Raw genomic sequence first — 72,089 nt, forward strand, 5'->3', positions numbered from 1 at the left:
TTGATTTGATAGGCAAACTGCAGAATCTTTGTGTCAAAATTTCTCTTTTACAGGCTATCAAAGACATACCAATTTATGAAAAAACCATCAAGGAACTGTGCATTAAAAATCTTGGAAGGAAACCGAAAGACCCACCCACTATTCATGTGATTATGATTTTTTTTTATTTGATGCCAAATGTAGGTTTTAACCCCGTATGGAAATTACCTGGATACGAAATCTAAAAACAGAAAATAAACAATGGTGAGAGCATAAAACATAAAATATATATACACAGATATTTTCCCCTGGATCCCAAAACTGGGACTACCAAATTGATTTTTCATTATGGTCTTTTCAATGTTACAATACATATATATACATGTCGAAGCATCCGTAAACCCTAATCCATTAACACTGGATTAGAACATAATCGTAGTTCCCTTGACTGGATCTAAAAAATACCATGGACAGAAAACCATCATGCACAAAACCATGTGTGAAATCCATACACAAAACCATAGGTAGGTCCGCCCACTTAATATAGGGTCCAAAAAAACTTTCCCAGGGCACTGCCTCGGACCCCGTGTAGGGGGGTTGTCGTCCCCCTATGACCCCCCAACAGCGCCCGACGCAACGTACAGGGGAATCTGCCACCCCCCCGCACGTGGGGTAGTCATCGAAAGAATATAACATAACCCAACATTCTCCCACTTGTTGTTTTCTTTCCACAAGGGGCCATAAGAGAGCTTAGTCATTGATCCAGCCTTGCAATGCCCATTGTTTCTCTGCACCAAGAGAACTTCTAAGTGCTCACAGACTTTTTCAATGCATCTGCAGTATTCTTCAAAGTGTCCACCTTTACCAGCAACACCTTTTTGTCCTCAACCATATCCCTCACAAAGTGATATTGAACATCAATGTGCTTTGTCTTTGAATGATAACCAAGGTTCTTTGCCAAGAAAATTTCACTTTGGCTATCACAGTTTATCCTTATAGCTCATTGTAATAACCCCATACTTGAACACAATCTCTACAGCCAAACTACTTCCTTCCTTGCATGAGTGGCTACCATGTATTCGAACTTTGTAGTTGAAAGTGCCACTACAGACTGTCTCTTACTCATCCAACTGACTACACCTCTAAATAGGTTAAACACATACCCACTTGTAGATCTTCTTTGATCCAGATCTCTAACGCAGTCTGCATCAACAAAGCGACGGATGTCCAAAACTCTATCCAATCCTAGTCTTCGTTGGTAGCACAAACCATAATCACTAGTGCCATACAAATAAATGAAAACCCGCTTCATTGTTTTCCAATGTTCCTTCCCTAGTTTTGACATAAACATGCTTAATACTCCCACCGCATGTGCAATGTCTGGTCTAGTACAAACCATTGCATACATTAGGCTACCGACTTCACTTGCATATGGAACACGGGACATGTCCGCTTCCTCTTCTTGTGTCTTGGGACACTGTTTAGCAAATAACTTTACACCTACATGAGTAGGAACCTTCACCGGTTTACTGTCCTGCATATTAAACCTCTGTAGTATTATCTCGACATACTTCCTCTGGTTTAACCAGAGCTTCCTCTTTACGCGATCTCATTTAATTTCCATGCCAAAAATATAGTTTATAGCACCAAGATCTTTCATGTCAAATTTGCAGGACAATTGGGTCTTCAAATCCTAGATAATTTCTTTGTCATTTCCAACCATAAACATATCATCCACATACAAGACCAGATAAATAACACGTCACCAATTAATTTAAAATACAAACAGTGATATTCTTTGCTTCTGGTGAAGCCAAGTCCCCGTATAAATGTATCAAATTTCTGATACCACATCCTTGGTGATTGTTTAAAGCCATATAGAGACTTTTTTAACTTGCATACTAGTTCTTTCTTACCCTTCACCACATAGCATTTAGGTTGCTTCATGTAGATATCTTCTTCTAGATCCTCATGAAGAAATGTTGTCTTCACATCCATCTGTTCTACCTCAAAATCAAAAGCAGCAACAATAGATAAAAGTAATCTAATAGAAGCTACCTTGGAAATAGGAGAAAAAATATCACCAAAATCAATTCCCGACACTGGGGAATAACCTTTTGCTACCAACCAGGCTTTGTATTTCTCCCCCTTTCCTTCTGCATTCATCTTCTTCTTAAACACCCATTTTTTGCCAATTGGTTTCCTTCTAGCCAACAACTCCATCAGATCCCAAGCCTCATTTTTGTGCAAAGATGTCATTTCATCAACCATGGCCTTTTTCCATATTTCTCCATCCTCTAAATCTACTACTTCCCTCACAGGTCTGGGATCATCATCAGTAATAGATAAAGAAAAATTTGAGAAGAAAGTAGATGGACTATACCTTTATGGTTTCCTTCTTTCTCGAACTGATCTTCTCACACCCGGAGTTTGTGGCTCTTCATCTTCTGATTCCTCTTCTGTTGTAGATTCTGATTCTTCCTCCTTTAGCTCAAACACTATCTTCTCAGGTTCCTTTGGTAGGACTTCATGTTTAATCACATCTTTCACCTCTCTAAACACCACATCTTGGTTGTACACAACTTTCCTTATTTCTAGGTTCCAAAGCATATAACCTTTTAAACCATCCTTATACCCAATAAAGATGCACTTTTCAGATTTACTATCAACCGTTGTTCTTTTCTCCTTTAGAACATGTACATATGCATCACATCCAAATACCCTCATATGTGAAAGAGAAGGTTTCTTACCAGTCCATACCTCTTGTGGAGTCTTATACTCCAACGCCGATGAAGGTGATCTGTTGACCAGGTAACATGCAATCTCCACTGCCTCTGCCCAGAATTCCTGTCCTAACCCAGCATCACTGAGCATGCTCCTTTCCCTTTCCATCAACGTCTTGTTCATTCTTTCTGCAACTCCATTTTTCTCAGGTATGTATGGAGTAGTCTTCTACCGTGCTATACCACACTTCTTACAGAACTCTTCAAATTCCTTCTTGCAAAACTCTCCACTGTTATCTGTCCTCAACACATTTATCTTCTTATCTGTCTCGTTTTCCACCAGAGCCTTAAATTCTTTAAACCTGTCAAAGACTTCAGATTTCTTCCTGAGCAAATATATTCATGTATTCCTTGAGAAGTCATATATAAATGATACATAGTACACAGAATTTCCCACTGATGGAACCGACACAGGTCCAAAAACATCACTGTGCACAAGCTCTAATATATGTTTTTCCCACTTACAACCAGAGGGGAATCTCACCATATACACAATATACACAATTTTCACAGAAATCAAAATCTAGAGAGTTATTATACGTACCTTCTACCATACCATTACCATGAAGTATTCGAAGGCCCTTCTCTCTGATATGTCCAAGCCTTTGATGCCATAGCATGTCCTTTTCTCCAGAGACCACTAGATTTTCTGCTCCATTTTCAGGAACCACAAAAGTGTTGTACCCATCAATAACAGTGCTACCTTGAAGCTTGTACATAGTTCCAATCAAAACTCCCCACATCAATACGAGTGACCCCCGAACCATCTTGCAGGTATCTTTCTCGAACACTGTTTTTACCCCTGCATCATCCAACTTTCTTACAGAAATCAGATTTCTGGCCAATGCAAGAATATGCAGAACACCCAGAAGTGTTCTAATCCTTAAACCTTGCAACTTCAACTTAACTTTTCCATGACTGACGATTCTATCCTTCCTTTCATCCCCTAAGAAGACATCAAAACCATCATATTTCTCATACTCGCAGAACCACTCCCTATGGGGAGAGAAGTGAAAGGATGCACTTGAGTCAATCAACCATGCCTCATGATCTACATGTGTACTTGAAGAAGAAGCCAAGTATACATCACCACCTTCATCTGAGGTGGTTTTCACCTCTGCAGAAGGAGCATCATTAGATCCCCTTCCTTTCTCAAGAGCTTTAGATTTACAGTCCCTTTTGAAGTGCCCTTCCTTTCTGCATTTCTAGCACACCTTTACAGGTTTTTCTGGAGATTTAGATCTCCCACTCAAGGAATTATTTTTATTTCTATTATGGGACCGTCCTCGTATAGTTAAGGCATCACCATTCTGGCCCTCCATATTTTTCTATCTCATCTCCTCCAACAGCAAAGATGAGACTATTTCATTAAACTGCAAGGCAGTTGCATTGCTACCTATTACAACAACCAAACTATCCCACGAATCTATAGAGAACACAACAAACTGATGCACTTATCTTCATCTGAAATTTGAATATCAACAGATAATAACTGGCTTACCACATTATTAAATGTGTTTAGATGCTCTAACACCAAGTCTCCATCTTTCACCCTCAGGTTATACAACTTTTTCCGTAGGAACAGTTTATTCACCAAACTTAGAATGGCATAAAGTCCCTAACTTGTCCCACAAAGCCTTCGCCGAAGCTCCCCCTGATACATTCAAAAATATAGAATCTGAGACACACAATCGTATTGTGCTCTTTTCCTTCCGATCCAACTTGCCTAGTCTTCAGCTAACATTGTTGTTGGTTTAGTACCCGGATCTACCATGATCCCCCGATCTTTATCCATTAGCAGATCCTCCATATTGAGTTTCCACAAATCAAAACTCTGATCATTAAATTTCTCGATCTTTATCTTTCTACTGCTTGCCACCTTCTTTCACCACAAGAATCGATCCCGCAGATCTCCCACTGAACAGGGTCTACCACAGGCCTGAGCAAAACCCTTTAGTAGCAAAGGCATCCCCTTGAAGCCAAAATAGCTCTGATACCAAATGTAGGATTTAACCCCATACAGAAATTACTTACATACGAATTCTAAAAAAATAAAATAAATAATGACGAGAGCATAAAACATAAAACAGATATACATAGATATTTTCACCTAGATCCCAAAACTGGGACTGCTAGATTGATTTTTCATTATGTTCCTTTCAATGTTACAATACATATATATACATGTCGAATTATCCATAAATCCAAATCCATTAACCCTAGATTAGAACATAACCGTAGTTCCCTTGATCGGATCTACAAAATACCATGGACAGAAAACCATCATGCCCAAAACCATGTACGAAATCCATGCACAAAACCATAGGTAGGTCCACGTGTGGGGTAGTCATGGAAAGAATTTAACACAACCCAACGCTTAGGAAAACAAATTCCTACAAAATATGATGATCCTAGAAATCCTGTAGTCATTATTCAGGTCCCAAACACTCTATGTTGGCCGCAGCCCAACTTGGCCTTGAATTTGATGAAGACTTTGCATGTTGTGGAGCGGAGTGTGTAGTGAAGAATGTAGAAAAGCGTGAAGTGGAATGCGCAGTAGAGGGCCAAAGTGGATTGCGCAGTAGCTATATTGCGCAGTTTTGGGCTTCAAGGCAGTTCGAAGCCCTTCATTTTTATAAAAAAACATATAATATTGTAAAAGATGAATGGTTTTCAGATCATAGTAGCTTATACTAGGGGAGTCCATGGTATGTGAACCATGATATTTTGATGATATATCCCTCAATTTAATAGTTTATATAGGGATCAATAATAAAGGAGAGAATCAGCTTAGTATCACATCGTGAATTGAATGGTTGTATTCTTGCATTCTATGGTTTGGAAGAGAAGGTGAGGCTCTGCAGCTGAGTGCGCAGAGGCTTGAGTCTGTAGCTGAGTGCGCGGGTACGGAAATGTTTTTTGTATAGGAATTATTATTATAAGCAACAGTTCTTGTGGACGTAGTCCCACATTGGGATGAACTGAGGTAAAATTGGTGTCTTCATGTGTATATTTGCTTATTATCTGCTGTAAAGTAGCAGTTTATTAGAGTTGCATTTTATTACAGCGCAATGACGATTATGGGTTTATATGATATGTTTAAATGAATGCGGCGAAGTAGTTTATGCATGTTAAAAGTAAGAAAACACAAGAATACAACATCTCCATGTCCTTCAAGGCTGCAGAAACCTGGTTCCGAATCCCCCCCATAGTCACTTCAGGTGAGACTGTGATCTGCTCACAGGTCGTTGCCGAAAGGGCCAGTGATTGAGGGTTTTGTTGGTGCGCATTGTAGATCGAATCTGGGATATGTTTATGTGGCATCTGTTGAAGAAGGATATTCAAGATTGGATAGAATCGAAGGAGCGAGAATTTTCAAATCAAGAGAACAGAAACCCTCGTCTAAAGTATGAAGCTTGGTTACAAAGCTATATTTTCACAGATCGATACAAAATTTTCTTCACATCATTTCCTATTGAACTGTACGAGTGGATATCAAGGTTGACTGAAAGAAAGACCTGTTTTAAAGGTGGAGAACCTATGACGTGGACTCCTGAATTGATACAATGACTCAAGAGCACTGACAACAAGATTTCAAGGGTTGTCGATTTCTGGATTGATAGCATCTTGGGAGGATTCATTATTGAGTTCACAGTAGACCAGACCATGTCCTACAGCGAAGCAAAATGACAATTATTCAAAGGACCATGAGGTAAGTATTTAAAATCTTTGAAATTTTGGATTAAGATGATTCTATGTGAAAAATGAGTTTTACGGATGCAACCAAATTGTTAGTTTACTTATGTTTGGAAGAAGAGAGAATAAATTTGAGCCAGAGGTCGTAGTAACACGAAGTGGAAAAATATATAGAGTAGATACCAGAAAAAGAGCTCATGGACAAGACCCAAAGACCTTTGTAGAAACTAAATATAATCCTCTACTGAGTGAATCTAAAAGTGAAAGGGAAGATAGCCACCCTGATAAGCCCCAGATAGCTTTGCAGTATTCACCTTCCAAGCCTCAGAGTTCGCAGAAGCCATAATCCAGCAACAGCTAGGGTATTTTTGACTCTCCCCCTCCCCCTCCCCCTCCAAGAAGAAATGTGGCTGATATTATTAAGTTACTTGTTTCAAAGGAACTGGATCGGAGGATCCAGAACAATTTTGGTTTTTATGTGAAGCTGTATGGACCGCGAAGCAGATCAACGATGAAAATATGAAGAAATTGTAGCTAATTGCGACGCTCCGAGATAGATCATTGACATGGTATAGGAAGTATTCAAATAATCAAATTAGAACATTTGGAGATATTAAAGCAGCGACGATAAGAGAATTTAAGAAGCCAAAGTCTGAGTCGCAGTGCATCAATGAGTTAAAAGAAATTAAACATAAACATACTAAGTCTGTTTGGGAATTTGATCAAAGATTTAAGGAATTGTTGGATCAAGTGAGCTTCGAAATAGCTCATTAGCAACATCAAGAATGATCTATAGTTGTGATGTTACCGCATATCAGATTACTGTTGATGCAACAAAAGATAACAAGTCGAACCAAATCTCTACAGATTGTGATGAAATTGGGAGCTTCACCTATAGGAGATACTAATGCGGGTATGCAACAGATTCAGAGTCAGTTGGAAACCCTAACCCTACAAATACAAGATATCAAGAAAAGAAAATAAATCAAAGAATAAGTATGGTGTACGAAGTGCAGATCGGAGGGTCATTATAAAGAACAATGTCCTATCTTTAGGGATTACATGGCTAGTGGGGCATCGAATCCCTTAAATACAGGATTCAGCCTATGGTGCGAGATATGTAAGACCAAAGGCCAACATCGCTCAGAAGATTGTTACCTATTACATAAATATTTGTAGACCCCAAGGAACCTATATTGAAAATTTCATAAATAAATAGGATACAATGAGAATAATTATCGAGCTTCTGAACTAATGATGGAGTGAAGTGCTGACAATTATAGAATGCAAGCATAAGAACATGGACATGAAGGCAGTGGACAACGTGGTGGTCAAGGAGGCTACCAAGGAAGAGGTCGAGGTGATGGAACTGGTTGATGACGTGGACAGATCATTTGCTATAACTACAGGTAGGCAGGTCATTTTGCAAGAGATTGTCAGAACCCTACAACAACATGTAAGTACTGTAAATCCTTTGACAATGAAATTGAAGAATGCCCTATACTTATGAAAAAAGATGCAAGAAAAAAGGAATTAGTAGTTGACACAGAATATTCAAATGATGAATGTTGAAAGGAGGACTGATGAACCTCGAATTAGTATTGTCACTAGAAGTGGAGCTGCGATCGGAAGTGATAAACCAGATGAGAAGAAAGAATGTGAAAGTACATGGGTTAGAAGAATTGTTGAGAAAGTTTTATTTTTTTATATTAAGAAGGAAAAATAAGTATTTATGGAATCAAATCAAAGCTTTATGGATGTTGGAGCTTCGACCTCCAGTGCATATCCAAAGCAGAAAACTAGTTGTGATGTGTCATCAGCTTCGACACATAATCAAGCTTCGATGTAGAACCGAGCTTCGACATAGGATCGAGCTCTGGCACAAGTCTAGGATTCAGCAAATCAAGCAGGTATTTTAAATACTTTTCTGCAAACTTGTATGAAATTATTAGGAGATCAAAAGATTGTAGAATGGTTTCAGGAGTTGATATATTCTTGTGCATCCAAAGAAGCACTGTGAAGTGAGATGCACGCAGTCAAAAATTTACGTCGATAGAAGAGAAATGGAAGAGAAATGAGGCCTTAGTGATAGGAGAATATGAGATGGATCAAGTTATTCTAGATCTAGGATTGGATGCTAATGTTTTGACAAAGCATACATGGGAATTAATGGGTAAGATGAAGATACAATGGTTGCTTATTCAATTAAGGATGGAAAATCAGCGAAATATCTTCCCCTTAGGAAGACTACTAGGTGTAACAGTGAATATTGAAGGAGTTTGCACTATTGTTGACTTTGAAGTAATAGAGATCATTGAGGATAGTAACCCTTATCCTGCATTGCTTGGACTTGATTGGGCATTTGACAATATGGCTATAGTTAATATGAAGAATTAACATATGATATTTGAAGGGAATATTATGATAGTGATTGTTCGCTTGGACCTATCAGAAGGAGTAACATATAAAGAACCAGTTAGAGAAGAATATTGTGCAGCTAATATAGATAATATCTATCAAATGACAGCAAAGGAACAGGATTGGGTTAACCCTACTGCAGAAGGCAATTTGACTTGGGAGAATGATAGTTCTTGTACCTCAAATTCAGAAGAAGAGTTGGAAAACTAGCAGAATAGGTTGCATGAAGTATCCACAAGCATTGTGAAATAATTACCAAATGAGTTCGTTGTATGACATCTGAGGTATGTAACCCACCTTCTTATGATGGCTTGGATGATATAAATACTTTTCTTGATGATTATGAAGAACATGTTCAAGAGAATCAAAGGTTGTTAGCCTTGGATATAAAGTTGAAAGCTACTCCTGCTAGATGGTGGGGTGCACACAAGAATAATATAGGAGATAGGCAGGAATGTCAAAGGTTGATGTGGATAAGATTTGGCAAGATAAATATAGAGATGGAAATAAAATATGATGGTGAAACTAATCCTAAGTAGGATATCCAGCTATGTGCTACAGCATGGAAGGAGATTCCACATCAAGAATGGGTACATGGATTTATTCATACATTAGAAACAATCCCTAAAAATTGGTAACTAGAAACAGAGCTTCGACATGGTACTTTGGATTGGGCAGACATGATTGATGGTTTCATATTAACATTAAGCTTTGAAGATGATTGTCCATACATAGATTTGGCCCTTCATATAGTCAAGGAGAGCATCTTTGAGAATGTAACTCCACTAACATGGCAGCAACCTAATTGGGTTTCACAAATAGAAAATGCATTAGAATGCTATAACCTTACTGCAGAAGAAGAAGAAGGTCCTTGCAACATTGACATAGCATAATCAGATGGATACTGCGAAGTAATTGGGCCTAAGTTAGAGATACCAGATATAATGAAGCCACTAAAGACCAAGAACGTGAACATATGATCAAAAAAGGAACCAAAGTTTGCAACTATATGAGATTATTGGGATGAGGAGATAGTCAGCAAAGTTACATAATTGCTTCATGAATATTAAGAATTGCTTCCCACTACGTTTTAAGATGTGAAGGGTGTAATAGGAGATTAGGAGTTATGAAAATTCCCCTTAAGCCTGATGTGAAGTCAGTCAAGAAAAGACCTTACTGACTGAATCCAAAATATAAGGACAAAGTGAAAGTAGAACTGGATAAGATGATAGTAGCAGGAATTATTGAACCTATGGAAGAGTTAGAATGGGTGAGTCCTATGGTAGTGCAAGAAAAGAAAACTCAAGTAGAAATTAGGATTTGTGTTGATTTGAGAAAGTTGAATGATTCATGTTTACATGATCCATTCCCTACCCCTTTCACAGATGAAGTGTTAGACAATGTATGAGGTCAAGAATATTATTGATTTACAGATGGAATATTAGGTTATCATTGAATTATAATTGCACCTGAAGATTGGCATAATACCACGTTTGCTACAAAATGATGCTCATATCAATACACAGTGATGCCTTTTGGACTAAAAAATTCCCCTGCTATATTTTCTAGGGTGGTGGTCTTCAATTTTAAGGAATACATCCACAAATTTTAGAGGTATATTTTGATGATTGGACAGTATTTGGATTGTTAAGAAAACATATTGGAAGTTTAAGACTTATGCTTCACACATGCAGACAATATCAGATCTCTTTGAACCTAAAGAAGTGCATATTTTGTGTACCTTTTGGCATACTGTTGGGTCATATTGTTTGTAAGCAACGATTAATGGTGGACCATGCTAATATTGCTATCATTGTGAACTTGCCTCCACCTAAGACAGTAAGACAACTTCGCACTACATTGGGACATACTGGATATTACAGGAAGTTCATCAAGGGGTATGCTCATATTACTGTGCCTATGGAGAAATTTTTGAAGAAGGATGTAAATTTCTAGTAGAATGAATACAGTCAGAAAATCCTCAACATATTGAAAGAAAGAATGGTAGTTTCACCTATACTAGTGTTCCCTGGTTGGAATAAGGAATTCCATGTCCATGTGGATGCCTCTTGTATAGCTTTGAGAATAGTACTGGCACAACCTGGTGCAGGAGAAATTGATCATCCTATAGATTTTGCAAGTAGAAAGTTATCTAAAGCAAAAATGAATTACACCACTACATAAAGGGGAGGATTGGCTATGGTTAATGCTTTGCGGAAATTTAGACATTATCTGTTGTGATCACACTTTAAAATTTCACAGATCATTCTGCCTTGAAGTATTTGGTTAATAAACCTGTTTTAGGAGGAAATATTTGTAGATGGTTACTATTATTCTAAGAATATGACTTTGAAATCATTATTAAACTAGGAAGACTAAATTCAGGCCCTGGTCATCTATCAAGATTGGAAACAGGGGAAGAACCAACCAGCATAGAAGATAATCTTCCTGATGTGCAGTTATTTGCAGTTAGAGTTGCAGATGACCATTTTACAGATATCATTCAGTTTTTGACCACAGGGATGGCTCCTTCAGAGTATACTATGCAACAGAAGAAAGAATTAGTGGTCAAGGCAACTAACTTCTCATTGATAACAGGATAGTTATATAATATGGGACCAGATGAGATACTGCACAGGTATATCTCTGAACATAAAACACATATGATTCTAGTAGAGGCTCATGAGGGCACAGTTGGTGGACACTATGCAGGAAAAGCTATTGTGCAAAATATTTTGAGAGCATGATTGTGGTGGCCTACACTACATAAATATGCAAAGGAATATTGCAGAGCATGTGATATGTATCAAAGAATAGGAAAACCTTCAAGAAGAGATGAGATGCCATTGGTACCACAAGTTACATTGTATGTCTTTGATAAGTGGGTTATTGATTTTGTTGGACCCATCAACCCACCTAGGAAGAGGACTGCTGAGAGGTACATAATCACAGAGACTGATAATTTGACAAGATGGGTCGAAGCACAACCAGTAAGGGACTGTAGCGCAGAGACTACTGCGAAGTTTATTTTTGAATATATATTGTCTAGATTTGGATGTCCAAATATTTTGATGAGTGACCAAGGTTCACACTTCCTGAATAAAATTATTGAAGCATTGACTGAGGAATTCAAGGTCTATCATTAGAAGAGTACACATTATCATCCTCAGGCCAATGGAACAGTGGAAGCATTTAAGAATATTTTGGAGAATACACTTACTAAGGTATGCAATGTGAATAGAGATGACTGGGATCTCAGAATTCCAGTAGTTTTATGGGCTTATAGGAACACATGTAAAAATTTGACAGGTCAGATACCCTTCAGGTTAGTTTATGGGCAAGAAGATGTGATGCCCATGGAATAAATTGTGCCTAACTTAAGGATAGCAACTTTTACATATATGGCAGACATTGATATAATGAAGGAAAGAATGGCGCAGTTTCTTTCTTTGTAGAAAGATAGATTCATAGCAGGATTTCATCAGTAGGTACAGAAAGCAAGAGAAAAGGCTTGGCATGATAGCCATATTAAGCAAAAGAAGTTTTAGGTAGGATACCTTATTCTCCTATATGACAGTTATTCTGTGAAATTTCCAGGAAAATTCAAGATGCATTGGTTAGCCCCCTCCATTATCAAAGATATCACCGATGGAGGTGCAGTTCAATTAGCGAAGTTAAATGGAGAATTGATTCAAGGAAGAGCAAATGGCAGTAGGTTGAAGATGTACATGGATAACCCTGCCCCTACAGTGTCGCTCTAAGGAAGAAAGGGGAAAATTCTTAGTGCCACCTACAATTGAAAGTGGGCACTGGAGGAAAAAGTTAACATTAAAAACACGCAGAAAGTTTCATTTATGAGGACATATTAACAAGATCTAGGGATATATATGCAATTAATGAACACAGACTGAATACAATTTGAATAAATATAAGCTAATCATGGGGTTAGAAACTCGAAATAGTTATAAAAATCCACCTCCTACCCAGACTGAACACTTTTCTTAATTGAGACTTCGAACCTTGAAAGTCCGAAGAAATTGCAGAAGTTTTAGCTGTCGTATGTCGTCTGACTGTTCTTGGGAAGAAATTGTCCATAATTTTCATGAGAAAGGATTATCTGGAATCATGGAAGCCGCTAGTATGCCCGCAGCATCATCTGAGATTCCCGTAGTAGCATCGCATGCAGCAACATCATTAAGAACGCAACGGAGATCTCCGAGGAAGAAACTGACCAAGGAAGAAAGAACCAAAAAGAAACAGGATAAGAAACCTGTCAAACCTCAACAACAACCTGAGCAAGTCATAGATAGTGAAGGAGAAGGAGGAGATGCAGATGGAAACAGGCAGCGTAACATTTTTTCCTCTACCACCATACATCCCATGAGGAAACCAAATGCAAAACCTATAAAAGAATTGAAGGATGCGAAGTATGGCACCTATACACCCTTGTTGCTAGAAGCAATACCATTTTCAGGAGAATTTTTAGGGAAAATTCCACAGTTGAAGTTCGTGGAATATGACTTTAACAACAGGAAGAAGTACCCTCAGTTCTTACTAGATCGGTATTTGAAATGGGTGCACTACCTAGACAGTGGAGTGACAAGGCTAGAACCACAACAGTGGGAAAATGGGCTGCCATAGTCAGGACTAATAAATGTGTCACACTTCGACATAAGTCTAGGGAGCACAATGTGTGTGCGACAGTTGCTCATGTTGGTGCATGATGGAGGATTATGTTGGGAAATAAGATCCATATAGACCACCATACCAAGGGTGGAACCCCGCGGAGTAGTTAATTGGAAAAGATCAAGTCCACATTATAGCAAACAGTATGAAGAAGAATTTTGGGCTAGAAAAAGGAAAGAGGGGATATGATATCAATTCAATCAGTGACCAGGTTGTTCTTTTCGCAACGAACATATTGGCTGGTAAGATCATGAGAAAGCGTTGGGAGAATGAAGTTCCTATGTGGGTGGTGTCATTAGCCACACAGTGTGCCAATGGGGTCTAGTATAACTGTGTCAAATACCTTTGCAAGGAATTTCTGGACAACTACCGCGAGGTCTAGGAGAAAGGCATAACATTCCATTATGCTTGGTTGATTTTAATAGTTGCTATGTAAGCATGGAGAGAGACAGAGGAGTCCCAATTCCCTCCGGTGGCTTCAGATTTCTGTGAAGCCACGTGGTATGCCTCGCTATGGTATACCACTAAAGCATCGTGCGGATAAGAGAATAACATATTTTTTGTGTTATATCACATGGACTTGCATATGCTAGTGAACCAGCACTCTTAACTCTCCCCGATATTATACAAGTATAGCTCTATGGCGAAGTTCAATGTAGCGTTTCATAAATTATACATACAGGCGTTCAAGTATACAAAGAAGAAATGGCATGCCCTGCCATACTTAGTCACAGAAGATGATCATTCTTCACAGATCATTCTTCCCTGAAGTATTTGGTTAATAAACCTGTTTTAGGAGGAAATATTTGTAGATGTTTACTATTATTCTAAGAATATGACTTTGAAATCATTATTAAACCAGGAAGACTAAATTCAGGCCCTGTTCATCTATCAAGATTGGAAACAGGGGAAGAACCAACCAGCATAGAAGATAATCTTCCTGATGTGAAGTTATTTGAAATTAGAGTTGCAAATGACCATTTTACAAATATCATTCAGTTTTTGACCACAGGGATGGATCCTTCAGAATATACTACGCAACAGAGAAAGAATTAGTGGTCAAGGCAGCTGACTTCTCATTGATAACAAGATAGTTATGCAATATGGGGCCAAATGAGATATTGCGTAGGTATGTCTCTGAACATGAAAAACAAATGGTTCCAGTAGAGGCTCATGAGGGTGCAACTGGTGGACACTATGCAAGAAAATCTACTACGAAAAATATTTTCAAAGCAGGATTATGTTGGCCTACGCTACATAAAGATGCAAAGGAATATTGCAGAGCATGCGATATGTATCAAAGAATAGGAAAACCTTCAAGAATAGATGAGATGCCATTGGTACCACAAGTTACATTGTATGCCTTTGATAAGTGGGTTATTGATTTTGTTGGACCCATCAACCCACCTGCGAAGAGGACTGGTGTGAGGTACATAATCACAGTGACTAACTATTTGACAAGATGTGTCGAAGCACAACCAGTAAGGGATCACAGCGCAGAGACTGCTGCGAAGTTTATTTTTGAATACATATTGTCTAGGTTTGGATGTCTAAAGATTTTGACGAGTGACCAAGGTTCACACTTCCTGAATAAAACTATTGAAGCATTGACTAAGGAATTCAAGGTCTATCATCAGAATAGTACCCCTTATCATCCTGAGCCCAATGGAATAGTGGAAGCATTTAACAATATTTTGGAGAATGCACTTACTAAGGTATGCAATGTGAATAGAGATGACTGGGATCTCAAAATTCCAACAATTTTATGGGCTTATAGGACCACATGTAAAAAGTTGACAGGTCAGATACCCTTCAGGTTAGTTTATGGGCAAGAAGATGTGATGCCCATGGAATAAATTGTGCCTAGCTTAAGGATTGCAACTTTTACAGATATGGCAGACCCTGATATAATGAAGGAAAGAATGGTGCAGTTGATTGCTTTGGAGGAAGATAGATTCATAGCAGGATTTCATCAACAGGTACAGAAAGCAAGAGAAAATGCTTGGCATGACAGGCATATTAAGCAAAATAAGTTTTAGGCAGGAGACCTTGTTATCCTATATGACAGTTATTCTTTGAAATTTCCAGGAAATTCAATATGCATTGGTTAGCCCCCTACATTATCAAGAATATTACTAATGGAGGCATAATTCAATTAGCGAAGTTAAATGGAGAATTGATTCAGGGAAGAGTAAATGGCAGTAGGTTGAAGATGTACATGGATGACTCTACCCCTACAGCTTCGCTCTGAGGAAAAAAGGGGAAAATTCTTAGTGCCACCTACAATTGAAAGTGGGCACTCGACTATAAACTACGATGCAGAGAGATTTGACGTAGGAAGTTACTTCAATGCAGTCTAGATTATGTTGAAGTGCATAGGAGCTGCAATGCAAGATGGGAAGTTCGCTACAATATGGATGTGTCGAAGTTCGCCGAAAAAAAAAAAAATAACGTTAAAAACACGCATAAAGTTGCATTTATGAGGATAGATTGACAAAATCTAGGGATAGATATGCAATTAATGAACATAGACTAAATACAATCTGAAAAAAAAATATATAAGCTAATGATGGGGTTAGAAACTCGAAATTGCTATAAAGATCCACCTGCTGCCCAGACTGAACACTTTGCTGAATTGAGAATTTGAATCTTGAAAGTCTGAAGAACTTGCAGAAGTTTTAGCTGTCATATGTCGTCTGAGCATTCTTGGGAAGAAATTGTGCATAATTTTCTTGAGAAAGGATTATCTGGAATCATGGAAGCCCCTAGTATGCCCGCAGCGCCATCTAAGATGCATGCGGTAGCATCGCCTGCAACAACATCGTCAAGAACACAACGGAGATCTCCAAGGAAGAAAATGACCAAGGAAGAAAGAACCAAGAAGAAACAAGATAAGAAACCTGCCAAACCTCAACAACAACCTGAGCAAGTCATAGATAGTGAAGGAGAAATGGAGGAGGTGCAGATGGAAATAGGCGATGTAACATTTTTTCCTCTACCACCATACATCCCACGAGGAAACCAAATGCAAAACCTATAAAAGAATCGAAGGATGCGAAGTATGGCACCTTTACACCCTTGTTTCTGGAACCAATACCATTTTCAAGAGAATTTTTAGGGAAAATTCTGCAATTGAAGTTCGTGGATTATGACTTTAACGACAGGAAGAAGTACCCTCAGTTCACACTAGATCGATATTTGAAACGGGTGCAATACCCAGACAACGGAGTGACAAGGCTAGAACCACAACAATGGGAAAATGGGTTGGCACAATCAGGACTAATAAATATGTTAAATGTGTTGCACTTCAATAGAAGTCTAGGGAGCACAGCGTGTGTGTGACAGTTACTCGTGTCAGTGCACGATGGAGGATTATGGATGAGAAATAAGATCCATATAGACCCAATGTTGATCTAGAGGATCACGAGAACACCATACCAAGGGTGGAACCCTGCGGAGGAGTTAATTGGAAAAGATCAGGTCCGCGCTATAGCGAACAGTATGAAGAATAATTTTGGGCTAGAAAAATGAAAGAGGGGATATGACATCAATTCAATCAATGACTAGGTCATTCTCTTCGCAACAGACATATTAGCTGGGAAGATCATGAGAAAGTATTGGGCGAATGAAGTTCTTACGTGTGTGGTTTCATTAGCCGTGCAGTGTGCCAATGGGGTCCAGTATAATTGGGTCGAATACCTTTGCAAGGAATTTACGGACGACTACCGCGAGGTCCAGGAGAAAGGCACAACATTCCATTTTGCTTGGTTGATTTTTATAATTGCTATGTTAGCATGGATAGAGCCGGAGGAGTCCTAGTTCCCTCCTGTGGCTTCAGATTTCTGTGAAGCTGCGCGGTATGCCTCGTTGTGGTATACCACTAAAGCATCGCGCACATAAGAGAATAAAATATTTTTTGTGTTATATCACATGGACTTGCATATGCTAGTGAACCAACACTCTTGACTCTCCTCAAGATTATACAATAATTATAGCTCTATGGCGAAGTTCAAGGTAGATTTTCATAAATTATACATACAGGAGCGTAGGGATACAAAGAAGAAATGGAATGCCCTACCATACTTAGTCACAGAAGATGATCTTCTGTAACTAAGAATGAATGATTGCACTAGAGGTGGAAGCAAGAGATAGTGCGATAGAAGAAGAGGAGGACACTTCGCAGCACGGCGAAGCGAGTGGAAAAGACAAGGACAAGGATCAAGATGAGCATGAATCAAAGTAAGAGGAGCAACATGATAACGGTCATCGAGATCCTCCTGAAGGATATGAGAAGACTAAGGAGTCTGAAAACATCAAAACATAACAAAAACTCGTAGAAAAAAGGAAAGCACAGGGCGAAGCTTCCACGAAAATCAAGAAAAATAGAAGGTAGATAAAATGAAGGATATCACACCAATGGTCCTTACTGATGGGGACATAGAGAAGATCGGAGATAGGATTTAGAGGGTGATAGCTAAATCCTGGAGTAGGTCAAAAGATCGCTACGATGCACTTCTAACTGATGTCGAAGAGCAAATTGCAAAATTGAAGATACTGGTGCAGATGGTCAGACAACCAACGTAGATAGAGGAAGGCGTTGGAGTAGAAAGGCAGATAGAGCCTATGCTTGTAACGAGGTTAGCACGGATACCTACAGGAGCCCTACAGTTTGACTATGTTGAACTACATCAGTAGGCTAAGGAATGGAAGCATGTCAATGTGAACATTACATCCATGTCATTGCAAAGATTACAAAAGTTGCACTTGGAAATTATAGAAGAGTTGAGGTTGCGCGAACAACACACCTCACAGCTATATATTCAAATCAAAAAAGAGTGAGTTGCGCTTTGGCAGAAGCTCAAACAGGTGATCCAAGAAAGGGATCAGGCAGCATAGCAGCACCAAAATATCAAGTAGGTAGTGAAAGCAATATGTAGAGAAATTTTGGACCTTGATGTCCGAGGGGAAGAGATAGTAGAAGACAAGGTCATGAAGCTTGACCTTGCAGTGAAGGGGTACAAGGAGAAAATTTCCACAATGCAATTCAAGTACAAAATACAAATTAGTGAGCTGCAAATAAAGCTGCAACCAACTACACCACAAGAGGTGTGGGATCAGAGGGAGATTGGCCTAAAAACTGCAATGGCCAACATCTTTGTAGCAGTGGTAGACTGTGGAAAACTCTTGGATGAAAGTCTACAAATTTGGACTTCACTACAAGAATATCCAAATGTACAGAACCTACAGGAAGAAAATCATCAGAAGCAGCAACAGTTAGAAGAAAGTCGGGCATCTGCGAAGACCTTACCAATCTCGCAGAAGCTCGCAAAGATCAATGAGTCAAAGGCCCTCCAGAAGAAAATTGAGGAGTTGAAGAAGGAAGAACAGGTCTTAACAGAGAGGACTCAACCTTGGCAGGATGAGGCCCTCCAACTATCACAAGCAGTAGATAAGAAGCTTCAACAACGTCGACAGAGGGATACATCATTAGTATAGAAGGCTTCAGAACATGTGATAGAGGCACTGCTCGAGGAAGTCTGCAGTGAGGAAAAGTAGGTAATAGAGACTTTGCAGTAGTTCAACCAAGCCTACAACAAAATCGTAGCAAAAATCAAAGGTAAAGCAGCTGAGTGACTCAAGACGAGTCACATGTGAGTGTTGGGGGCTTGTTGGGCGTAGCCCAACTTGGCCTAGATTTTGATGAAGACTTTTCATGTTGTGGAGCAGAGTGCGTAGTGAAGAATGTAGCGAAGTGTGAAGTGGACAGTGCAGCGGATCAGTGGAGCGCCAAAGTGGACCGCACATTAGATATACTACGTGGTGTGGGGGCTTCGAGGCAGGTCAAAGTCCCTCATTTTGGTAAAAAAAACATATAATATTGTAAAATATTAATGGTTTTCAAATCATAGTAGCTTGTATTAGGGGATTCCATGGTATGTGGACCATGGTATTTTGATGATATATCCCTCGATGTAATAGTTTATATAGGGATCAATAATAAAGGAGAGATTTTTTTTTTTTTCTAAATCTGTCTACTTCTATTATTATACAAAAAGAGCAAAAATTACAGCAAGGCCTTGGCCTTGAAAGTCTTGCCAAGAGGTTGGCAATTTGCACAAGCATTCACATTTATAGTTCTCAGAGGACCTCCATTTTTGATATGGCCTCTTATAAGACCCGACACATATACATAGCTGAACAGAGACAGTAAAGTACCCGAAACGAGGCTAAACAAAGACAACATTGCATCCTACATGTTGCAGAACAAGATTTAAGACAGAGACCCGATACTGGCATGAGCCAAGAAACAAAACAGAGTAGTATTCCTGCTGCTGAAGCTGCCTTTAGCAGAGAACCGGGATAGATCAATCATCATCAGTGGTGTATGGTTCCTCAACGACTCTGCAACCAAATTGTAAAGAGTCCTTTGAATCTGAATGCAGAGCCACCGAGCCTGTTGGTTCTCTCTGCACTGGCTCGCTTGGACCTGTAGAGACAGCTTGATTCGCCATCTAGGAGCTTCCTAAGACTGGACGCTGACTGTCCATTGGAGTCGCCCTTCTCTGGATGGCCGGCAATTCCGGAGGAGCGTCTACCTGGCCTCTGGGATCTTCACATTTCTCAATTGTGACTGAAACAATAAAGGTAGAATGAGCAAGAGTGCAGGGGATTCGATAGCGGACCGTGGGGTGTGCCTCATGCTCACAATTATTCCGTCTACCGTGCCCTCGACCTCTGCCACGACCAAATCTTGTGACAGGGGGACTGCTTCGCCCAGAATCCTGCACCTCCGTGAAAGAGCGCGTCAGGGAGGTCGACCGCTGCGAGATGGCGCGACCCCTGGAGCCTCCTCGCCTACTTATCATCCTGAGCCGTTCTTGCGGCATTGCAAGGCCCCGAGGTGGAGCGAATGAACCTGGAAAGGAATTTAACGCTGCCACGCTGAGGGAGAAGCTCTGCTTTACACAGACCACCATGACCCAAGAGACTGGGGCAGCAGAAATGAACGCTAGAGCAGCAGGAGAGCAACGGATATGGTGCGCCATGGCACAATTAACCGGGAGTCTGGTTGAGGAATTAATGTCTCGCATTAAAAGCTTTGTGCGAGACCAGCTCGCTTTCTTTGTACACCACCCCGTAGCAGGCGTGTTCAGACACTTACCCATGTGACCGACCACGTGCCTGCTATCCTTTCCATCAGACACCCGCATCCGGGGATAATAAAGGATAGAATTAGCTTAGAATCACATCTTAAATTGAATGGTTGTATTCTTGTGATCTGTGGTTTGGAAGAGAAGGCGAGGCTCTGCAACTGAGTGCGCAGAGGCCTAAGTCTACAGCCAAGTGCACAGAAGACCTGCAGCTGAGTGCGCAGGTTAAGAACTATTTGTTGTACAAGAATTATTATTATAAGCAACAGTTCTTGTGGACGTAATCCCACATTGGGATGAACCACGGTAAAATTGGTTTCTTCATGTGTATGTTTTCTTATTATCTATTGTAGAGTAGCAATTTATTATAGTTGCATTTTATTACAACACAGTGATAATTATGGGTTTATATGATATGTTTAAATGAATCCGGCGAAGTAATTTATGCATGCTGTTAACACCTAGGTTGTTCCCTTTGACTCCTGAGGGAATACGGCCGGGGTAACCACTAACCAAGCTTTGGATTACAGGTTCTAGCCTACCTGTAATCAGAGAGGTCTCTCTCCTTTAGTTTTAACTTTGTTTTTTGAAGATTTTAGGCTAGTTATGAGGTGGGAGTTTTGTTTAAATTTTGGTTGCAGGCTATTGTTCAAGGAAGGGCATGCAAATATCAAAGAGAGTTTAATCCATTGGGCATGTGGAGTCCAGGAATGAAAGTGTTTGATATATGTGATAAAGAAAGTTTCACTGCAGGGCCAGATGGGTATTCATGATACAAACTTAGATTTTTAGACAATAAACAGTATAAATTACACCAGTAAAAGGCAGTTAAGAGTTCTTTCACAGTGCAACACGAAATGAAGAACAAATCCTACTCAGCAGCAACAGAGAATTACTGAATAAAGACTTATCATGTGATTAGAGCAAATAGGAGCATTTAAGAATTCCATAGTTGCAGCTAACCCTGAAGAAAACATATTTAGTAGTAAGGATTGAGTTTAGGGTGTCTTTAATGGACAAATCCTGAACTAGTCTTTTACCTTTCTACCAAGATTAAACACCATACATCACAGACAGACGATGCAAGAGATGAAACACAAATACAGTTAGAAAACACTTATTGTATCACGTCATAACGCAAGAATCCTGCAGCAGTCAATAATTTCATCACATCAGCTCCAAGCCAAACTCATTCCTTTGAAACCAACAGCTCCTTTGTATTATATCTTTCAGAGGAATACAGCCGAGTTCTCTTGAACAAATCAGTAACAACAACCCCCAATAAACTGTGCGGGGGTGCATATATACAAAATATCATAGAAATATCTCAATAGTGAGTTATTGCACAATAACTGCTCTTACCAACTTTCAAAGATATTTCTTACAAAATTAAAAGCTACTTTAATGAATATACAACAGCTGCTTGCTGTTTGTCAGAAGTTCTTGAATTTTGAGGGCAACTGGCTCTGTAGGGTGCTTTGCATTGATTCTGAATAATACGCCTTTATTGCTTTGTCGTGCTGTAGCTATCTCAGCCCTGTCATCTGCATCTGTCAGTGTTGCTTTAGTGTCCAAATTTGTTTGCTGAGTTGGCTCTGTCCACTCCTCTCCAGTCATAATGAATATATCAATTTTCTGAACATGATGACTTATAATTGATGTACAAAAATTTGGTGAAAAATTTGTTTCTTCACAGCAATGTCTGTATCATGCTTGTCCACCATTCCTGAGTAGGCAACTGATGTCTCAAAATTATGCCTAAGGTTTCATCTGCCTCAGTATATTTGTAGTAATTTGGAGGCACCTCAAATAGATGTCTAATCTCATTCATGATAAAAAACAAATTCTCTATTCTGTCATAGAGACTTTGCCCAGATGCAGGCCCTGTTTCCTCTGGGGCACTTGATGCTGCAGTGATCTGATTTGTAGCAAATGTATTTACCCTCTTGGCATAGTTTTCATGAGATAATAACCTTCTTGCACTGTTTAGTAAGCTGGGAAGGCCTCTGTTATGCAATTCTGTAAATTTCTCCATGAATTTATTCACCTCTGTCTGCATTTCCTGGCACCTTCTATCCAATGTTTGCACATGATTTCTCAAAGTGAGCACCCTTTTTACTAGTAAGATGGTGTCAGTTCTGTTAGAGATACCCATGGCTGCCAGCTGAGGGCCTGTGCGGTTGTTAAGGACATTGATCATCCTATTGGCTATCTCAGGCATATTGCCTAGAGATGCCCTTGCTCTTTGACTTTCCTTGTGGGCCCTGCCTATGAGATCTATATGCTCATGGATGGTTTCGATATATTGCCATTGATCTGTTATAGACTGACCAATATTGGCCCACAGGACTTTCTTGATTTCAGCCACAACTTTATCAAGAGAGAGCTCTTTCTCCAGTTCTTTTATTTTCTTCTCAAGAGCCCTTACCTCTCTTGTTTTTTCAGCTACACTTTGCTTTGATTTATCATACTTTTCATTAAGTGTAGCCAATTTTTCCTTGGCTTCATTTAGTTCTGCCATTTGGGCCTCCAGAGCTTGAAGTTCTTTCATCATATTTTGCATATCCAGGCTGGGTGCCTGTCCTGATGTTGTTGCTGGTGTTGCTGCTGTATTTGGTGCTGATGTTGAAGGGCCTGTCCCAGCTGTTTGTCCTGCGGGAGGACTTATAGTTTGAAGAGTTTCCTCAAGGTTAATTACTGGCTGAGGGGGCTGAGATATCTGCCCTCCTCCTTTCTGTTTCAGGGTTGCCTGTAATGCACCCTCTGTTGCTATCAATCGTCCTTCTGTTTCTACTAATTGCTTGTGTAATGTTAGCAGCATGGCTGCTACATCTTGGTCCTTTCTCTGCTGAGCAAAATCTTCTGTTTGAGGGTGAAGGGTTGCTGGAATTTTGACCATCTTCCTCAAAGCTGCTATATCTTCCTCTTTTTTCTTTAGTAGTGCCTGCACAGCTTTGGGATCACTTGGGTCATGCCCAAGCTCTATAATGATATCTTCCAAAGACCTAATCCTGTTGTCTTTGGCTTGAGAAGATGCTTTCTCCAATTCTAATTGGGCAGTAGTATTATGGAGACTATTTTTCAATTTGTGTGCTAGAAAGGTTTTATCTGCAAGAGAGGAGTAGACCATCTCACTCGTTTGCTTATGTAGCTCTATTTGGTCCATTGGGTGGATTTCCTTTGCAAACACTTCTAGGTTGGTTCTGATGTAATCTGCAGTTGACTGTGGCTGCAGCATGGTAGGCATGAAATGGCTCATAGTCATCTTCCCCTCTGTAATGTCATATGCTGACATGAGCCTCTGTTGGTTGGTGGGAGCCATCTTGAGCAAATGATTGTAAAGCTGGAGTCTGACTGGCTCATTCCTTTTCTTAATATCAATAAATTGCTGCTTAATGCTGGATTCTGCCCTTCTTTGCTGGCTTGAGGAGCTGACCTCTCCTCCAAGTGGTCTTTCTTGTTCCTGTTGGAAGGAACTGGCTGATGCTTCCATGCTAGGGGGGCCCATACCTATGGATGGTCCAATAGGCATCTCTTCTTCAGAAAAAGGATTTAATCTTTGCCTTTTCTCCCCTTGTTGACTTGCTGATGTAGTGAGGGGAGTTTCTTGCTGTCTGTCCCTCTTCCTAGTTCTCTCTTCATTCAACGGGGTTTGGAGCACTGAGGTATCCACTGTTGTTTCCTGCCTTGGAGGCACACTTTCTTGAGCCTGTTGCTCTGTGGATACAGGGGCCTCAGCCATTTCCTCTTGCTGCTCTGTCTGTTCTTTCTGTTGTTCTGTTGTTGGGAGTGGCTGCTCCTGCTCCATTTCTTTTCCCTTATCTGTGCTAGCTGCTTGAGGAGTAGTTTGAGCTGCTTGCTGGGGAGTTGTAGAAGATGAGGCAGCTGCTCCAAGTTGAGTATGATAAGAAGAAGAAACCTGTCCACAATATTCTAAGTCAGCTTCCTTCTCAAGTTTATTGGCTTCTTTTTGTGCTATTTCCTCTTTAGTACTTGCCTCTTCTAGAGTGCCCTCTTTCCATCTTAACAGATTTGCATATTTTTCAATATGAGGCAACCTGACATGATCATAGCTAGCCAACTTATATTTGACCCTTCTAAGACTAATGAAATGATTGGGGTCATAGGGTATCCAGAGGAAACTGGTTTGCAACTCGAGGCACTTTAGGATCTTATCTGCTTCTTGCCATGCCTCTTCTCTTTTATTATAAATAAATGGGCCTAGCTGGTTTCTGACTTTGAGTTGTACCTTCTTATTTTTGCTGTGGAAATGGACCATGTCTGCATTTCCAAATTGCCTGAAATATTCTAAAGAAAAAAGTCTCATAGGGACATATCTTGGTAGCCTATATGGGGCTAACTCACAACCATATATTCTGATCATTGTATGGTGTTGGTAAAAGTACCAATCCCCAATGCTGTAGGCCTTTGAGAGCTGGAGGATCCTTTGCATCTCATCTGTCAATCTTGGAGGAGGGGAACTCAACAGCAAGGACATGGCTGGATGGATAAAAAGGTCTATGAATTCACAATAGCTGTATGGTGAATAAGATGTGTGATGAAAGATTGAAGACCAAAATACCACAAACCTTTGGTTTCCCTGAGCATCAAACTTCTTGAGAGTAATAGGGAAGCTATCAGGCTGATAAAATAGGAACAAGTGATAGATGTAAGATGTGTATCTAAATATCCTTTCCCTCTCTAGATTCAGCAATTGCTCATGAATTTTATTGGCAATGTATGCACAATAATCATAGTGAACAGAAGGAGGTTTTCCAGGGGAGAAAATAGACATCATTGCCAGAATGGTTTCATCAGCATCCTCAGTCGACCTGTAACCCAGGACATAACTGATCATATCCACAAGCAACCTGCCCAACTCATTGAAATATACATTTCCTATAAGAGGGGTCCTCACAGTTTGAGAGCCTAATTCAATGAATAGTTGATAAATCTTTATGATTTGGGTACTGGACAGCTTGCCTCCTTGGTCTATTAAGTGCATCATGGACAGAGGAGTTAATGGCTTTGTAGTGTGAAAGTGCAGCATTTGATTTATAGCCTCACGGGTGACATGGAACAAAACTGAACCTGAGGGACTAAGGACAGCTCTTTGACATGGATCATAGTTGGCACTGCATCGATGAATTAAATTTGGGAGGACATTGACTTGAGGAAGATTGAAAATGGGCAAATTGGAGTCCCAAATCCCTAGAATATCAGTTCCATTGAGGTGTTTGGCTTTCAGCTCATTGAGTACATGAATATGATACTTGTTGTACAGTGGAATTACTTCTGCCATCTGGTAGTCTCTGTTAGCCAGGGCCTGCCATTCTAGCTCTCTTTGTGGGGCATTTAAGGGTGCAATGTTCAGTGCCACTGGAGTTTCCATGGTCAATTGGTACTTTGAATTGTATTTGAACTTGTTTTTCTGGGCACAGCAACACAGAGCAATGAATTTTGCAGGAGCAGGGCAATTTGCAGAGGGAAAGAGGCAAACTGGGGTAAAAATAAGTGAAATTGCTCCTAAGATAGATTCAGAGAGCAAATGCCGGGATTTGGGACTTGCTTTCCCGGTGAATTCATCTAGCAGAGGTTCAGATTTGTGAATGCGCAAACAAAACGGTGAATTTGTGGAAATTGGACACAATGGAGACTTCTGTGAGTGAAACTGGACTTACAGTGTGGAAGAGGATCATTGGTTCATGAGAATTTCTTAAACTTACTGTGTTTTTCTTCTCTTAGCTTGTTCATTGAATTATGTGAAAAAAACCAGGCGCGGAGGGGGTAACTTGATAAATACCTGGTGCAATCGGCCAATGGTGGAATAACAGGTGAATTGAGGGCGCCCACGGTCTTTAAATCAATTTCTGCAGGTTGGCGGCGAGAACGTCGTTAAATTTCATGCAGGAGGCATAACAGTCTTTTGGTGAAAAATGCGAAAAAACGCGATTTTTGGCGAAAATATTGGAATTTTGGTCTTTGGCGCGCTTTTCTTGGATGACATCAGCATGACGTCATAGGTGGGGTCATGGTACAGAATGATGACGTGGCAGTCTGTGAGTGGTCCACGTGGATGGGGGACGTGGCGGACAACTCAGGGCGATGGCGGATGGAGCGGTGATGCGATGCTGACTAGGCAATGGCGTGGAGCTGACGTAGGGCCGACTGGGCGGGCGGTAAGCGGTAATATCGGACCGCTTAAGGTACGGGCGCGGTATTGGCAGGAGGCCGCTCGATATAACCCAGGAGCGACGCGTGTCCGAGCCCTGACGTCATGGTCTGACAAATTTTGAGCGCTATCGTCTGGGCATCGGGGGCGGTCCGATATTGATATGAGCCGTCGGATGGGAGGGCCCAGATCCAACGGACGACGGGAAATCAAATCGCCAGCATGATACGAAGGGACCCGGCGGCATTTAAATAATATTTTCTTTTGTTTTTTGTGGAATGCGCGCTGTAATCAAAACTTTGGATAAGCGGAGAAAATGGGTTTTGCGATGATTTATAAGCCAAAATGGGTTAATTAACATTTGTTCGCATAGCGGGGTTAGGGCTGTTAAACCAAGCAGATCTTGGTTTAATCCCGAAATTTTGTTTTTGGCGTTATTTTGCCTATTGCGCTTAAATCTCTTAGCGCTCCAACCTTTGAAGTTATAAGGCTATATTGCCTAGGGGAGGGGGAATATATACTTTGGGGCTTTTTATATACAATGGTGATATAGTAGTAGGGAAAAGGGGAATATAGGGAATTAAGTAATAATGGAGTTAGTAGTTAGTATTGGATAGGAGATATGGAAGAGAGGAGGCAAACACTAAGTTTTTAGGGAACAAACTTAGTTAGGAGAGTAGATCAAAATGAAAAAAAATTTACACAGGAAATGTGGCTCTTTATGAAACAAGAATCAACAAAAGAGTTTGACTTCTCTTATGAACAAAGGTGGTATTGGGATGTTAGCAAGGAGTTTGATGGGGGATGATTGGGAAGTTAGACATGCTTCACTTTGTTGCTACAAAACTGCTGAATAGGAAGATCTGCACTGGCCACCATGTGTTTCCTTTGCTTAGGCCAGTGATATGAAAGAAATCATGCTTCTGCAACCCCATCTACCTACCCATTCTATTGCCTAGCATTTTTTGTTACTTCAAGGAGGGTGCACTTAGACTTGCAAACCCTCATGTGCCCTTTTCTTTTCCTTTGGCATTTTCTTTTGATTTTCTATCTAAGGCTAGCCTTATTACTTCCAAGGCCCCAGATTAAGCAGTTGGGAACCTTCATTCTCTACCTAACTACTGATCTGCCAAGATTGAACAGTTTGGACAAATTTCTTTCTCTAGTCTACAACAAAAATTGAAATATGGCATGACCCAGCTTGGACTATTGGATCACCCATTCAGAAGTAGGACATGCATCAAACAACTGTAGGTAAGTGTTTCCCAAAAAATATGATATCTTTGCATCACCAAAGTAGAGCATATTTGGCATTTCCCCTGCCAATCATGAAAATGAAACCTATTGGTATAGGTAGCTAACACATGCTAAAAGTAAGAAAATGTAATAATACCACATCTCCATGTCCTTCAAGGCTACAGAAACCTGTTTCTGCACCCTCGCATAGTCACATCAGGTGAGACTGCGATCTGCTTGAAGGTCATTGTCGAAAGGGCCAGTTATTGAGGGCTTTGTTGGTGCACAGTATAGATCAAACCTGGGTCAGCCCAAAACTAATCCAACACTCTAGCGGACCTGAGATCTGTTATTAATATCATAACATTGAAACTTTTTTCTCTCCTCATGCTACATGAACCAAGGCAAACACCCATTATTATAGAATTAGGTGATAGATCTATAATCAAACGAGAAGGAATCATTGAGGATATTATTATTTCAATGGACTCTTGGGAGTACCCAGCTGACTTCCTAGTTCTCAATCGTAAAGACTAATTAAAAGGACACCCACTTATATTAGGCAGGCCTTGGGTTTCTACTACTGACGCATATATCGAGTGTTGAACTCGGAACATGACAATTGCTAAGGGCATATCCATTAAGAGTCTCACTCTTTATTCACCTGCTAAATCCAATATTGAATTTGGTCGTCAAACATGGTTTTCTCATTATCATGAAGAAGCAAAACTTCAACCTGTCCTCCCTATTGAAAAATATATTAGCTTTAAATAGCATATTGAGGACGATACCATCAATAGCTTAATTAGTCAACCATTTTCCGTAGAACATCCGACATGCCAAAGAATAAAAGTTGTCCTAGGTAATGAAGCCTAAGGAAATCCTATGGAGGAATCCACCAATGATTACGTTCCCACAACAATAGTTCACAATAGTGTTCCCATTGAAATAGAACCTAGTAAATCATTAAATATTAGCGTCAACTTAATTGATCCCCAACATGAATGATTGATGGAAGTTTTTCAAAATCATAAACAAGAATTCGCCTGGGATTACATAGACATGAAAGGTGTTGACCCTTAACTTTGCACACATCATATTTATATACAAAACAATTCTTGTCTTATTCATCAATCGCAAAGGATACTAAACCCACACCTTAGGTAGGGAGTTAAACAAGAACTCCAGAAACTGCTTGATGCCACTTTTATATACCATATATCAGAGAGCTAGTGGGTTTCGCCATTGGTTGTTGTCCCTAAAAAGAAAAGAAAATGGTGTATCTGCATAGATTATAGGGAATTAAACAAGGCCATGCAAAAAGACCATTTTTCTCTCCCGTTTATTGATCAAGTTCTTGACACTCTTGCTGGGAAGAATTATTTTTCTTTCCTGGACGGATTTAATGAATACAACCAAATTTAAATCGCCCCAGAAGACCAAGACAAAACTACATTTAATTTCCCTTAAGTAACATTCACATACCGTGTCCTTCCCTTTGGCCTTTGCAACACACCTGCAACTTTTCAAAGAGCAGTGCTAAGTATATTTTCTTATTTGATTAATGAAGGGCTTGAAATCTATATGGATGATTCTACGCCTTATGGCGATGAATTCGACGAAGCATTGAGTAATCTAGAAAAAATCCTCATTAGGTGCATAGCCACTAGATTGTGCCTTATAAACGAAAAGTGCCACATGATGATGACAAAGCCATCAATTTAGGACATTTTATCTTTTCCACAGGCATCCAGGTGGACCCAACAAAGTTCGAGGTAATTATTAAACTACTTGTTCCTCAAACACAAAAAGAGGTACATATTTTTCTTGGTTATGCATGTTATTATCTTCGTTTTATAGTTTACTTTTCAAAGATTTCAACACCATTTTATGTATTAATGGGACATGTGGAATTTGGTTGGACTGACCAATGTAATCATGCTTTTGGATAATTGAAGAAATTATTATCAACAACACCAGTACTACGAGGCCCTAATTGGAAATTTTCATTTCACATATCTCCATATGCATCTAACATGGCTATAGGAGTAGTGTTGGGACAAGAATAAGGCAAGAATCCCTATGCAATATATTACATTAGAAAAAACTTGACACCTGAAGATCTAAATTATACAGTGACTAAAAAAGAATTTTTTGCTATTATTTGTGTTGTTAAGAATTATCGTCACTATATTACAAGTTATCCTATATTTTTATATACTGATCATTTTTTTATTAAATATCTAGCTAATAAAATAGTTATTGATGATAGAGTGATCCATTGGATGCTTCTATTGCAAGAATTTGATATTACAATTAAGGACCGAACAGGCAAGGAGAATATTGTTGCAGATTTCCTGTCTAGGATTCTACCTGCAACTGATTCCTCTCTTGTGGAAGGAAAGTTCTCATACAAACATTTATTTGCAGTGTCCAGTAAAACACCGTGGTACGCAGATGTCGTAAACTACTTGGAAGCAAAAAAATTGCCATCACATTTGTCATCTCGAGAGAAGAAACATATTATCCAGCGAAGAGCTCAATTTTCCTAGATTGATGCTTCCTTTTCCATACCATAGCAGACCTTCAGATTTGAAAGTGTATCATGGAATATGAGGTTTATGATATCCTTAGAGCCTGTCATGATAAGCCTTTTGGAGGCCACTTCGTTGATTGCAGAATTGGGCATAAAGTGTTACATATGGGCTAATTTTGGCCCACAATATTTAAGAATTCGAAGAAATACGTACAGAGTTGTGGCGGTTACCAAAGAATGGGGCATCCCATTCAGTCTAACAAAATTCCCCTTCAAACACAACTTGTGTTGGAACCATTCAGAAGTTGGGCTATGGATTTTGTAGGCCCCATTAATCCTCCTTCGAATAATAAATCCTACATTTTATTCTGTATAAATTATGTGACCAAATGGGTAGAAGAAATAGTTGTTTCAAGAGCCATAAAGGAGGTAGTTATCAATTCCTAATTTGAGATCTTCATCTGATATGGTCTACCTATAGAACTCATCATCGATGGAGGGTCCTTGTTTACAACTCGACATATGTCTGCAACCCTATGGAAATACCATATTAAACACAGGGTTACTTCAACGTACCATCCATAAGCGAGCGGTCAATTTTAGAGCACAAATAAAGTTTTAGAAAATATCTTAATTAAAACATTGGTTGTTAATCGTCGCGATTGGATGCCTAAACTTTATGAAGCCTTATGGGATTACCATACAACCTTGCGTAACACCACTGGCTTCACACTGTACCATCTTGTTTATGGTAAGAATCCAATTTTTTGATTGAATTCTATTATGTCCCTATAATATTAGTGTATCCCACTTATTGTTATTATTTGTGTAGCCCCCTATTATTGTTGTTGTGCTTATGTATTTCCCATATTATTATTTTTGTGCCCCATAGAAGCCCACTATTGTTGTTATTGTGCCCTTACATTATTATTGTTATGTGGGCTCTGATTATATTGTGACCCCTTAGACTCCTATATATACCAAAGAGGTCTTATCATTTGTGTCGTCCAAGAGTTGTTCATTTGTGTAATGTAAAGGAGGTTTCCCCCATGAAGAGGCCAATTTTTAAGTCGTTGATATATCTTTTCTACTATTTTTTCATCTAGTTGCATAACATTTCATCAGAGCTTTGGATTCTAGGGTTTCACTTCTTCAAACAAGTCATCTTGGAAAGTTTTCTATATAATTTTTTTCTAAAAGGCTTCAGGAGCAGAAATTGAAACCACATGGAGTTGAAATATTCTAAACTTATTGTAAGAATTTCATATCTTGGTTCACTATATTTTCAGATAAATGATCAGAGGAAGTTGTGGTTTTTGCAAGCTCCAGCATTCCATCTCAAACATGTGACCTAGGGAAAATCGTCATAACTTTCTCTCTAAGCATCAGATCTTAATTTTGTAATAAGTGACCAAAATTTAATGGAATGTAGTTTTTCTTCTATCATTTTTAGGTCTGAAGGTCAAAACAGTGACACGTGGCACTTTGTACAAGTTTTCTCTACTGAACCAGTCTATAATAAGGTCATCGTGGGAGATTGGGAATAACTCTTTCTTGAAGAATCAAATCTCGGTCTGACTTAAGGGGTTGGAAAGAAGACTCATAGGATACCATAGGATGAAATTTCAGACCTTGGAGAGCAGAAATTATAGAGATACAAAATTTCAATATCGAGCTCCTAAAAAACAAGAAAAAAGTGTGTATTTTTTTTAAATTGTAAAACTTTTGTTTAAAAATCAATTTGAAGTGATTCAAACAGCATAGTGAAGTATAGATATATTTACTTGATTCCAAAATGCCTTGAATCAAATAAATGGACACACCTAGTAAGCAACCATAAATATCTACTATGACGCATGAAGAAGAGGAAAAAATGCAACATGATATATCAAAATTACGAGAACAAGTGCCACAAATTTCGCTCTCGCAAAGAGTAACCAAAAATGAAATGGAAGCTTTGAAGAATGGTTTAAAAGAAGACATGGAAGATTTGAAGTATGACATGAATGTTAATATGGAAGGTTTGACAAAGTTGCTACAAGAAATGCTTCATAATGGCAACAAGGTATTCCATGAAACTCATGATGAGAATAAAAGGAATGCTAATAATGACTTTAAAGACTCTAACTTTGGGTTGAATACCAACAAAATCCCAAATATAGATATGAGGAATTTTGATGGCAAGGATATAGTAACATGGATACTATAGATGGAGCAATATTTTGATCTCCATGATGTACAACACACACAAAAGGTACACATTGCATCTTTATATTTAGAACCCAAACAGTTTGTATGGTATCAATGGTTTTTTTCTCATAGACATTTTTTCACTTGGTCAATTTTTACAAAGGAAATGATAGCAAATTATGAGGATAAAAAGAGCAACACCTTATTTATCCAATTGATAAATCTCAACCAAAAGGGTTCAATGGCGGAGCACATTGAGGACTTCCAAAAATTGAATATTAGGGTAACTGATATTCCAGAGGAGCATAGGATTGATGTATTCATAGGGACTTTAAATGATAACATACAACATGAGGTTCTCCTTTGGGAACTTGATTTATTTGAGAAGGCATTCCAGGTGGCAAGAAAAGTTGAAAGCAAAATTAAGGAAACATGGAATTCTACTACTCACAACTATAAATATGGAAGTGTTGTTCCTCCTAACCTTTCATAACCTACAATGTTTACACCACAATAATTGGAGGAAAAAAAGAAAAAGGGCTTTGTTACAGTTGTGATATAAAATACACTAAAGGTCATAAGTGTGCTAAGAAGAAATTATTTTACATAGATTGTGAAGAGGAGGAAGAAAATGAACAAGAAAAATCAAAAGATGAAGATATACACCAAGAACTAACCCTAGAGAAAGAAGATATGAATCTTACCATATCCTGTAATGCATTGGTAGGAATTACCACTCCTAAAATTCTCAAGATAGAAGGATATAACAAGAAGAAAAAGGTAATAGTGTTGATAGATTCGGGTAGTACCCATAATTTTATTCATTGTAAGATAGCCAAGGAATTGAATTTCTTCCTATATCCAGCACTAGAGTGTCAAGTGATGGTTGCAAATGGGGAAACTTTAAATTTCTCCGGAAAGTGTCATAATATCAAACTAACCATGGGGGAATATGTATTTAATAGTTCAATGCTTTCCATTCCAATGGGTGGTGTTGATGTTGTACTAGGATTCCAATGGTTATAATCTTTGGGGACGATAAATTTAAATTTTCAATAAATTTTCTTGAATTTTTTTTGGGAAGGAAAGGAAGTTGAATTAAGGGGCATCACAAGGAAACTAGGAAAGATAATCAACTCTAATGCATGAAAAATCTTCTGAAGAAATAACAACGGGTTGTAATTGCATAATTATGCTCGCTATAGGTTCAAACATCAAAATCATTTATTTCTCCAAATTTACAAAAAGTATTGGATAATCATTCCAAGGTATTTGAGACTACCAAATGCTTACCACCTATTTGTGATCATGACCATGCTATTCATTTGATTACATGACGTGTTCCTCCAAACATCATGCCTTACAGATATCCCTATGCCCAAAAGAGTGAAATCGAACATATGGTTGCAGAAATGCTAGAGGTCGGTATAATTCAACCTTGTCAATGTTATTTCTCTGCTCCATTAGTATTAGTGCACAAGAAGGATGGATAATGGCGTTTGTGTCCAGATTATAGGGAGCTCAACAAGCTCACTATTAAAGATAAATTTCCCATTCTTGGAATTGATGAATTGATAGATGAATTACATGGAGAAATTTACTTCACCAAGTTGGACCTTCATTCATGATATCATCAAATTAGAATGAAAACTGAAGACATTACGAAAACAACATTCAAAACTCATGAGGGTCATTATGAATTTTAAGTTATGCCTTTTGGCCTTACTAATTTACCTTCCAAATTTCAACGTTTGATGAATTCCATTTTCAAACCCTTCCTTAGAAAATTTGTGTTTGCATTTTTTGATGATATACTAATCTACAACAAGTCTTGGAAGGATCATGTTTAACATGTTGACAGGGTGCTCAAACAATTGGAGGAGAAATAATTATATGACAAAGCCTATAAATGTTTCTTTGGAGTATAGGAGGTGGAATATTTGGGCCATATTGTATCTCATGAAGGTGTTAAGGTAGACCCTAATAAAATTAAATCCATTAAGGAATGGAAAATATCCACAACCATAAAGCATCTTCAAGGATTTCTCGAGTTGACAGGGTAATATCACAAGTTAGTTAAAAATTATGGGAGAATAGCAGCACCTCTAGCAACATTACTAAAGAAAGATGCATTTTATTGGACTCTAGAAGCAACTAAGGCATTTGAACATCTTAAACAGGCAATAATTCAAGCATCAGTCTTAGCAACTCCAAACTTCACAAAAACCTTTATTATGGAATGTGATGCCTCGGGAAATGCAATTGGTGTTGTTTTAATGCAAGAAGGAAGACTCGTTGCTTTTGAAATTCGTCCAATCAAAGGAAATTATTCCCAAAAACCTATTTATTAGAAGGAAATGTTGGAAATACTACATGCACTAAAGCAATGGTGACCTTACCTAATGGGAAGACACTTTAAGGTAAAAACTGATCATGATAGTCTTAAATACTTTTTGGAACAAATATCATCTTCAGAAGAGCAACAAAAATGTGTCACAAAGATGTTGGGCTATGAATTTGAAATCATCTACTAAAAAGGGAAGCAAAATGTTGTTGTAGATGCACTTCAAGAAAGGATGAGGATGTGGAAGCATTACTTTGTGCCATTTCTATTACGCAACCTGACTAGATAACGGAAGAGGTGTGGACACTCCTTCAAAATTTACTACAAGATCCCAATACACTTGATACATTTAGATGGAAAAATTATTCATTATAGTACAAGGATCGCATATATATTTGTAAGAATTCCCAACACAACAAAATATTCTTTTGGAATTCCACACCTCCCCCTTAGGAGGGTACTCACTATTTTTTAAAAGGACTTATCACACGGTGAAGAAAGAATTTTTTTGGGATGGCCTTAAATCTGATATTGAGAAGTTTGTGGCAGAATATTTCGTTTGCAAACAAAATAAAGTTGAGACAATTAAGACCCCAAGTCTGTTACAACCTTTAGTCATTCCAAGTCAATGTTGGGAAGAGGTATCAAAGGATTTTATCATAGGTTTACCCAACTCTGAAGGAAAGAGTGTCATCATTGCTAGTTGATATACTTACCAAGTATGCACACTTTTGTGCATTATCTCATCCTTTCAAAGCCAGTACAATTGCTATTTCATTTATGGAAACAATTCAAAAGCTACATATGGAAAGCCAAAGATTATTGTAAGTGAAAAAGATCCCATTTTCATTGGAAACTTTTGGACAGAATTAATTTCTTGTCATGCTACTCAATTAGCTCATATCTCATCTCATCATCCTCAATCTGATCATCAAAATGAGATAGTGAACACATTTTTGGAAGGATATCTTCATTGCTTTGTATCTGATAAACAAACATAATGGGTCAAGTGGTTACCTATGGCTGAATGGTGGTATAACACTTCCTTCCATACTGCAGCAAAAATGACCCCATTTATGGCACTTTATGGATATCATCCACCATCCATCACATCATATTTAAGAGAAAATTCTAAGGTTCAAGCAGTGTAAGATCACATCTAGCATCAACAACAAGTTCTCCAACTCTTAAAGGATAACCTCACTTTGGCGCATAATTGAATGAAACAACAGGCATATCAGCATCACAATGAAAGAAGTTTTGATGTAGGAGACTGGGTATTTTTATGACTACAACCATACAAGAAAACGTCCCTCAAGAAAGCTAAGAAGGATAATAAATTATCACCCAAGTACTATGGTCCTTACAAGGTGTTGCAAAATATTGGTACCGTGGCATAAAAAATGGAGTTGCTTGCATCTTCCCGTGTACACCTAGTTTTCCATGTTTCATGCTTAAAGAAGGTTATCAGTGACAATATCACAATTTAAACAATGTTTCTATAACTTGACAAAGAAGGAAAAATCATATTTGATCCTAAAGCATTCATGGAAACAAGAACCTGACAGCTACGGAATCTATTAATTTCATAGTATCTCTTTAAGTGGAAGAACTTACCCATTGAAGATTCCACATGGGAGGGTAAGAATTTTATACAAAAGCATCTGGAACTACTCAATCGTTGAGGACAACATCTTTTTGGAGAGGGGCATGTTAGGTCCCTATAATACTAGTGTATCCCCCTTATTATTATTGTTAGTGTAACCCCCTATTGTTATTATTGTTCCCATGTATTTCCCATATTGTTATTGTTGTGCCCCGTATAAGCCCACCATTTTTATTATTGTGCCCTTACATTATTATTGTTATGTAGGCTCTGATTATATTTTTTTTCTAAGTAAAATTAATTCTATTATAGTAACAGAAAAATTACAACGAGTCTCTGGCCTCTGTCGGTCTGGATAGAGATATAGCAAGTTTAAACATAAAAAAAACTGAGTCGAGATTGCCCGAAGGGGAAACCAGTCCGAAAGACAGTGGAAAAGGCTACCCGCACAGGGGTGCTATCTTTTAAATCAAAATAGTCCATTATTGCAAGTTCCTCAAAATGACCCCATTTTTGAAAAAAAGAAAACATTAAAATAACCCATAAAAAAACTGAGCTGGGTGGCGAAACCTGTCTGCATGGATGTGCTAGGTGTTGGTAGGCAGTGGTGGCTCCTCCACTATCAAGCATCTGTAATCCTCCCAATCATACTCAGCTACCTTCTTGCCTCCCGGATTGTCCTATGTCGTCTTGCCTTTGCCTTTGATGGTGTCACTGCTACCCGAGGCTTTCGGCTTGCTTGTTGCAGACTGCACCTGAGCCATCTTCTGAGTGTTGGTGCTCGGCTTCTCCTATGCAGAGGTGGGAGGCATTTGAACTAGGGTCTTCCCAATGTTGTGGGCTAGGACGGTTTGCGGGTAGGTCTCCTCTTTGAATTCCATAGAGATGGTGGCTATAATGGCGGGTCTGTTCAAAGTGCAGAGGAAGCGAAATTGAGCAGATTGATGGGGTTGGTGAGGGGACATAGGGAGATTGACTGTCTGGGTAGCAGCAGTGACCCTTTGAGCTTCGCCAGGATGAGCGTGACCTCTTGCGCTACGGGTGGCAGGGTAGCAGCTCATGGATGGAATGGAGGATGGGGAGGACGATGGAGAGGCCGACGCAGAGGGAGGAGGAGGGGGGGAAGATGGCTCGGCCTCGATTGCTGCCTTGCCTACTGCGCATGTGATGACGAATCCGCGGCATAGTTCTATGAGTGGGGTGGTGCAAGATGGTGTGGGCCGAGAAGACAGAATTTCTATCTGTGAGCTGGGAATGGGCAGCAGACTCTACGCTGAAGATAACAGGATTTCCCAAACCAGAGACTGAAGCAGGTGCTGAGGAATTAAGCTGCAGAGTGCAAAGAGCAGTATGGGAGAAATGAATTCTGTTTCCCAAGTCTACACAACTCAGGATACTGCAACGCCTTCCTGTCTTCGTGCGAGAGCTCGGCTTCGCGGCATCAGGGTGGCAAGAGCAGGTTGGAGGCAGAACAAGGTGTTGCAGACTATCCGAATCCATGGTTTTAGAATTGCAGGGGAGGTCTCGTCCTACGTACCAGATTAATGGCGTTGGCTGGGTGACAGAGTCTCACCTTAAATCACCGTGGATGAGAACACAAGTGGTCCTATAGCCAAGCCACCTGCCAGACCAACGTCCCATCCACATTAATGCGGTTTTAAACACCCGCAGCCGGGGGTGCTGAATCATTTTGCACCAGTGCAGTGCATGCCTGTAATTGGATTCCATCTTTTATAATATTGAGCGATCTTGAGTATAATGTTTGATCACTGGCCACCCCCAAATTTTCTAGGAGGTCTGCCACTTTGTTACCATCCCTCCTGATATGTTTGAATGTGATTGCTCTGTTGGTTGTGAGCCATTGTTCAATGAGCTCTAGACGAGCTGCTAATCTCCAACTGTAGACCATTTTGTGAGCAGGGGTCCCTTGTAGAATTAGATTAGTCATGTTGATGAGTATCTGAGAGTCTCCTTCAATAACTAGAGGAAAGAAGCCATGCTGCTGCGCTAGTTGAAGGCCCTGCCACAATCCTTCAAGCTCAGCTGAGTTGTTCATGTCCCATCCAATTGTGCCCAGGAAAATCAGAAGAGGTTTGCCATTGTGATCCCTGAATATTCCCCCATAACCTGCCATGCCTGGATTGCCTTTGGAGGCTCCATCAAAGTTTAATTGGGAAATTCCTGGTGGCGGAGGGAGCCACTTGCTGGAGGTTTTGTGATTTAAGAAGGATTTACTGGGGTTTTCCTGTGGCTGGTTAATCCTCAAATTCCAATTCTTCCAGATGTTCTGCTCCTGTGGAGAGGTGGGAAAATCATCTTTGAGCCAGGTTTGGAGTGCTAAGGTTTCCTGAAGATTATTGCATAGATTGCTCCATATGACCTCTATGGGTGTGGATTGATTCTTGAAGATGCGGTGGTTTCTTTCCTTCCATAAAGTCCAGATGAGAAGACCTGGGACAATTTTCCACAATGTGTTTAGCAGATTTCTCTTGTACGGATTGTTTGCCCAATTGCGGATGGTGCTGGTAATGTCTCCTTTTACTTTGCCTTCTTTTTGACATCTGAAGCTTGTTTTTTCCCAAAGTTTGTTTGCTAAGTTGCAAGTATCCATGAGGTGTTGTATGGTTTCTTCCTGATGTTTGCAGTTGGGGCATATTGAGGGCTCGTGGAAGCTTCGTTTCCTCAAGTTGTCCCATGTGAGGATTCTTTTATGACATAACAGCCAGAGGAAGGTAGAAATCTTGGGCCATATTTTGGGAGACCAGATTTTGTCCCAAAGAGGGTCCTTGATATTCTGAGTACTAATCAACAGGTCGTACGCCTCCTGAGTGGTAAAAGTTCCACGTGGAGTGTATCCCCATCGCAAGATGTCCTTCTTATCGGAAAATCTAATTTTCCTGTTTGTGAGTTTTGTGTCCATCTCCTTGTGCATTAACTCTGTTCCTTGCCTGATGATGTTCACCGAGCTTATCCATTGTCTATATCCCTGATTGAGGGTGGGAGTCTAGTACTGGTTGACTGTGTCCAATTGATGCTCATCCCAGTCCTCTGTATGTGGTGGTTTAATCATGTCGTTGAGCCTGGGTCTTTGCTGCCAAGAGTCAGCCCAGAAGCAGGCGTTGTTGCCATTTCTTATTTCCCAGAAATTGTGTTGTTGGATCATGCCTTTTCCCGTATCTGTAAGCCGAATTAAATCGTCTGGCATTCTGTTGTTTGCATATTTGGCAGTCCAGAGGATGGCCCACGGCGTATGCGGAGCAGAGAGCCATTTCCACCATATTCTTGCTCCCATGACTGCATTACTATGTTGAGGGTCCCGAAGACCAATACCCCCAAGTTTTTTTGGAAGGAAAACTGTTGCCCATTTAACCAGTGCCCATTTGCGATTTTGACCAGAAGATCCCCATAAAAAGTTCCGTTGTAGATTTTTTATTTTTTTAAGCACCCATTTCAGCGCTGCCAAAACAGAGAAGAGATACAGTGGCATTGATTGCAAAACAACCTTGACTAGCACTAGACGACTAGCCATATTGAGGGCTCTAAAGGTCCAGGAAGTGAGCTGGGCTTCTAATTTGTCCAGAAGCGATTGCCAAGAGGTGTGCTTGAGAGCAGAATCAGTTAAGGGAGCACCAAGATATTTGGAAGGGAGAGAGGCAATAGGGAATCCGAAAATGCGGGCTATAGTGGTTTGAGTTGTGGAGGGAGTGTGAAAAAGAAGATTTGGGATTTAACAGTATTGATGCTAGCTCCAGATGCTTCCGAGAAATCATCGAGAAGGGATCTGAAAGTTTGGGCTTCTTGGACTGAAGGATGCCCAAACAACATGTTATCGTCTACAAATTGTTGGTGAGTGATGGCAGGGGAGTTATGGAGAGAGATTCCCCTTAGCTGTTGAGATTGAAGAGCATTCTTGATGATGCGTCCTAACCCTTCGGCCATGAGAACAAAGAGAAAGGGGGAGAGGGGATCTCCTTGATGGATACCTCTAGAGGGACTGATAAGGAGAGGAACTTGAGTTGCTCGACTGATAAGGAGAGGAACTTGAGTTGCTCGACTGATAAGGAGAGGAACTTGAGTTGCTCGACTGATAAGGAGAGGAACTTGAGTTGCTCGACTGATAAGGAGAGGAACTTGAGTTGCTCGACTGATAAGGAGAGGAACGAGCCGGGACCCCATTCAATAGAGGGGATCGGATCTCACCAATGATCAGTGGGGGCATTCGGGCTAAGCTAAGCAGGTACCATAGTTTTCTCTGCGCGGTGTCTCATCGCTGAGTCCATATCCCCCGGAAAGACCCCTACTTTATTGATAGGTCGATTGAAAAGGTATTGAAGGAATGCCATTAACAAGAATTGAGAAGAAAGTGGAGGATATTAAACTCATGACCCATCTAACCCAGGGAGGAGAAAAACCAAAGGCTGAGAGCATTTTTTGAATATACATCCAACTCAGTTTATCAAAAGCTTTAGAGAGGTCGATTTTGAGTAGCATACCTGCTTTTTTATGGTGCTTCAGGGAATGAATGATCTCATGGGTGAGAATGATGCCATCTATGATTTGCCTTCCTTCAACATAGCCTGATTGTTCTGGCAAGATGAGCATGGGAAGTAGCGGTTTTAGTCGAGAAGCAATAACTTTGGAGATGACTTTATATATAACATTGCAAAGGGCTATAGGCCTGAATTTGTCTGGAGTAAGAGAATTCTCTTCTTTGGGGATGAGAGCAATGAAAGTCGCATTCAAAGAGGGAAGCATCCAATGGAGGGTTCTGGATTCTTCCACTACCTTCCAGACTTCATCTTTGATTAAATCCCAGAATTTGTGAAAGAAGTTTGAGGTAAAACCATCTGGTCCAGGTGCTTTTCCTTCCTTGAGCTGATGCATGGCAGAGTCGACTTCCTGTAGAGAGACTGGACGAAGGAGCAGTTGATTATGTTCATCCGTTATCACTTTCGGGATGTGCTGGAGAATCCTTTCTATAGCTGGCTGTCTGTTAATTTGAGGTTCTTGATGAACTTCTTTGAAGTGATCGAGGAGCTATTTTTCAATATCCTCATGTTCTTCCAGTCTTTCTCCCTGCTGATTCTGAATTTGGGTAATAATGTTATGCATTCTCCTCTGTATAGTGGTGCGGTGGAAAAATTTTGTATTCCGCTCGCCCTCTTTTAGCCATCTTACCCGAGATTTTTGTTTCCAGAGGATTTCCTCTTGCTTTTCTCTTTCTGCTATCTGATTCTGAAGGTTCTTTTCCTGTTCTGAAAGTGCTTCAGTCCTTCCTTCATTAATGATGGTCTGCTGGATTTTCCCCATTTCCTGAGCTAGAGCTTTCTGAGCTTGAAAAATGTTTCCAAAGGTGGCATGATTCCAATGCTTGATGTGCATTTTGAGATGTTTGAGTTTTTGCTGGAATTGAAACATTTTTGTTCCTGCTGGGGGTATGAAGCTTTTCCACGCCGAATGGACCAGATCGCTGAAGTTTGGATGAGTCAACCAGAAAGCTTCAAAGCGGAAGGGTCTTCGTGTGGTTATTCCAAGTCTTTGCCATTGAAGCGAGATGGGCCAGTGGTCTGATCCAGTAAGAGGTAAGATTGAGGCTGAGAAGTCCCCTCCAAGGTGGATAGCATTGTCTGAAATTAGGAATCGATCCAGCCGGGAGGAAATCTGCTGAGAGCCAGATCTTTTGTTATTCCATGTATAGATTCCATTGTTAAAAGGAAGATCAATGAGCTAGTTGTTTTGGATGAAATCCTTGAAGTGATCACTTTCAGTGTCCAGTTTGATTCGACCCCTCTTTTTTCCTCTAATTTAGTGATCATATTGAAGTCGCCCCCAGTTATCCAGAGAGGGTGGATTCGGGTGGAATTGAGCAAAGTTAGCGTATTCAGAATTAATGATTTGTTCACTGCTTCCTGGGGAAAGTAAACATTGGTGAGATGACCATGCACATTGGTCCCGATGATATGGAAAGTAGCTTGTATGAAGTGATGGGTCGCATGGATGTCCATGAGCGTGATGACCTGTGCATTCCATGCTATTGCAATTCCTCCTAAGGCTCCCTGAGTGTCCACTGCTACAGTTTGACTACCTGGCCAAGCTTTTGTGAGAATGGTGCCAAGTATGGTACTATTACATTTAGTCTCTTGCATGAAGAAAATTTGAGGTTTCTCCTGTTGTATCATGTTTTTAATCATTCTGTATTTCCCAGGGCTATTTAGCCCTCTTAAATTCCAAGATGTGAGCTTCATTATTCAAGGTTGGGGAGCGGCCTGTAGTACTTTGTTAGTTTGGAGTATCTTCCTGATTCTACCAGCATTTCCCCAATGAGGATTGTTCTTTGTAAATCTATCTTTCTCCCCCTTTTCTTGGTATCTTTGGGTAGATTCTTCCCGTCCCACTGACTTCCTGGTTGGATTCCTAAAGTTCGTTGTTGATGTGCTCTAGATAGAATTACCTCTAGACTTTCTAGTTGTCTTGCCGGGATTTTGTCAAATTCTTTTTTCTTGCAGGCTTGTTCAAGGCCAAATATATCCAGATCTCCTATGTCTATACTTTCCAGCTCTTCTTCCATATGCTGTAGGCTCTAATTATATTATGAACCCTTAGACTCCTATATATACCAAGGAGGTCTTATCATTTGTATCATCCAAGAATTGTTCATTTATGTAATGCAAAGGAGGTTTCCCCCTCGAAGAGGCTAATTTTTAAGTCATTGATCTATTTTTTTCTATTTTGTGAGCTAGTTGCATAAGAAATTTGAAATCAAGACTCTTAAAATTTCCCGTGAATTCAGCCCTATTATTACAGAAGCACAGAAACAGTTTCTACAACATCCTAATGAGTTGGATGAAATGTGCCTTACTTCTCTCCATAAAACTCTATAATCCAACAGAAAGGGCCAAATCCAATGATTACCTTATTAAAAGAAAAACCTTCCAAAAAGGTGATTGGGTGTTGTTATACGATTCTGGGTTTCATGATTTTTGAGGGAAGTTTCAAATGAGATGGTTGGGCCCCTATGAGGTTAGTGAAGTATATGACAATGAAACTGTATGCTTCACTACCATTGATGGACCTGTCATTTATTTTCTTGCTAATGGTCATCGACTACACCTTTACCATCAAATAGTTACAAAGGATTCTTTCTTCCATGAAGTTACAAATGTCATCGATTTTCATAGCGTGGTCGAGCAGGGGAATATCCCCACCATTACAACTGGGTAAAATCTTTCCTTTTGAAGTTTTCCCTTAATAATGTAAATATAGTATGATTTCTTTTTTATTAAATTTGCTTTCAATGTTTAATGTATATATATTTGTATTGTTTTCTTTTAATAATTTGTTTTGTCTCGAAGTCCTCAAACATTGTTCCTCAATCATGATTATTGCTACTTCAAGCACAGTTGTTGTTACTCAAGTCGCAATTGTTGTAACCTTAACTTGCAATAACCAATGTTGTTACCTAAGTCACAGTCATTCCTATCTAACCTGCAGTTGTTGATTCCCAATTGTTGTTACCTTAGTCACAGTCATTGTTACGTAAGTCACAACTATTGTTACTCCAGTCACAATTATTGCTACTTTGTCTTATTTTCATGATTTTGTCCCTTCTATTTGATTTGACACTTATAGGTTTTCCTGATCTTTCTCCCTTTGATTTGAATGGGAATACTTTTGACATTTTTGGGCCCTCTTTGGTACAATGATTGGACAACCAACTTATCTTGGTTTACCTATAAACGAAATGTTGTTTTTAAAAGGATGATCTTACAAGATTATTTCATTATGTTGACTTTCAACTCTCTTAATTTGTTAAGCCCCTTATCGTGTAAAGTATATGGTAATTACAATAAAAATTGTATTTAATTCTCTCCGTCACTCTCTAATGAATTGTTCTTCAACCCCAATCTTAATATGGAAAGTATATTTATTAACAACCATTTTAAGGTTAGTAGTCTTTTGAGAAGCAAGAATAACAAGTTGAAAATAATTATTAGAAAAACTTTTACGCCATCCGAGCTCTTAAGGACTTGACTTTCCACACCATCTATTATGTATTTTTTGTTTATTAACAATAGTTATAGTTGAATTCTAAACACAAAAAGTCAATTAGAGGATAGGAGGTCTCATCACAAACTGAGCTATCATGATCATAGGTCCTAATGAAGTGAAATTACCACTATTGGTCACCAAGTCAGGGTAATGGCCTTCGGATGTAAAGCTTAAGGAAAAGAGGTCTCATCACAAGCCGGATTGTTCACATTGTTCACATTGTTAGCTCTGAGGAAAAAAGCCTACTGTTGTATATATAAACTTTGCTAGAATATATGATTTATGGGGTAAATTTTAAATAGTTCTTAAATGATGATGGTTATGGCTTAATGGTTTATGTTTACATGTCAAGGGGAGAAGCTTTTAGGATATTTGGCATTTTGTATCACCTAATTTATCATTCCTTTATTTTATACATTTCGTATCTTTAACCAAAGATCTTTGTGTTGCCCAATTAATCACCATTTATTGGTAACTTAATAACATTCCTATTATTTTGGAATGAAATAAAGAGGCCCTCATCTAAAAGCCTTCAAAAGTTCCCTTTTTTTCTCACATCCTTAGTATCGCTAAAGACGAATTTTCAAATTTCACTTCCTTATCTTTGCAATTATCCACCTTCGTTTTTCAATCATTATTTATTCTCTCTTCATAAATAAATATTGGATGGATTAATCATTTTATAGATCTCGAAAATATTTTCAACAGTAATTCCCTTACAGTTTTATATTGCAACATCATTATAAAGTAAGGCCATACATTTATATCATTCGAAATAACAAACCAATTTACCACTCGTTGATTAATGATGTGACTTTTGGATAAGGATGGTCTTTAATTTCATTAGGGGGCGCAGGGGTGCAAAAGATGAGTATTTATTCGTTATAATTGTTGCATGCCAAATTATTATTCATACGTTGTTATTTTGGTACTCTGCCGAATTTATATGTTATAACTTTAGTTGTGAAGGACAGAAAAATGGTAAAGCTAATTATACTTTGCAGAACTTACAATTTTTCTCTTCATGAATCGTTGACGAGGTTGTAACAATGGGAGGATAGTTTGTTTGGCATGACCCAATTCATTTGCGAACTATAGATGAAGTACGTGACATCTTGAATTGCGTAGGATGGTTGGATTACTTCAAAAGGATTCAAGGGTTTGACAGAGAAATAGCACTAGAATTCATGCATAAATTGAGTGCAAGGATAACGACAGTGAAAAATTTACAAGTTCAAGTTGACGAAAGGCCATAACTAAAGTCACAGGGCTTGTAGTTGAAGGAGAGAAATGGTACGCACTGCACACTTCACTATAGAGTGTATCCAAGATGAAATGGATGAGATCAGCAAGAGAGGTTAAGAACAAGGACTCGTTCGAGTTGCACAATTTCCAATAAGCCCTCTCCAAGGTCCATGCCTATGTCACAATTGTGACGGAAGTGGGAACCAATTAGATGGGGTGCAGGTATCGATGCCCCATGATTTTGTGTCCACGGTCTATTACCATCCTGAATGAGTTATCACAGATAGGTATATGTTGCTGCATCATGATTCTGTTTCTAAATAATGTGAACCCTAGGCCATACTCATAAATGTAGTGAATAAACAAGGGTACGAGCTGTTCTTAACAGGAACCCTGTACAACTGTTGTGGCTGCTTCAGTGGATATGTGTCTTCCGTAAACCAGAGTAGGACCAATTCAAAGCATACCAAAAATTGATGCCAAGATATAAAGACAGAGAAATTCATAACATCAAAAATACTTTAGCTACCTTCAACAGTTTGGATCTCTGCCTTATCTCTGTGTAGATCTAGGTCTGGACTAATGACACCTTTAGAACATACGCTACAAATTTAAGGCACACAAGTATACCAACAAACTCAGAGTTTCAGATATTGTTCCAGAGAATTACCAACTTGAACTAATTTGAACTTCACCTTGTATCAATCTCCAGATTTTCAAATATTCCACAGATGAATCGAATTTTCCATAGGGGTTTATCATTAGCCACAGGTGATCAATATACAATCCTTGATGAATAATGTCAAGGCTGAACTTATTTGATGTCCAATGTTATGTAAACTTCACTGAGTTTGCTTAAATCTTTTGCTGAGGATGCAGGCTCACATATAATTGAGTATTTTATTTTTGGATCACTGCAACAAATCTTCAGATTGTGCTATTTCAGGGTATTTTCACCGAACTACAGAGTTAAATGTGCTCAAAAAGAAATCAAGGCTGTTAGCAAATCCACAGCAGTGACACACACTTCCAAAATTAAATGTCACCAATCATTGTATAACTACAAGGAAGAAACACGTTGTAGTTATACATGCGCTCTAAATAAGTTGCAATCGGTGAAATCATACATGCCCACTGTTCCTGGAAACCCCATACATAGGAGCCCTCTCTATAGGATGTGCTCAGGCTGAGAGTAGAGAGCCAAAAAGATTATATTTTAGAGCGAATATCTTGATCTCAATACGCTGCACCAGATTGCAGAAGAATTCTAGCAAAACGTGGCATAAATTAGAAATTGGTGATTTAACTGAGGCCAAATTTTTAGTAGGATAGGGCCGAATAGTTTCATTGTAGACAAAACTCATGGTGTTAATATTCTCCAACGCTACCTGCAGATATCAAACTGTACCCCAACAAAACCATGTAGAAATCATTCACAACCCAACGAACCCCTTACCAAAAACAAAAACATAAAATCCTTCTCGAATTACTTCAAGGCTGCAGGACTATTACTGTCCTCCTCCACGGGTCTGAGAGGATCAAATGACTTGATTCACTTGGTAGAGATGCTATCCTTTTATAGGGACCGAGTGCGTTCTTGAATACTTCGGGCTACTTCACAAAATGTAGCCGACATGACTCGAGGAGGGAAAGTATTTTTGAGTTCAATTAATTGGAGAGAAAAATATTTTATTTAACACTCAATGTTGGAGCCATAATATTTGAGGTCGACTTCAAATTTGGACCATATATTCTAAATAAATTTGATAATTAATCTTACCCTTCTAACATTTCAAATTGGGACCATTAATTAATTTGATTATTAATTTTATCATCTTTGCCACATTGTTCAACCAATGATATGATGCCACCTCAGCATCATGGGGTTTTGAGCCATAGACTAGGTCTTCAACTTTGACTAAGCATTCCTCTCAAACCATGAAGGCCCACAGGATGCTCCACATACCATTGGAATCAACATGACGAGGAGAATTTGATGACGAGAGTATCCAAGACAAACTATTTGATCTGCATCATCAAAAACTTCAACAATTGCGGGGTGTGTCCATCGTCCAGGAAACCAAACCCTAGCCTAGGGTTTCACCACTACATCCTCTGCATCCACTCATCCATCTATGCAGTGTGTCGAGGACATCAATGACGACATCCTGCACCTGCTTCTTGAACCTCATCTTGCTCTTGCTGCATCTGTTGTTTGACATCAATGACAACATACTCAACTTCTTCTTTAGTCCTATTGACCTAATTTTGTGGTCATTTGTTAGACAATAATAAAATTATCTTATCTTATCTTAATACCAAATATCTTTATGCGGGGATGATGTTTTTCTCCTATCGATTGAAGGTAAACAATGCAATTCCATGACTTTAACCAAACTAGAAATCTAGTTGGCATGATAAGATTGACCCAGGTAGATGTTTCTCGGATATACAATTTGGTCTTATTGTTAAGGTGTGTAGTGGTGTTTAAGTGTGATGGAGTGCTTGAAGGTTTGCAATAGATTGCATTGTGATTCAATCTTAAGTCTCCACTCTTTTGGAATTATCTCTTGAAAGTTTGTAACTAGTGTGAACATCTCTAAAATAACAAATTTGAATGTGTCATTACATTAAGAACATTTAGTGCATCTTTCTTTGCTAGTGTACTTTTTTTTTTATCTTTTGTGTTTTGTGGAATGCTTATATTCGTGCATGGCTTGGTGTCTTTTTGCTAATATAATATGTAGGCTATGGTCCACTGGACCATTCCCCCACCCCCCCCCAAAAAAAAACCCATGTACCTTGCATTCCAGGGTCTTGTGGAACCTTCGGAAATGTCCCAAACTGTTGGGGACTTTATTGGGGACTTGGGGATTCGCTGGCCATCCTCAAGATGTTTTGGGAAGATTTTAGGGATGTTCCAGATAGATTTTAGGGATGTTTTTGCCAGATTTGAGGGATTTTTTGGGTAGATTTCAGGGATAACCCAAGCTTATATCTTCAATTTTGACAATCATGGACATTTATGATTGAACACTATGATCATTTTTCCAATCCATTATATTTTAGGGACGTTCCAGATAGATTTTAGGGATGTTACTTGTTGATTTGAATTGAGGAATTCCAGCCGTGTAAGGAATAATTTATTGACTTTCGAGATACACATAGTCTTGTATTACATCACGATTGATGCGGGGAGAGGTCATCCTGTCGGAGAGCAATGACATTCATGGGAGCAATTTTAATATCAATACCAGAACTGTGTATGCGATAATCTTATCTTGGCGTCTTGTTTGTCAAGTTTTGCAATTGCGTGTGTGGACAACTATCACAATTTGCAAGTTGCAACTAAGGTGCATTGAATATGCTTCGATGTACTTTTATGGTCATTATCATTAATAAAACAAAACAATTACATGAAATATCGTTGACATCCATGTGGGATAATTTAAAATATAATTGAAAGTGCTAAATGGTGTTCTTAAAAATTGTTTATTAATGATATCAATAAAAAAAATAGTGAACAAGTACATGACATATCGTTGACATCCATGTGGGATAATTTAAAATATAATTGAAAGTGCAAAATGGTGTTTTTAGAAGTTGTTTATTTCGATTTCTGTTTAATTAATAATATTTCATCTATATTAAATGTATTATAATTATTAATAATTAAAAAATAAAATAACAATTATTATAATTTCCAAACTTGTGAGAAACACCATTCAATTACTTTTTATTACACTTAATATCTCATAGTACCCACTCATACATAACTTACTCTATATAATTTGGCACATTATTGCATACGTTTTTTTGTTAGTTTACTACATTTTTTTAAAATAATTATTTTAAATATTAAATTACAACCTACTATAAATTGAAATTTAAGAAAAATGATCTTAGCATGCATTATTTGAACAAAATATTGCAGCTTGAAGACTCTTGTATGTGATATGTCTCAGCCCTATTCAAAGTTGTAAAGTGTGTTTTCTGATGATCTCCTTGTTACTAGTGGTAATGCTTCAAAGGACCAGGGCAGTCCTTTGATAGATAAGAAGATGGGGCAAATGAATGGAGAAAAAATGATGGGAATTGAATAAAATCAAGTGGTCAACTGAAGAAGAATGGGGTAAGATGGGGCAAATGAATGGAGAAAAAAAGATGGGAATTGAATAAAATCAAGTGGTCAACTGAAGAAGAATGGGGTAAGATGGGGCAAATGAATGGAGAAAAAAAGATGGGAATTGAATAAAATCAAGTGGTCAACTGAAGAAGAATGGGGTTCATCTAAGGATGGGAATGCTCTTTTTGATGGCAGGTCACATCCATTGCAACAATTTGGATATAACGAACACCCACTCTATGATTTCGTGTTTCTTGGCTCCATGATGAAAATAATGAAGAGAAAATACATGTTAATTTGTTACTTGTGTTATTTGATGCAAGTTTTGTAATGAATGACTGAAAAATACACGATGAGAGAAAAATGCATATTACGCTAATTAAGGAATGTTTTTCACCTGTTGAACTTGTAGTATTGAATTTAACACACTGACACTTTACAACAATGAACTAACAATCTTCATGATGAAAATAGTAATGTGGAAAATTTATTTACATAATGAAAAAGGCAATATGGGATATTCCGATCACGTTCCAAGGCATTTTTTAAAATGTGGATTTGAGAAAAGGTTGTTGTGGAAGGTGTTGTTTGTATATGGGAAATATTTATCTACATAATGAAAAAGGCAATATGGGATATTCCAATCATGTTCCAAGCCATTTTTTAAAATTTGGATGTGAGAAAAGGTTGTTGTGGAAGGTGTTGTTTGTATATGGGAAATTTCCTGATCATGGTATGTAATCCTAATGTTGATAGATATGTCTACTTTAAAATGTGGATGTGAGAAAAGGTTGTTGTGGAAGGTGTTGTTTCTATATGAGAAATTTCCTGATCATTGTGTGTAATTCTAATGTTCATAGATATGTCTACTAAGTGGTTCCAGTTAATGGGACATTGATGTGAGCATTCAATATATTTTTATTCTTTATCAAAGTATTTTTTTTTTTGTATTTGCATAATTCAATTTATGCCTTACGGCGTTCCCTTTGCAACATTTGGTGCAAATGCTAGTTATAGAGTGTATCCAAGATGAAATGGATGAGATCAGCAAGAGAGGTTAAGAACAAGGACTCGTTCGAGTTGCACAATTTCCAATAATCCCTCTCCAAGGTCCATGCCTATGTCACAATTGTGACGGAAGTGGGAACCAATTAGATGGGGTGCAGGTATCGATGCCCCATGATTTTGTGTCCACGGTCTATTACCATCCTGAATGAGTTATCACAGATAGGTATATGTGAGGCCTTTCAAGAAATTAGAGACAAACGTGGATTCAGGTACATAAGAGAGGAAACTTATGAAGCTTACTCTCTTCCTAACTTGCATGTTAATTACTTATTTGCCCGATAAAGGATTTTTGCATGAGGACATGAAAATAGGTTAGTTGAGGGGTAATGTTGAGCCTTATAATTGTTATATATTTCCATTTGAATTCTAAGCTTTGATATTAGTTTCTTGTCTTTTTTCTTCATAATTATAATTCATTGTTTAGTATAGTTCAAGCTTCGGGAAAAATTAGTTCGTTCTCATAATATCACCTTAAATAAAAGTTATTTTATTTATAAAATGAGTTACTAATTCATTGGTTGAATATTGTAACATAAACACGGGTTATGAGGACATGTTGAAGATGGATGGAATCTGACGGTATTCAAGACTATACGTGGAAAATTCAAGTGAGGTTGCCTCTAAACTAAGGAGTTGGTTGCAAACAACATTGTCAATTTAAGATATCGAAATTATCTCAATTAAGAAAGAATGATCTAAAAATAATCAATTCCCAAATTGTTCCTTATTCCAGGCATTTTCTATTGTAATCAATTTATTTGTATTATAAAATAGAGAAATTTTCCCTGCACGGGTAATGGAAAATTGTAATTTTGGAGACATAACAACTCTTGAACTTTGGTTGTAATTACTCTTCAGATAAGTTAATGCAAATACTTTTTGTTTAAGTTGCAGTTTTTATCAGTTACATTGCTGATCTAAGTTTTCCCTCAAAGACATTATGCTCCTGGTGGTTGGGCCCGCTTCCTGGACAAGACTCTATATTTTATCTATATTACTAGTTTACTTATGTTTTGCATTCTTTCAGCAGTGTAATTGGTATTTTCACGATTGGATTAGAAAATAGTTTCTTTTCCAGAAGTACGATAGGATTTCTTGCGTTAATCTTTAATGTCATTTCCTATTATTGATTATAGTTTCCTTATTGTTGTTTCTTTAGTTAGAATTCATGTTCCTTAGGACAGAGTCGTTATTTAGAAAAAAGTATTGGTTTTCTTTATGATTAATTGAATGAGTTAAGATAAGGTTTGAATGGTTTTTATGTTGCTTCTTGATTATAGTTTCTAAACCATAAGTTAATTACGCATTAGACTTCCATTTCCAAAAAATTAATCACTTTAGTACTATAATTAGTTTTGGTTAATGGCAGTTCCCTTGCATAGACTTTGCAGACTGTCTTGGAATAAAAAGATGAACCCCTGGTTCATAAATTAGTGTTTGGTAATTTAATTATTTATTCAAACAATTGATTGTCCCAACAATGGTCTCATTCATGGAAGCGCATGTGCCCACTCATAAGCAAAGCCAAAATTATAGTTAAGTTTCATTCTAGCCTATTCATGGGGAGATCCCCAACATCACATGAATGAGTCAGGCCAACTTGTGGCTACATTGAGGTTGTAGGTCTTGAATTATCTAAAGGGTTTTTTTGTTGATGCTTGTTTCCTTGTGGAGGAATAAGAAGTTGCGTACAACCATTTTAATTTTTAGGATCATGCCACCCTTGGGGATTTTCCATGTTCATTGAGGGTGGAGAGGGCCCTTGAGAAGAAGGGCATACATTATGGAGATGACCAGGTTGTTGGAATATCCTATAAAAAAAGGTTGTATTCTCATAATCCAAGGGCTACAAGTAATCAACCCCTCTCCAACTCAAGAGGATTTTATCAAGTAAACACTTGTTGAGATCAACTTCAACACATATATGAGCAAAGGCTACAATACCCTTTTCCAATCTGTCTGTATTGATCTTAATAAAATGGCCCAGGGCATTACCAACAACGACTAAAATATCTAGGTGCATCAGATGAAGAGGAAAATTAGGAAGTTGAACCCACACAGGAGTAGTCAAAGTTAGAGTAGCCAGGGGATTACAATCAACAAACCATGTTTGAAGGGAAATCCTAGATCAACCCCAAATCCATCGTCCAAGATTTAGCGCCCCTTGTCGATCCTCGAGATTCTTGAAATATACTATAAAGTAGCCTTTTGAGTAAAAGAATATATCTATATTCAGAGACCATCTCTTAGACACTCACTCCTGAAGCGCAAATGTTGTAGACCAAAAGCCATTGAATTGACAGTTAATAACATGCTCCATGTAGTTAGCACTAAGAGAGTCAAATTTGTCATTTTTAAATGCATTAAAAAATTCAACATTCCTAAAGACCATAAGTACACTTGAATTATAAAATTTCTATAATTAATACATAATTATAACTATTTTTGCTAAATTTAAAACTTGGTTTTGGGTAAAATGAATTGGGCTAAGGGGGAAAAGGTAGAATATTTAGACTAAGTTCTTTTGTATTATTAGTATTTTCCTCATTCGGGAATATAGCACTCGCCTTTCGGTCAAATTCCATTGACTATCAATTATCTTGTCAAGTTTTTACAATTTTAACCAAAGTTTCGAGAAAATGTTAAATATTCCTATTTTTTTGTAAATTCCAAAATCATTTTCTAATTTTTGGAAATATTATTTCTAATTTTTAAAAATCATTTTCTAATTTCTGGAAATCTTATTTCTAATTTTCCATTGGCCAAGTAACGCTTGATGTTACATAATTCCCTTGGTCGAGGGCAATTTATTTTGGATATTTGTCAGTGCCTAACAAATCATTTTAAAAGCAAAAAAATTCCAATTTTGTGAGTGGCCATTTCGTCAGTGAGTCCTCTGACAATTTTATTGCTCTAAGAAATGATGCCAGAATTGATGGGGTTGCGAGTCCCTTATGTAAGCAAGGAAGGGGGGATAATTGCTACTATTTTTTTTGGTAGAGAATGGCTATGTGGAGAAATTGTCTGTAGGGGAGTTCGTTAAAGAGCAGGGACTATATTGAGTCAATCTTTCTTCCTCTGCACTCTACATAAGGATAATTTAATATGCAAGGTCAAAGCATGGAAAAAAAAGCCTAATTTTTTTTATATGCAGAGGAAGGAGAAAGGCTCTATCCAATGATGCCAAAACATATAGGGTTGTAGGTCCTTTAGGTAAGCGGGGGAGCGGGTGCGCTCACTGCTACTATCTTATAGTGCGAAGAAAAGGTGTGCAAAAAGTGCGAGAGAAAGGATGTGCAGAGAAATTGTGTGTGAGGGATTTTTTTAAAGAGTAGGGACTATATCAAGTCAAGCTTTCTTTGTTCGCACTCTGCATAAGGCTAATTTAATATGCAAAGTCAAGGCATGGACAAAAAAGGATAATTTTGTGATATGCAAAGGAAGGAGAAAGGTTGTGGGGGAAGTGCGACAGAAAGGGTGTGTGGAGAATTTGGGTGCGGGGGAATCTATTAAGGAGTAGGGACTATATTGAGTCAAGTTTGTTTCCCCCGCAATGCGCATAGAGCTAATTTAGTATGTGGAGTTGAGCCATGGAAAAAAAGGATAATTTTGTGAGTGGTGATTTCATTAGTGAGTGCTTTGACACTATTATGCCTGAGATTCCTATTGCTCTGCCCAATGATGCCAAAACAGATGGGGGTTCTAGGTGATTTACATAAGTGGGCAAGATGAATAAATATTCTTTGAAATATTAATTTAATATGAAATTTCTACAATTTTTTTGTGTGGAGAAAGGGTGTGCAGGAAGTGTGGGAGTAAGGGTGTGCGGAGAAATTGTGTGTGGGGAAATATGTTAAATATAAAGGACTATATCAAGTCAAGCTTTCTTCCTCGACACTTAGCACAAGGCTAATTTAATATGCGGAGTCAAGGCATAGAAAAAAAAGGCTAATTTTGTGATATGCAAAAGAAGCAGAAAGGTTATGGGGGAACTGCGGAGGAAAGGGTGTGCAGAGAAATTGGGTGTGGTGGGGTTTGTTATGGAGCATGGACTAAATCAAGTCAATATTTCTTCCTCCATGGTGTGCATAAAGCTAATTTAGTATGTGAATTCGAGGCATGGGAAAAAAAGTATAATTTTGTGAGTGGTCATTTTGTTTGTTAGTTGTTTGACACTTTTATGTCTGAGACTGATATTGTTCTATCCAATGATGCCAAAGTTGAGTGCGGAGGTGCAGAAGAAGCTTTTAGAGCACTAAAATTAACACTGACATTGACGCTATCACAGTGATTTTTAGTGTGTTTCACTCTTATTTCATTTTAATTTTTTTTCCATCTTAAACTTTTATAGATATAGTTTTGCAGGAGAACAGGTGCATAGATTCATGAATTTGTGCCGGATGAACGATCGTGCAGAGGTAAGGAAGTCGGTGAATCACCTCCGCACTTGGACAAGGATTCTACGAGAATATGTGAGAACATTCAATTTCTTAACTTTAATCAGTTGCATGTTTTGTTTGGTATATGCAAAGTGGTTGGATATAGCAGATTCAAAAGAGACAAGGCAAGTTCTAGAGTGGCAAGACTTTTTTTTAGTTTTCAGGAAACATGTAACACTTATGAGCCAATATGCATAATTAATTAATACTAATAGAAAGTTCCAAGGAGACAGGCAAAATTCTGGAGTACTCACGGAGAACTGTTCAGGAGATGTTGCGGTTGCAACCTATTTTTAAACAAGAGTTTCACAAGGCTATTGAAGACTTTACATTTGATATCGCTGGTCAAGAGTGGAATGTGGGTGCTCTTGTTCACAATTTTTTGCAATATTAAGTGAAGTGTCTTTTTTGTGCAGAAAAAAGGTTGTGTGGAGCAAGGAACATAAACATTGTTCTGCAATGTTTCATATGTCTACATACATTTCTGCATACCTTCCTCTATATACAACATTACATATTAATAAGCGCACATGCGCATTCAAAGCATTCGAGCATACTTTTGAGAACCGAACATCAGACCACTCGCAAACTAATTTTGCTAGAGATATTTTTCATTCCAATATCAAATCAAATGTCTTTGGTTATACTTTATTTTTTATTATTTCAAAATAAAATATTTTGTACATTCAAAATATGCAAATAATTTCTTAAATTAAGTAAAACGACAAATAAAGTGTGAGATTGGAAAATAAATAATGATAATTTCGCATTGCAATTTGCAGAGTGCGAAGGTGCGGAGAAAGCACAATGACACTTTTGTTGTTGGCATAAACTTGTAATTCAATTTATTATTATTATTAGTCTGTCACTCGCGAAGGACTATAACATTCGCCTCGTGGTCAAATTTCGTTGACTATTGATTATTATTATTATTACTACTACTTAGTATATAAAACATATCATGAAATTTTGAAACATAATATGATGATTCTAATTGCTAATTCTTCTATTATTATTATTATTACTATTATGATTAGTCGATGCCTTGGTAGGGACTACAACACTCGCTTCATGGTCAAAGTGTGTTGACTCTCCATTATTTTGCCCATTTTTTTACTTATTATCTAATACATATGTTGAAACTTTAAAAGGTAATGTGACAATTGTAAAAACTAATTTTGGTTACGATGTCCGTAGGAGCATTAGCTAGGTATTTATCATGCATTATTTTAGCATACACGTTGCAGAAACATGTTCGGTTACTTTTCAGGGGAGTTGGTAACAAATATATTTCTTGTACGAGTTTTATGGTGGTTGTTATGGTAATTGCATGGTGTGAGGGATTTCCTATGCAAGCTCATTTCGAACAAATGTGAAAAATGTGTAGCATTTATGTCAGGTAAAAACTGCATGCTTTCTTTTATATGTGATTACTTAGAGAGCTTATACAATATATGTTAAAGACTTGTAGCAATGAGGTGCGAAGTTCAAAAAGTGGATAATATGAGAGTACTAAAAATGTTTATACAATGTACATTACTGTCTTGTAGTTGTTACCTTTGAAATTGTTTTCGTGCTATGAAATTAGAACCTTTTTTCCTCTTATTTCTATATATTTGATCTAACTCATATAGTCGGAGCAGGGAAAATCAACATAAGTAGAAAATATACAGCTATATACAATGGTAACTTTTCTAAGAGGTGAGTTTATGTTCTATTTATTATCATTTGATTATTATTACATTATACAACTATGTGTTCTTTTTTTACAAATAGCAACAAGAAATTCCAGTTTAATTTGTCCTTGAATTAAAATGTGAATTAAATTTGAATTCTATTCTCATAGCAACTTAAACTTAGTTAATTAAGTTTATTAAACTTACTTAACCTAGGAAATTCAAGTTGGAAATCTTTTTTTTCGTCATGTGTATGTTCTCCCTACTTTGTAGGAGTCCATTGTGAGTTGATTGGGAGTTGTAAAATAGAAGACTCGGTTTCATGAGTCAGTTCAGTTAAATTAGTTCTCAAATTGATTGAGAGAACTAATAATGAGTTAACAGTCAGTTGATGCATTAATGCACTCAACTAGTGCTACCCCAATTAACTGAATATTTACTCATCAGCAAATCATGCATGTCAATTCTGAGAAAGACCCAGTTGAGACTAGAGTGCAAGGACAGTGTGCTATTTGTTTTAGATTTGTATGAATTGCACTGATAGTGTATGCATTCAAGAATCGACCCTTGAGGGATTCCGCAGTTTTTGGAGGCTTTATTTCCCTTTAAATACAAGTTATCCTCCATAGGAATTACGCATTGGAATAGAGACTTGGAGAGCTTGGGAAAAGGCTAAGCTTTGGACTTGAGCTTGCTTAAGAGTTGGAGATTGAATCTGTTGAGTGTTGGGATTGTTCTAGAGAGAACAAGCATTGTAATTTCATCTTGATTTTTTGGATTAACACAAAATAGATAGTGGGATTTTAAGTTGTGGCTTTCCCCATATATTTATTGTGTTATGTGCCTTTTATCTTCCTCTATTTATTATTGTTTTCTCGATGTTTATTGGCTTCCGCTATAAAGAGTAGAAGCATATTATTTTCTGTTGCATTAGCTTGTGAATCTATAGGATTTTCTACATGGTATCAGAGCTGAGAACGGTATACTAGAGGAGATTTCAAAGTTTTGAGTTTCTGGGTTACAGGTGAAAGTTGAATTTGCAATACATACTTTAGGATCGTTAGATTGTGTTCCATGGGTTGAGGCTTGAGTATGCCTTGGAAGGCAGCTTGAATTTCATAGCCTAGAGGGACAGGATGGAGGTTGTGCTAGAGGATAATGGTTTGAAGCAATTTTTTGAACAAGCAATTCCTAAGCCAGCAACTACTGATGCACAGAACTTGGCCAAGTGGAAGAAATGTGTGGCGAAGGTAAGGCAGATAATCCTTGAGGGAGTTCAAGATCATATTGTCTCAAGTCTCCGTGGAAAGGAAACCCCGTATGCTATGTGGAAAACATTGACAGACTTGTATCAGAATAGTAGTGATCAAAGGAAGTTTGCACTGAAGGATAAACTTCCTAAAATCAAGATGGAGAAAGGCGAGATGATTCCAAAGTACTTGACCAAGTTCACTCAACGTCGAGATGAACTTGGAAGTGTTGGAATCACAGTTGCCGACGAGGATATGGTGAGTCTTGCTCTTCTTAGACTCCCAAAGGGTTGGCAGAGTTATCAAGACTCTGTCAATGGTCGGGAGAAGCTGCCAGATTGGGAACGACTATGGTCGCATTTGATGCATGATGAGATTAGGAGGAACACCAGGGATGGCTCTTCATCAAAGAATGATGATGAAGAGAATTGTGCCTTAGCGATTAAGGCGAGGAATTGGAAAGGTAAAATTTCCCATTCCAAATCAAATTCTTATCGTAGAGGTAAGAAGAAGGACATGACGAAAGTTAAATGCTTTCATTGTCACAAGATGGGACACTTTGCTACAAATTTTCCATTGAAGAATTCCAAGGAGAAGTCCTCAGGAGGAGCAGCGGGTGAGGCTTTGGCCTCCCAATTTGAATTGGACTTTTCTCTCATTGCATGCATGGTGTATTCAATGATGGGAAGTGCCTAGTACTTAGACAGTGGAGCTTCTTTCCACATGACTGGTGACAAAGAGTTATTTGTGAACTAGAGGAGAAAGATCTCAATATGTATATCGAGATGGGTGATGATGGTAAGTATAGTGTTACTGGTGCGGGCATTATTACTTTTCTGAGGGATCATGCAGCTCCACTCACCTTGAAGAATGTTATGCATGTACCCGGACTATTGAAGAACTTAGTATCTGTTTTCATGCTTGAGGACAAAGGCTATGATGTGATCTTTTCGAAAGGAAAGGCATTCCTTCGACACATAGCCACGGGTCAAGTAAATAAGATAGGGATCTAAGTTCAGAATCTCTATAAGATAGAAGTAGAGGATTGTGTTGCTTTGAGTTCAAAAGCGGAAAAGATGTTGAGCCGAGACGTTGGTGAGTTGTGGCACAAGTGATTTGGCCACTTTCATCATGGGGCTTTGAAGATATTACAGCAAATCTCTACTGGTCTTCCCAAAGGTATGCTTGAGCAAGTTGATACACGCAATGGTTATACATTGGGAAAATACACCGAGCCTTTCTTTGGATACAGAGACATTCGAGTAGAGTCTATTCTGGAGAGAGTCCATTTAGATGTGTGCGGACCATTCTCGATGGCATCCACGGCCAAACACAAGTATTATGTTATACTTTTTGATGACTATTCTCGTAAATGTGGGGTATTTTTTATGCAGAAAAAGTACCAAACTTTCACAAAATTTTGTGAGTTCAAAGAATTGGTAGAGAAAGATTCTGGAAAGAAGGTTAAATCTCTACAGAGTGATAACGGTGGTGAGTATGTCTCAAATCAGTTTAAGAACTTTTGTGCAGCAAAAGGGATTAAACGAGAGTTGACAGCACCCCATAACCCTCAACAGAATGGGGTTTCTAAGAGGAAGAATAGGATCATAGTAGGGGTTGCAAGAGCGATGTTGCATGATTAGGGCCTACCACTAAACTTGTGGGTTGACACATGCAACATAATGGTTTATGTTCATAACTGTAGCCCACAACGGATACTTGAGATGAAGACACCAAAGGAGGCATATTCCATAAGAGGCCAGATGTTGGTCACTTCAGGATTTTTGGGTCATCAGTTTATTTCCATGTGACCAAAGATGCACAGAAGAAGCTGAGCCAATAGCAGAGTTGGGGATCTTTGTGGGGTATATTGATACACCCCACAACTATCGAGTGTACATGTCGACTAGTCAGATGACAGTGTTCACAAGGATATCAGTTTCGATGGAGAAGGCCATGCAATTATCCCTTATGAGGGAGCTTGAGCTACGGGCAGATGAGGAGCTTTTAGCTTCTAAGGTTGAAGGACCTCAGATTGATGTGGAGCAGGCACATGCATAGGTTGAGAGAGTGGAGACATCCACTCAAGCAGAGTCTTTTAGAGAGGGAAGAAAGCACACTAGAGAGGCTGACAAATTTTTGGATGATGCACGAGAGAATGTGGGAGCACCCTCTTCTCAGCGCAGACAGAGGAGGTCACTAGAGAGGTTCTCTGGATATGTCAGTGTCGATATCTTCATTCCTCCATCAGTGATCAAATTTTCTCTTTTTGCATGCATGTTAGGTGTCACATCTGATCAGCTGCATTCCATTAGGTCATGCATCAACTGATGGTAGTGGTTTTATGTCAATTTCCCTTATGCCATTCATCTGCTGACCTGTTGTCACATTTTTCAGGTTATTTACTGTCATCCAGTTTCATTTCATTCATAAAAATCAGTTTTAGGGTTTTGTCTCACTAGGTCTAGGGTTTGTCATCATAGTCATCCAAAACTGAATAAAAGGTCAGCATGCTCATCAGGAGGATAAATAAACTCATAAAATCATAAATTTTACTTTTGTTAGGCTCCATAAATTTGTTTCACGTCAAAAAAAGCAGGTTTTTTTCCATTTCATGTACAAATTTCATGTAATTTCAAATGTTTCTATATGTAATAAGTTCAGCAGCTGCTCTTGGTCACCTTTCCAACTCCAGCCACTGCAAAAAGAAAAAGCACCTATGCATCAGTCCATCAATTGATCAAGAAAAGTCAAACTTCAAATGAAAAACAGAGTTTTTAAACAGAAATGACTAAGACTTTCGAAAAGTGGATCTGGTAAATGAAAAAATTAAAGCCAAAGGGGATATAAAGCTCTTTTATGTGTTTGAAGTCTTCATTTTTTGCAAATGAGTGAGCTAAAGGCAAAAATCGTGTTTTTGGGAGAAAGAGGCGAAACTGAGCAAAAAACTCGAAATTTCACCAACGTTGCGCGCCTACCTGGCGTAGGTTTTACACTGAAATTTGTTCAAGCGCTACGCATACAAAGTGCATTGTGCACCTGAGAGGCAGCGCTACGCACCTGTCTGTTGAGCTTCAAACCGATTTTCATCACCTTCCTCTGCTTCAAATTTCACAATTGACCTCTCATCAAGTAAGTGAAGCTTCTCATCTTGTCTAGCAAGGAGTTTTTCATCAGTTGTGGTGATTTGTATGTCTCTAAAACTAAAACCCTAGCTATCCTCCAAATTGCCTTGTAAATTTGCATAGGGTATTGTCTTCTGTTGTTTTTATTCCCTTACATTATTTTCCTACACCCCATTCCCTTAAACTAAATTTCCCTAAATCCCTTTCCCTTTCTCTTTCCCAAAATCATTAGCACTTACTACCTAAACCCCATTGCCATTTACCAAACCCTAACCCTTTACTCTATTCCCAAACCCTAACCCTTTATTCTATCCCCAAAACCCTAACTCCAATTTCCCATTCCCTCATCTACATTCATAATATCTACCATTCCCTCATTTCCTAAAAGAAAACAGCAGTCACTTCCTACATACATTATTCACCCTCATACTTAAAAAAAAATCTCTTCATACTCATCATTTTTCACTCCAAATTCATAAGCATGGAGACAGATTCAGACTACGGGAGGGAAGATGAAACTTTTAGTGATACCTCCCGAGAAGCTCATGTGCCAAGAAAACCACATAAAGGAGGGAAAGTCATCCGGGAGGAGCCCACCACTCTCGTATAATTACTTGCTTGCCCTCTTGCTGTAACTTGTTTTCAACACCAGTCTTGTTATGAGTTTTGTGAGATGGTAGAGAGGATCAAATATCATCATGAGCTTGCTAGGTTATTTGTTCTTCATCTTCACAATGGCCAGGTGAACCTAGCTGGTGTCTCTTTCACCTTGACACCTGAAACCATTGCAACAGCAACAAGCATCCCTAATGTAGGTGAACAGTGGAATAAGGGGCAACTTGTGTGTTGTGGGGAAAAATGCCTATGCAGGACGATCCTATCCACCTAAGGTGTGACAGTGCCTTAGCAACAAACAGAGACAGCTATTCTAGTATTCTTCCTTTATGAATTAAGAATGAAGAGATAGATAGATGGACTAACCGGTGTCTTCCGTTTGTCCCTCGATCCAGCTTCTCTTCTCTTGGAGAGTTCTCAGCTACTTGCCTTCTCGCTCGCCCAGCTTCAAAAGGTTTCTGCAAGATCACAAGAAGATAACACTACACAAGACATGGATTCATATTCATAACTAGTTCAGGATTAGAAATAAACTAAACATACTAATGCATTCATACATCAAAAATACATCAGCATATAGGAGAAACCAAGATAGCTTTATTGATGAATAACAAGGTTCAGGAAGAGATACAACCCAGAGGGCTCCAATCCAGCATCCCCTTCCCAGCAAATGGAATTCCTATCTTCACCCCCTTCAAAGCATTAAGCACCCAATGATTCCAATCTCAAACCAACAACAATTCTTTGCAATAACAAAATTCCAGCCTCCTAGATCTCATGGAGGAGAGATCCATATATAGATGTTTGGAGAGAGGATGAGTTAGCTTGAGATCTGACTAGTGTCCTCTCCCTCTATCAGTTCTTGAGTCCACTTGGAGGTTCTTGCTTCCACTTGGAGATTTGGAACCTCTTACTCATCACTAGTCGAATTCCCTGAGGCAAGTGTCATTTTGGAAGCTTCCTGGGTTTTGACACCTTGAGAAATGAGCCTGCCACATGTCCATTCTCGTTCAGCGCAGGTAGCCAGTGTTCCATTTGACATTCAACGCAGGTAGCGAGTGTTGGCTTTGACATTCACCGCAAACAGCTAGTGTAGCCACTGAAATGATCCTGAATTGACTTGTTTTTGAGCAGTTTCTGGTGGAGAACTTCTGTGAATTGCTGTGGTTTGTTAGCCTTGTTCCTCTAGGGGTAGGAACAACATGTTTTAGGGACTTTGGATCCCTTAGATTATGGACATTTCATGCTCAATGCTGTAAGGCACAAAAATTTCTATAACAGTTGCCCCCTAAAGTATGAGGCTGTTTATTAGGTGAAATGCTTTATCAGGGGGATCCGAAGTTCATCCAATGCTGAGAGGAGACCTGTAATACAATACAATACAATACATTATTTTTCATACTACTTTCATGATCTAGCTGAGGCGGGCATTCCCATGCTCAGCTTTATAAATTCATTTTTCTGTACATAGAACAGACAACCGTCTGATGGTAGACTGATAATTTTGATGAAATTATCATCCTTTGAGTAGGATGATTATCTGCTGCAATGATGTACATGTCAATGTCTTTATCTTTCCTGAATATATATCGCAGCCTGGATGGATGAAACTAGATCCCGGGTCTTCAAACTCGTTCGATCTTCACTCTAAGTACAAGTCGATCCATGTGAGAAATGTTCTGAAGTCGAACATGGAAAGACATCGCTTGATTACCGGTCAATGATGTAAACCGTTAACAAGCGCGAGAGGAATCACCGATAATGATAATGACCCTCAAGGTACTGCAGTACAATTCACGTGGTGTGAATAAAGGACTTGGCGTCGAACACCACGCAAAATCTTTCAGTCGAAGGTCATTGATGTATACCTATCGCCGGAAGTGAGAAACTTGCCATTGAGGCATGCAAGCTTCAAAGTACTGAAGGGGTTGTTCCTAGATCAACTTCTTGGATAATGAGCTGATGTCGACAAGAAGCGATCTGTCACAGGAGGGGCTTAATGAATTCCACATCAGTGACACGGAATGGAGCTAATGATTTTAATGGAGGTGAAAACGATCTATGACATATGATTCAGGGTGGCGGTCATGAAAGGATGAAGGATAATGTATGGCAGTGGATGGGACACGTTGACTTTTTCTGAACGACTTCTCTTGAACATGTGGCAACACTGATACGATGGATCGGTAGCATTACCCCAAATATGGATGGTATGGCGAGACCATGGATGTGACCAGTGAATGAAACAACCCAACCCGATTGTGGTACGGAGGAAAAGTGTCATGTTCAAGAGCGACTTGCTACCATCAAAGTTTTCTTTAGTTTCTCCCAATTTTTCCCCAGTCATTGCTGACTAGTACCTCTTTATTTTTGTCAAGCTTGAGGAGGATAACATATGCTTGTTCTATAACCTGCCCTTCGGGTAAGCCCATCGCTATGTTTTAACGAGCCTAGCGATAGTGAAACTCGTTCTCGTCTAAAGACAAGTTTGTCGCTATTTAATGATTTTAACGAGTCTAACGACAAGGATAACTCGGTCCTTTTCATTTTTAGAGAGTCTGAAAAGGTACGTAAAGTTAACTCCAAAAGTCCTTTTTCGTCATCTAATCCCTTAAGTCATAAAAAGTATAAAACAATACAGAAGGGATGAGTTTTCGATAGTTTTAACGAGTCGAACAAAACAAGCGCTCGATCTTTTTGTGCAATAATCCCTCAGGTCCAAAAAGATTAAAATCTAGAGGAGGGATAGCTCTTCCTGTCCCTTTAACGAGCTGGAAGGCCAAGGACTCAGCAATCTTTTCATATTTTATGAGTCAGTTGAAAAGAGCTTAAAGAAGACTCGTCTTTTGAGGAACGAGTGATAAACAGGGTTAGCAGCCGATTCCAGGTACAGGTTGGAATTTTCCATTCACGGCAGTGTCACAAGGATGGCTAGGTGAAATCACTCTTCGCAGCTGTTCCTCAAAATGGGTAAACAATCATATGGAGGTGAACGATCGGCCACATGAAAAGTGGAGGTGACGGTGCAAACACGACCAAGGCTTTAATGGCTGATGATATTACATTCACAGTGGTTATTTACCAGGATAGTTCATTTTTTAACGAGCTTAAACGCGGGTGGAAACATTTGCTCGATCTTATGTTTATTTTTTAACGAGCATGAACTATGCGCTAAAACTGCTCGGATCTTGCGTTTATTTTTTAACGAGCATGAATTGTGTGCTAAAACTGCTCGAATACCCAGTCATATGATAAGAGTGTCTCATTGAGATTCTATTTTTTATGGGGCTTCATCTCGCAAAGCTATGCCCCGCATCCTTTCTTTATGCAATTTAGGAAACGGCTAACCTAAAAAACAGATAAATAACCGCTCTTTGCTTGCATTCCAAAAGGTTTGCATGCCCCTAGGTATAAAGTACGATTTCAAGGTTACCTCCACTTCTCTTCAAAACAATTGTTTTAAAGAGAGAGGCTTACCTCTTTCAGGTTACCCAAAGATTGTCTCGTTAATCTTTCAAACAAAACACTTCCTCGGCAATGTCTACCGAAATAGACAAAGGTGAGTGACAACGAGTGCCAAACACATAACTTTGACAAAAGAATCTTATTCCAGAATAACCCTCTTCCTCTACGGACGGGGTACAGACTAGTCATATTCTCCCGCGGAAACCTACTCTATACCCAAAGTTTCCTTGCCGAAGCAGGCCAGGATGCATGCCCCCTGGGTTCCAGTCATATCCTCCCAGATTACTCGCGCTCATCAGGAGGACGGACCGTGGGTTGAGACACTTCTTGCGTGAATAGACCATTTAGGGATGGTACATGACTATTTGCGATGCGTGATCCGGGAAATGAAAGTTGGTCTACGAGCTTGACCATTCTTCCTTCATGCGGAAAACACATTACTCTAAAGAGTGAGGAGACTATAGCTCCCATGCAATATATATAGTCTCGTCCAAGGAGTAGGTTATAATCCAAGGGTCCTTGAACGACCATCACATTCATCTGAACGGTCTTCCCTTTCAATGTTATAGGCACATTGGGGAGGATCCCTAAAGCTCGACTGGTTCCTTTATCAAAACCTGATAGATCTCTCATTTCAGGTAAAAGCACTGGCGAACCAAGAGCTTTCCAAGCAATAGAGGAAAGGATACTCACAGATGCCCCCTCATCAATGATAGTGCCATCCATCACCATTCTGTATATTTGAAGGATAATTCTGAATGGTATGCTTGCTGGCAACCGGGGTCTGCCTAGTTGGTTCCAATCAAAGGACACAACCAGGTTGCTTGGTGGTGGGACCGAATAAACGGCCGGATATCGCTCTGACGAACTTCCTTCCTGCGATAAAGGAATGGGGGCATTGCCCCCTTGTTCATCAGAGTCAGTGTTGATGAAGAGAATTTGGACGGTGTCGTCTTTATTCTCCTCTGTGATGGTATCATTCGAAGATAGAGCCTCTGAAGGCAAAACCGGGTCAACTGTCGTCTCAACCTTTTGACTTTCGTCAGGCATGGATCCAGACGGTTCATCTTCAATGATAGGTGCTTCGGCTGACCACCTGGGCGGGCCAGCCGGGTTCTCAACTAGTGAAGGACTTGGCAGGAGTTTTTGATATCCAGGAGGAAGTTGCGCTCGTAAAATCGGGCGATCTTCCAGAACTCTTTTAACCTCATCTAAGAAGGGACAACGGTGGATGGCATGATCTCCTTCACACAGTTTGCAGGGAAATCTAGATTTCCCTCTCTGTCCTGAGACTTCACTTTCACTAGTTGACGGTGAGCAGTCAACATGGCTATCAGAGGTTGATGCTACCGAATTGTGCAAACGGGGAGACCAGTCCCTTAGTATCTGAGGGATGCAGGGACAATCTCTGTGGAAATGGTCTCCCTTGCATATGACACATGGCGATTTAGGCCTGGTCAGTGCTGTGTGTGGATTTTTGTCAGACGACACTTGTTTGCCCCCAGTCACCTTTGGCTCCTTCTTCTTCTTCTCTTTCTTCTTCTTTTCCTTCTTCTCCTTAGGAACCTGGTTTTGTGTTTTACCAGTTCCGTCAAGCGAAGAGGAAGGAGGAGAGGAAGATGAAGTAGAAGGCTGGTGGGCAACTCTGGTCTGGTCTAACTGTTGACTCGACTGTTCAGGAATGGTGGTGTTCTGAACGACATTGGTTGAAAAGAGCCAGACTGGCAGGCCAATTGTCAGTCGTGGAAACGACAATGTGGCCATATGAGGCGCACCAACATCTCCCCAAGAGGAGAAGGGACTAGGATTTCCAGCAAGGGGAATTCCTTGGTTGGTGTGCTCCATTTTTTCAACTTAAAGATCAACGCAGGAATAGGGGTGATTGTTCCGTTTAAAATAAATTTTAACGACGCTTTAGACACAACTTGCTTTTTCAATTTTAAAGAGTCGAGAAAAAGCTAAAGATGACTCTAGTCTCCTTCGATGTTTTAACGAGCCCGAAGTGACAAATGCTCGGATGGACTTTTTCCGTTATAGAGTCTGAAAAAGGCCAAAAGGAACTGCTCTGGAGTTCTAGGCAGAGGGTGTGCCAAACTTTTCGCAAAACCGCAGAATACTTTTTAGGGTATGGGCGGTCAATCTTCCTGAATGCTGTGTTCAGTGCATTGCGATCAGTAGGGCGGCCGACACGGCTTCCTAAGGATAAAGGTTTTATGCCTATAGGGGTCTCCCAATATATACGCGACGGTACGTGGGAGCACAATCCGTACTGGCGCTATCGTCCCTCAGGAGGAATCACCCACCATCCCTAGTGGAGTCGCCAATTTGTTGTGGAGAAAAATGCCTCTGCAGGACGATCCTATCCACCTAAGGTGTGACAGTGCCTTAGCAACAAACAGAGATAGCTATTCTAGTATTCTTCCTTTATGAATTAAGAATGAAGAGATAGATAGATGGACTAACCGGTGTCTTCCGTTTGTCCCTCGATCCAGCTTCTCTTCTCTTGGAGAGTTCCCAGCTACTTTCCTTCTCGCTCGCCCAGCTTCAAAAGGTTTCTGCAAGATCACAAGAAGATAACACTACACAAGACATGGATTCATATTCATAACTAGTTCAGGATTAGAAATAAACTAAACATATGAATGCATTCATACATCAAAAATACATCAGCATATAGGAGAAACCAAGATAGCTTTATTGATGAATAACAAGGTTCAGGAAGAGATACAACCCAGAGGGCTCCAATCCAGCATCCCCTTCCCAGCAAATGGAATTCCTATCTTCACCCCCTTCAAAGCATTAAGCACCCAATGATTCCAATATCAAACCAACAGCAATTCTTTGCAATAAAAAAATTCCAGCCTCCTAGATCTCATGGAGGAGAGATCCATATATAGATGTTTGGAGAGAGGATGAGTCAGCTTGAGATCTAACTAGTGTCCTCTCCCTCTATCAGTTCTTGAGTCCACTTGGAGGTTCTTTCTTCCACTTGGAGATTTGGAACCTCTTACTCATCACCAGTCGAATTCCCTGAGGCAAGTGTCATTTTGGAAGCTTCCTGGGTTTTGACACCTTGAGAAATGAGCCTGCCACATGTCCATTCTCGTTCAACGCAAGTAGCCAGTGTTGGCTTTGACATTCAGCGCAAACAGCTAGTGTAGCCACTGAAATGATCCTGAATTGACTTGTTTTTGAGCAGTTTCTGGTGGAGAACTTCTGTGAATTGCTGTGGTTTGTTAGCCTTGTTCCTCTAGGGGTAGGAACAACATGTTTTAGGGACTTTGGATCCCTTAGATTATGGACATTTCATGCTCAATGTTGTAAGGCACAAAAATGTCTATAACATTGTGGGCAAAGAGAATTATGAGCCTTACATTAAGGCTGGTTATCACAGGCAAATCAGCAGGCTTTTTCCTTTTAAATACTTGCAAAACACTTATGCTCCTCTCATGAAACTCATCATCAAGTATTTTACCTGTGAAGGGAGGTTTTCCCGTCTATATACATACCATGTCAGATTGTTGATGCATTTCACAGGAGTGAGGATGATGAACCTCCCATACTTTATATGCAGGCATATTGAGAAGATGGCTCTATATGTGCAAAGGAAACCTTTTCCTCAGCAGCTCAGCAGCATTTACCATTTCTCATTGATTAAAATTGTTGTTTTGCATTAGCTAAGCTTGTTGAACATACCATGGGATACCTTCATTGCACATGAGATTTTCAAAGGCCCTCAAGTGAATCCACGATGCTTCAAGAGGAAGCAGGGACTTCAAACCAGCCAGATGTTCATGAGACTGAAACTACAGGTGTGCCAGTGTTTGTCACTTATGAGAAAGGCGCCAGGAGACTTTTTTCTTCTGCCAAACGAGTACTATCTCCCCCAGGGGTGGAAGGGGTCTCGTTTTCTTCACCGGATCACAGGAAAATTTTATCTTCACCAGGGGTGAAAGGGGCTTTGCCTTCTTCTTCAGCTGAACGGGTACAGGGTAGAGACAAAGGAAAGCAACAGGTGCATGAAGAGGACCCTACTGAAGGGAAAGACAGGGATTTTGTCTTGATTCAGGAGGAAGACACTGATTTGAGCTCTCAAAGCTCACGACTCAAGGATATAATCATCAAAGAGAAGGAAGCTAAAACCCAAGCCTTATCACTTGACCTTGAGAGGGAAAAATGGATCATTAACTTTCTTGAGCAGGAGAACAAACAACTGGAGGACAAACAAACTATTATGGACCTACAAACAATTAGAGAAAACAAGCAAGTGGCAAAAAGAAGAAAAATCAAGATGACATCTCTTGACCAACAAATTGAGGCTAACCGGGAATCATGGTTAGAGAGGGAAAACATTCATCTGGAGAAATTTCTTGAGAAAGCCAACAAAGAAAATAAAATTTTGTGCCATATGGCCTATCACTACTTAACCCAGAACAAAATTTGAAAAACAAGGGTGAAGAGGTTAAAGGCCAAGCTAAGAAGAGTTTTGAGGAGCAAAAAAGAACAAGATAAGCTCAAAATCTTGGCCGAAGTATCATTGGCCCAGTAAAGCACCTAAAAAGGATCACTTATGCCAAATTTCAAGGAATTTGGAGCATTTTTTGTCATTTTTGAAATTTTTAATGCAAAAAACAAGTTTTTTCAGTAGGCTTTTGTCGGGGGCATCCATTTGCAAAAAGGTTTGCATTTTTGGAATCGGCATGAAAAAATATGCATGCTCAGGAATGGCTAAGATTTTTGGACAAGTTCTGGGTCTCCAAAAGGGCAAAAAATACTCAAAAAGTGCCCTCCCTACCACTTTTTTATCACACAGGAAGTAATCTTGGGGGATTCCATTTTTGGAGGGGCAAATGAACTCCAAATCCCAAAATTCAAGCTGTTCGAGAAAGTAGACTCACCAAGATTTCCAACGAGCTATTCTGCACCTGATTTGGACTTCGGGAAGCCTTCCAAAAGTGGCCTGCAAAAAGCACTACGCATAGGATCAGTGGCGCTGCGCATAGGAGAAATTTTGCCAGTTTTGCCTGTTTGTTAAGAATTTGGCCCAGTTTAGCTGTCAATTGACTTTTTCTTCTCTCTTTGGTAAATTAATGATGTAATATGATGTGATATGATGTACTATGATGTAAATATGATGAAAAATGACTTGAGGGGGTAAATACATCAGTTAGAATTGGTGGGAGGATGAATGAATCAGTTTTCATAATTTTAGTGGCAAACTATTCCACTGCCTATTTTGTAGTTCCTAGTTTAGATGTTGTTGAAACAGCTCCTTGACTCATGGATTTGACCCATGATGGCTATCATAGGTGGTTTGATGCCTATATCTTGTACTTAGTCATTTTTCAAGGTTGGACTCTTGTGGAAGCATTGAGCACTATTGTAAATCACTTCTGCAGTTTGGCAAGGAAATGAACCAGGGTTTTAAAGCATTTTGTGGGATTCTTGTGGTAATGTGTCTTGGCATTGTTTTCTCTTCTGTAATTTAGTTTCTCTTATGTGTATGTGTTCCACCATCTATTTCTTTCTTCATAACTAAATGAATAAAGAGAATTAGGTAGAATCCATTGATATTCAGTGCTCTGCCTAGAGGATACATTTAGTTTTTAATGTTTTATGATGTTTGAAGAGGACTCATGAACCTTGCATGCGCTCTCCAACTCCTCACCAGTCTTTAGACTTACCATCACAATCATTTAAAAGTGCTAAAACACTTGCCTACCTCGCCCCACAGAAACCTCTGCAAATCTGAGTTGATTTCCCGGACCCAAAGCTGCCTTCCTCATCTGATCCAGCAACCAACCATCAAAATCAAACAAAATCCTCCGACCTAATATACCTAGCCTAAAATCAGCATTCGTTTCAATCATCTCAAGCCCTAGTTTCCATATTTTTTTGAGATTGACAAGGAGAGAGCCCTCTCCCGACCTGGGAGGGCCAGCTACCAGGTTAAGCGTGGTTTGATGTTACTATAGACCTGCCTTCCTTCAGCCTGAGGTAGATTTAGGCGCTAACAGGATACATGGCACTTATGGGTGCATGTGTTGTGACAGAGCCATCTTCCTTTTAGGAATCAGTGCAGCAGTCGGTTTGGGTTGATGCGATGGTGGAGGAGTATGGCTCCATAGTTCGAAACAGCATTTGGGATGTGGTCCCAAGACCAGAGGACAAGTCAGTTGTGAGCTCCTGTTGGCTTTACAAGGTAAAGCAAGCTACATATGGTAATGTGGAGAA

At 39.1% G+C, this 72,089-nt stretch overlaps 1 protein-coding gene across 1 annotated transcript; it reads right to left on the reverse strand.

Annotated features, from left to right (window-relative positions):
• Positions 1-38,454: 38,454 nt before the first annotated feature.
• On the reverse strand, positions 38,455-38,931 carry LOC149168974 (uncharacterized). Its single transcript, XM_089425034.1, has one exon. It carries the CDS (start codon positions 38,929-38,931, stop codon positions 38,455-38,457), a length of 477 nt encoding a protein of 158 aa, XP_089281160.1.
• Positions 38,932-72,089: the final 33,158 nt, after the last annotated feature.

Source organism: Pinus tabuliformis, chromosome 4_2 (genome assembly GCF_031772625.1).
Source record: "Pinus tabuliformis cultivar Carrire ecotype Pingquan chromosome 4_2, CPIR1, whole genome shotgun sequence".
In the NCBI taxonomy this organism is placed as follows: Eukaryota; Viridiplantae; Streptophyta; class Pinopsida; order Pinales; family Pinaceae; genus Pinus; species Pinus tabuliformis.

Excerpts from the sequence above, each read along its gene's own strand:
- LOC149168974 (XM_089425034.1), bottom strand. The coding sequence starts at position 38,931 with ATGGCAGGTTATGGGGGAATATTCAGGGATCACAATGGCAAACCTCTT.